The 72,089-nt window shown below is 41.9% G+C and overlaps 1 long non-coding RNA gene across 1 annotated transcript; it reads left to right on the top strand.

Annotated features, from left to right (window-relative positions):
• Nucleotides 1–41,375: 41,375 nt before the first annotated feature.
• Nucleotides 41,376–48,618, top strand: LOC142490928 (uncharacterized). The gene is made up of 3 exons (XR_012800153.1): nt 41,376–41,464; nt 42,992–43,020; nt 48,425–48,618. It is a non-coding gene; the product is annotated as an uncharacterized LOC142490928 (long non-coding RNA).
• Nucleotides 48,619–72,089: the final 23,471 nt, after the last annotated feature.

The following is a 72,089-nucleotide window of genomic DNA, read 5'->3' as shown; positions in this document are numbered from 1 at the left end:
GTTTCTTCAGGATTACTTTTTTCGGAAACTGCATGGGAGGCAAAAAAATAAAAACTATGAGCCGAAAATATTTTAAAACTAAAATTGATAAGAATTAACAGTAGGTGAATGACTCAGCGGTGGTTTGTTGGCAGAGATGTGTGCTCCTACGCACTGGGAACAGCTGAAACTCTGCATTTCGCAGCCTCTCTCAGCCACTTCTGGGTTCTTGCAAGGCCGTATGTACTGTACTTGCGAAAATATTGAACCAACAACCCACACTAGACAAACTCTGACAATGTAGCCCAACCGGCACAACACGCTGGATGTGTTTCGCTCACACGAGCTTCATCAGGTGAAATTGAGTGACACCAACATCAATCTTTAAATACCCTCTTGACAGCAATTTTTTTTGTGAAAAGTACTAATTGGTTATACTGTAGGTGAATTAACCCCCTACATGCATACCATAGAGTAAGACGGTAACATGATAGTGATACAAATCAAATTAGAACTGCTTGTGTGGGTAAACACTAAAAATTGAAATCTACAGTATAGTGCTACTGGTAATAGTAAAATAAGGTCTCAAAAAGTCTGATATGGGTGTTAAATTCAAATTATGAATAATAACAGAAAAAAAAAAAAAATACATTTAATTTCAGAGCTAAAGGAAAACAAAACAATTAACTAAAGAAAAAGTGTACATGAGAAACATACAAGGGAAAAAAGAAGAAAGGAAAGAGGGTATAGCAAAAGAGGGGAAAAAGGGAAAAAAGAGAGTAGGAGAAAGAAAGAGAGGAGGAGAAAGAAAGAAAGAGGAGAAAGGAGAAACAACAGAAAGAAAGAAAGAAAGAAAGAGAGGAGAAAGAGAGGAGAAAGAAAGAGAGGAGAAAGAAAGAAAGAAAGAAAGAAAGAGAGGAGAAAGAAAGAAAGAGAGGAGAAAGAAAGAGAGGAGAAAGAAAGAGAGGAGAAAGAAAGAGAGGAGAAAGAAAGAGAGAAGAAAGAAAGAGAGAAGAAAGAAAGAGAGAAGAAAGGAGAAAGAAAGAAAAATATGATGGGGAGGATGTCTAAAGAAAATAAAGAAACTGAAAAGAAAAAATAAAGGTGGAAATAATAACAATAAAAAATAAGGAACATATCACTAATAAAAAATACATCCAAAAGGGGATAGAGGAAGACAATGAAGGGAACTGGCAGGGCAACAATTAAACCAGGGGGTCCCATATCTATTTAAAAAAGGCATAAGCTATATATTTCATTGAGACCTCCTGGAAATTTACTCTGTAAAGTGAAGATCCAATATTGTTCCCTTTTTGCAATATGGAGATCATGATTAACCACTCAAATTGTGTGCATAATTCTCTCAATACCCATATATTGGACTCCCTCTGTACTCCATGTTGATCTCTAAAATGGGTCAGAAGGTGAGTAAGTGGTTTTGATAATTTTTCCAATTTAGGGACAATTTAGTTTTCTGTTTTGTAGGAATGGATTCTTTTGAAATGTAATTCCACTGCTGCCTGCTGTACATTTTTCTATAATATATGTTACAGATGGTGGAGTGTAAGAAAACGCAATTACTTCGTCAGGGGGCTAAAGTGCACCACATGTTTCTATAATCTCCGGCAACGACATGATCACCTGCAACTCTTGGGAAGATGCAGCCCAGTAGGGCAATGAGCCCAGTTCTATTAATACGTTGAAAAGATTAAATAAATAAATTAAAATCATGACATTAATAAATAAAAAAGTTGCTAACTTACCAATATTCTTTTGCTTTTTTTCAAAGTTTCTGTAATATAAATGAAAAATTCAGACAATAGAGAAACCAATGTCTTGTATGTATAAAAAAAAAAACACCACAACTTATAACAAAAATAAAAATAGAAATAATATATATTTTATTTTCTTACCTAAACGTATCTGTAAGAGATGTGTGCAGAGGTATGCAATGGAGACCTTGTTTAAGGTGAAGTTAAAATAAGACTTTATTGCGCCTGTTCCTTTAAACACTGCAAACACAAAAATAAAAGAAAAACCTACTCCACTTTGGAGAAATCACTACACATTTTACTTCAGCCCTATCTAGCTGGGTGGGTAGATAAGCTGCTTACCACCCCAAACATATAAACTATAGAGAAACCCCCGCTACTGCTTGCAATAATGAGTTGATAATGATGAGTTTAAGTGCTAATGGGGCAATATGATAATGATATACAATGAAGAAAAGAACCCCAGTAAAGCACTCATATACTGTGTTGAGATGATGGTATAAATATAAAACTAGACTTTATTAGAAACATATTAAAACAATGGGGATTAAAATAGGATTAAACTGTGTATCACTACACTTAGTTACCTAAGGGATATGGTAATCCCTAGGTAGGTAATCGTTATTAAAGTGTTGCTTGAGTACACTAGTCCCCAGCCACCTATGTTAGGGAAGCCTTGGGGAAAGCTAGAATAAGGGATTATAATCACTAATCTTATTTGGAATGCCAAATTATATACTTGTAGTGCAATAATATTGAAATGACACTGCTAATAGTTGGTTGATTGCACAGCCTATGATTAGCAATAAATTGTCATTTTAATCTTGATACAATAAAGCATCTATGTTGCCTTAGGGTTAAATGAACAGTATAACAATGTTGCCTTAAGGATATACATCAACTGTAGCGCTAGGTCATAATATTAGGACCTGTAGCTCTAGTTGGTATTGCACGATATAGTTATAATGTAGTGTGCTGCACTTTTAAGACCTATTGCTAACTGCAGTAGGTGATAGACTAAATAGAACACCGTATAGATAAATGGTGGCAGTTGCTGTATACTCTGCCCCAGACCTCAAAGGGTGTGCTATTCATCCAAATAAGGTTGTGAACTGACTAGGTCAGTAAATTGAAATAACCATAATCTCTGACATGGAGCACCATGTGTATAATGATTGCTATACCTGATATTCCCTAAGTAAGGGGTTACTATGCAGAGTGTAGTAATGTAAGGAACCAATATGGTATATACTGCACCGACACACTTTATTCGAGCAAATACCCAGTATGTACCTGGCAGATACCTGGAATGCGCCGCTTCTCACCTCTGACAAGCCCCATTGCGTTTGCCTTCCCAGCCTGGGTTCATGCCTGGCTAACGGGCGGCTGATCTGTTAAATGATAATGATTAGGATTTAATAGGCTGCAATGCTTCGCGTGTCTACCAGATGGCATAAATTCATGAATTGTAATGCAGTATATATATATATATACTGTGCAGTATTGCAGCCAGAGGGAATAAAATGCTTCAATCCCTGCCTGGAAAATACCTCAATGCACTCGGGCAGAAAACAGTCACAAACCTCAATACACCCGGGTATACCCGTATTCGTGGGACTAGCCGAGCTCGAATAAAGTGTGTCGCCAGTGTATGGTGTATTAACAGTTAAGCTCACCAAATGTAGAATGTGAACTATACCTTCCTAGCCCTGAATAGGGCTACTCTGCTGTAACAGTAATTGGTATTGAGCAACAGCACAGGTAAGCATGCTCTGCAGTATCTGTATACTTGTCAGTTAAAATATAGATAATCCCTAAGTAGAAGGCTCCCTTAGACCATTGGGTAATACAGGAGAGTATACTGTGCAAGAGCTGAGTCTCAGCGCAGTCTGCTCTGTCATTAAGTCTGTGTAGCAGCATCTGTAACAGAGGGCTCAGTGCCTGCACCTAAATGAGAAGTTCTGCCGACGTGCTTAATCATGGCCAGTGTGGAGGGGAGATCCCGTGTGAGCTTGAGTATTTATAGCGCTCGTGGTTATGACCTGAAATAACCCTTCAGCCTGCACTGACACCTAGTGGTTGTCAGTGAAGGAGCTTGTACACTGGCGACACACTTTATTCGAGCTCGGCTAGTCCCGCGAATTCGGGTATACTCGGGTGTATTCAGGTTTCTGATCGTTTTCTGCCAGAGTGCATTGCGTTCTTTTCCGGCAGGGATTTAAGCTTTTTATTCCGGCTTGCTGAAATACTGCAATGCCGTGAAAATACACATGGTGGCGCTTGCGAGCTGTTCTCTGTGAAGCCGTCCCCTATAATGAATTGTAATGCAGTATATATACTGTATATATATATATACTGTATAACAACAACCCCTATAACTCCATCCCTACTCTGATTGGCTACCATACCATGTGAGGGCGGCCATGTGCCTTTTCATGACGTCATCTTAAAGGCAATTGAAGCAAAGCCATTCTGATTGGCTGTGCTTTCATTCCCTTTAAGTGACGTCATCATTTTTTTTTTGTCGGCCAAAACACATGGTTTTCACGGTCCAATCAGGACCGTGGGAACCATGACGCAAAATGTGACGTCATAGGCCTTTAAAAGCCTATGTCGTCTCATTTTGAAGCCAGACGCCGCGGAGGAAGGACCTCCGGAGAAGAAAGAAGACCAGGGCGTGGCCGCAGACGGGGAGAAGACCCCGCCCCGCCCCGCTGGAAGGAGATAGAAGAAAGAAGAACACAGATGAAGATAAAGATGGATTACAACTAGAAGACCCGTGGATTGGTTTGGATTTTTAGTTTAATGTTTATTATTTTATGGTTTTTTATTTTATGGGTTTCTGATCGTGGATTGGTTCGTGAGTAAGCTGGGCAACGGGAGTCGGTGGGGGCAAGTAATGGTAAGTAAACTACAGTAAAGAAATGTATTTTATTTAACTTGTTAATTTTTTCAAAAGGTTTTTTAACATGTGTATTTTTTTTTTTTGTGGTATATCATTTCTTGCCACTGTATGTATGTATGTATGTATGTATATATGTCTAGAGAGATATATACATACAGTACAGTACAGGGTAAGAAATGATGTTGTTTTAAAAGCTGGATTGGATGTGTTTTAAATTATTTTGTGTATGCTGCTACAGTATGCTTTATTGTGAGTTTAAAGTATTTTAAAATTAGATAGATGTACTGTACAGTATTCCTTGGTATTGTATTGTGTGTTTGAGGAAGGTCAGGGATAGGCTTGGTTTGTAAAGGTTGTATTTTTGTCGGTACATATATTTTTTCAATGGCTTAATTGTTCTGCTCTAGGCGTGAATTTGTTAATGGTTTTATTGTTCGGGATCTAGTGTGAATTGTTTAGGAATGTAAATAATGATTGCTAATTGAGTTTTGTTTACTTGGTTGATTAATTTGCAGAATGTATATGGTGCATAGATATTTAGGCATCATTTATATTGGAATGTAAGTTGTTTAAATGGCTTTTCAGAGGTTTAGTGATGATTTACAGTAGATTGAGAGATCAGTTATGAATATTAAAGGAAATTGATTTTAATTTAGTGTGTATGTATGGAGAAGTGTTTGGTTGTAGGACAGTGCTTTTGATAACCCTTCTACATTTATTTGTACTGTATATTGGTTTATCATGGGTGTGTATATAATGTGTGTGTATATATATATATATATATATATATATATATATACTGTATATATATATCTCTCTCTCTCTCTCTCTCTCTCTTTCTCTCTGTCTCTCTGTGTATATATATATACAGTATATATATATAGTTGCATGATGAAGCCACAGTACAAATTCATGGGTGAGGGTGGGTATCGGGCATGTGTGGCTTAACCCCTTAATCACCTTTGCGGTTATTATCTGATAAGGTGTTTAAGGGGTTAATTGATATCTGAATGTAATTGCAATGTATTGGCTTTTGATTTTTGTTTACTTGGTTGTAGGGCAGTATGCTTTTGATAACCCTTCTACATTTATTTGTACTGTATATTGGTTTATCATGGTTGTGTATATAACGTGTGTGTATATATATATATATATATATATATATATATATATATATATATATATATATATATATATATATATATATATATATATATATATATATATACTGTATATATCTCTCTCTCTATATATATATATACAGTATATATATATATATATATATATAGTTGCATGATGAAGCCACAGTACAAATTCATGGGTGAGGGTGGGTATCGGGACTGTGTGGCTTAACCCCTTAATCACCTTTGCGGTTATTATCTGATAAGGTGTTTAAGGGGTTAATTGATATCTGAATGTAATTGCAATGTATTGGCTTTTGATTTTTGTTTACTTGGTTGTAGGGCAGTATGCTTTTGATAACCCTTCTACATTTATTTGTATTGTATATTGGTTTATCATGGGTGTGTATATAACGTGTATGTATATATATATATATATATATATATATATATATATATATATATATATATATATATATATATATATATATATCTCTGTATATATATACAGTATATATATATACAGTATATATATATAGTTGCATGATGAAGCCACAGTACAAATTCATGGGTGAAGGGTGGGTATCGTGCCTGTGTGGCTTAACCCCTTAATCACCTTTGCGGTTATTATCTGATAAGGTGTTTAAGGGGTTAATTGATATCTGAATGTACTTGCAATGTATTGCCTTGGTTTTGGCTATGTATTGTGTGGGCAAGAGAAGGAAGGCGCTGGCATCGGACACTTCGTATTGATGAGGTCAGTAGTACTTTATTTATTTGTATATGCTAGTTAATGTTTTTAATAATGGGCAATTAATCTATTATCCATATCTGGATAATAGTTATTTTGCACATTATTGTACTGTAGGTGTTGGGGGGGAGGGTGTATGTATTGAATGTATATGCCAGGTTTATTTTTTTTACATTCAGGGTTTGATTCCGTGGTTTTGCATGGGGCCTATGGAGACCACCTGTGGGTATCCTCGGGTATCCTAAAGGGTAGCAGGCTGGTGGTTCCACAGGTGACACATGCGGGGATGACGATGTGTGGTCCCACTTCTGTGGGGGCACCTCCGACCCGTAGTCTGCGGGCATGACGATGTGTGGTCCCACTTCTGTGGGGGCACCTCCGACCCGTAGGTGTGGGGATGATGATGTGTGGTCCCACTTCTGTGGGGGCACCGCGGACCCGTAGTGAGCACCCGTGAGTTCCCCAGACCCCCATGGGAACCACCCGAGGCCCCGCAGACACCTGTGGGTTTGACCCGGGGCTCCCAGACATCCTTGGGCCTACCGTGGGGACCCAATTGTGGCTCGCGGTGACCCAAGGAGACCACCTGGGCGCCATGGTGCTGGCAGGATCCACCAGCAGGCCTCCAGAACCTGTGGAATGCTGCTGGTAAACTGTAGGTCTGTCCAGGTGCCCTGCCAGCCCACCGGGGACTAGCGTGGGGCTGCGTTATGGACCCTGAATGTAAAATAATAAATCTTGTATTTATGGGGGGGCACAGGGGGTGGGTAATGTATTTAATAAATATAATGCTGTTTATTGTGGGTCATTGTACTGTTTTTATTGTGGGTACTGGGGTGGGGGTGGGGTGTTTCCCCAACGGTATGTGGGTAGGCCTCCCTTGTGGGTACTGACTGGGTGGTTAGGCCTCACGGGTGGGGGGGGGTTAGTGTGGGAGGGTATGTAGGCATCCCGAGTGGTGGGTGAGGGTGGGTTAACCCCTTCATGACTGTAGCGGTTAATAACCGCTATGGTGATTAAGGGGTTAGGGGACATTACTTTGTATGTTTTAATTTTTGTGTCTGTTTTGCAGAAGCGGAGGGGCCATGGCCAGGATGGGGGGGGGGGTAACGGTATGTGGGTAGGGGGTGAGGGTGGTTAGCAATGCAGGGAGGGAGATTTACTGGTAACAGAAACATCTCTCTCCCTTCAATGTAATCTGTTTAAAGCCCCCTCCCCCCTAATGTGTGTTTCTGTAAAGTCTCTCTCCCTTCAATGTAATCTGTTTAACAGAAACATTAGGGGGGAGGGGGCTTTAGGCCTTTACATCTCTCTCCCTTCAATGTAATCTGTTTAAGAGAAACATTAGGGGGGAGGGGGCTTTAGGCCTTTACATCTCTCTCCCTTCAATGTAATCTGTTTAACAGAAACATTAGGGGGGAGGGGGCTTTAAACAATGCTGTGTATAATGTATAAGGTTTTTTACAATTAGATAGATGTAATCCTTGGTATTGTAAGGGTTAGATTTGGTTTTAAATTGTGTTTTCTGGTTGGTACTTACAGTATATATTGATTTTTGTATACTTGATTGGTTAAAATAGTTGAATTGTTTGGAAGTGTTTGTATTTACTGGTAGAGTAGCTTGCAATTATATTGTTAACATTCATTTGCAGAATGTATATGGTGCATAGATTTTATGCATCATTTATACAATGTAAATGCAATGTACTGTGTGGATTGGAATGTTATGTTTTATATTGTAAAATAAGTTAGGATTATTAAATGGATTATTATTATTGTCTGTATAGAGAAGCGTTATCTGTAGGACAGTATGATTTTGATAACCATTCTACATGTATTTGTACTATTGGTTCATCATGTGTGTATATATACTGTACACTGGCGACACACTTTATTGCAGTGTGGCCAGTACCGCAAGCCGGGAGATTTCCCGGCTTGCAAGTGGCAGCCCCTCGGCGTGCCGCGCGTCTCCGATGCGTGGTCACGCGTCATCGGGTGCCTGCGCCCCCTGCACGCACGTCCAGGGCTCCCCGAGGGAGCCCTGGTGTCCCGCGATGTGGGGGACGGCGGCAGGGGGTTCCGGGGGACCCGGCGGACCCGGAGAGGAGAGGGGGAAGCCGCGATCGGCGGGCCTCTCCTCCGCTGCTTCGGCGCGCGCCCGGCACCCTCCGGCGCGCGCCAGGTAACTGCTGCGGCCGAGAACGGGCAAATGCTCGAATAAACTCGGTCGCAGCAGTATACTGTATATATATATATATATATATATATATATATATGTATATGCAGTGCTCGACAAACCCGGTCGCCAACTCGCCAGCTGCGATCGGATATTGGCTCGTGGCCAGTAACTTTTCCCCTGCTCGAAAAAAGAAAATACCCTGCTCGAAAAAAAAAAAAAAATCTCCTGCTCGGGAAAAAAAAAATCCGTCTAGCTGATTGGCTGTGACGCGGGATGGAGTTGCCAAGACTTCAAACCGCCCTTCCTTCTCTGCACGGGTAAGTCATGATGGGGGGGGGATGTGCGCGTGTATCTGCTGCTGCTGCTGCTCCTCCTCCTCTATATATCCTTCTGTATAATTGTATCAGCTCCTGGACCTTACAAGACCTGCACTGATCCGGTCATGGAGGATTTTGAACAGATGCTTGAGGTGGGTGTAATTTAATGCACTTTAAAATATTTATATATACACTGATACATCCTGCCCCCGGTCCCTGGCGCTCCCGCTGTCCGCGCTGGTCGGGAGATACCCCCCACCCGACCCACTCTCCAGCTGTCTGTGCGGATACCCCCCTACCTCCAGCACTCTCCCGCTGTGCGCGCGGATACCCCTCTACCTCCAGCACTCTCCTGCTGTGCGCGCGGATACCCCCCCACCTCCAGCACTCTCCCGCTGTGCGCACGGGTCGGGCGATACCCCCCCTACCTCCGGCACTCTCCCGCTGTGCGCGCGGGTCGTGCGATACCCCCCCCACCTCCGGCACTCTCCCGCTGTACGCGCGGGTCGGGCGATACCCCCCCCACCTCCGGCACTCTCCCGCTGTGCGCGCGGGTCGGGCGATACCCCCCCACCTCCGGCACTCTCCCGCTGTGCACGCGGGTCGGGCGATACCCCCCCCACCTCCGGCACTCTCCCGCTGTGCGCGCGGGTCGGGCGATACCCCCCCCCCACCTCCGGCACTCTCCCGCTGTGCGCGCGGGTCGGGCGATACCCCCCACCCACCTCCGGCACTCTCCCGCTGTGCGCGCGGGTCAGGCGATACCCCCCCCCACCTCCGGCACTCTCCCGCTGTGCGCGCGGGTCAGGAGATACCGCCCCCCCCTCCGGCACTCTCCCGTTGTGCGCGCGGGTCAGGAGATACCGCCCCCCCCCCCTCCGGCACTCTCCCGCTGTGCGCGCGGGTCAGGAGATACCGCCCCCCCCCCCTCCGGCACTCTCCCGCTGTGCGTGCGGGTCAGGAGATACCGCCCCCCTCCGGCGCTCTCCCGCTGTGCGCGCGGGTCAGGAGATACCGCCCCCCCCCTCCGGCGGTCTCCCGCTGTCCACGTAGGGTGGGAGATAGTAGCCGTGTGTTTCTTTCCCCCCCCCCCTCTCTCCCCTCCAGCGCTCCTGAGATACTGTGAGGTACTGACAGTGTGTGTGTGTGTGTGTGTGTATGTGAGAAAGAGATTGAGAGTGAGTGTGTGTGTGTGTGTGTGTGTGTGTGTGTGTGTGTGTGTGTGTGTGTGTGTGTGTGTGTGTGTGTGTGTGTGTGTGTGTGTGTGTGTGTGTGTGTGTGTGTGTGTGTGTGTGTGTGTGTGAGAGAGAGATTGAGAGTGTGTGTGTGTGTGTGTGTGTGTGTGTGTGTGTGTGTGTGTGTGTGTGTGTGTGTGTGTGTGTGTGTGTGTGTGTGTGTGTGTGTGTGTGTGTGTATATGGGAGAGAGAAAGTCAGTAATCCCACCCAGTCACCCAGTCAGTAATCCCACCCAGTCACCCAGTCAGTAATCCCACCCAGTCAGTAATTCCACCCCCACCCAGTCAGTAATCCCACCCCCCACCAGTCACCCAGTCAGTAATCCCACCCAGTCACCCAGTCAGTAATCCCACCCAGTCACCCAGTCAGTAATCCCACCCCCCACCAGTCACCCAGTCAGTAATCCCACCCAGTCACCAATCCCACCCGCACCCAGTCAGTAATACCACCCAGTCAGTAATCCCACCCCACACCCAGTCAGTAATCCCACCCCCACCCAGTCAGTAATCGCACCCCCACCCAGTAATCCACCCCACCCAGTCACCCAGTCAGTAATCCCACCCAGTCACCCAGTCAGTAATCCCCACCAAATCAGAACCCCCCCCACCCAATCCCCCAGCCAGTCACCCCCCGTCAGTTCACCCCCCGTCAGTCAGTCACCCCCCCTCTCCCACACTCTCCCAGTCTCTTTCTCTGTCTCTGGGTCTCTGTCTCTTTGGGTCTCTGTCTCTTTGGGTCTCTGTCTCTTTGGGTCTCTGTCTCTTTAGGTCTCTGTCTCTTTGGGTCTCTGTCTCTTTGGGTCTCTGTCTCTTTGGGTCTCTGTCTCTTTGGGTCTCTGTCTCTTCGGGTCTCTGTCTCTTTGGGTCTCTGTCTCTTTGGGTCTCTTTCTCTTATGGTCTCTTTCTCTTTGGGTATCTTTCTCTTTGGGTCTCTTTCTCTTATGGTCTCTTTCTCTTTGGGTCTCTTTCTCTTTGGGTCTCTTTCTCTTTGGGTCTCGTGCTCTCTCTGTCTCGCTCTCTCTCTGTCTCGCTCTCTCTCTTTCTCGCTCTCTCTCTGTCTCACTCTCTCTCTGTCTCGCTCTCTCTCTGTCTCGCTCTCTCTCTGTCTCGCTCTTTCTCTGTCTCGCTCTCTCTCTCTGTCTCGCTCTCTCTCTGTCTCGCTCTCTCTCTGTCTCGCTCTCTCTCTGTCTCGCTCTCTCTCTGTCTCGCTCTCTCTCTGTCTCGCTCTCTCTCTGTCTCGCTCTCTCTCTGTTTCGCTCTCTCTCTGTCTCGCTCTCTCTCTGTTTCGCTCTCTCTCTGTCTCGCTCTCTCTCGCTCTCTCTCGCTCTCTCCCACACTCTGGATCTGGATATCTTATTTACCTATATATCTTAACTGCCCTATACTACACCGAAATAACCGATACTGCTTTCTTCAAGATCTGACTCTGGAGCTTCACACGGGAGACATCGGAATCCCCCCTAACCCAGAAGACAGGTAGGGAACACCTCCCCTCCAACATATAACATTGCGGGTATGAGGGTACCTGGACATTGAGGGACTGCGGATCAGGTAAGATCCCAGGTGGGATTGCTGCTTTAGATATTGTGAAGAGGGGGCGTCCAAACACTGGTTAATGGGTGCAGGAAAATAGTCACACACAACGTAACAAGGACTAATTGTAGTAAAGTATAAATGTAATACAATAAATAAACTTATGTCAAAAAAGAATGTTGTTCTACTAGGAATTTACTTAAAACTTTTTTTACACGGGGCTGGGGGCGGAGCTAGGGGAGGAGCTGGGGGCGGGGCCTGGGGAGGGACTGGGGGCGGGGCTAGGTGGCGAGTAGATTTTTTGGTTTGGCGAGTAGATTTTTGGGTGATTTGTCAAGCACTGTGTATATGTATATGTATATATGGTGCTATTGTTTTACAGGATCGCGTTGACTATATATGCGAAGCCCATCGCCTTTTACATGATTCTGTATCCTATACCACACTAGATGAAGACCCAGTTATGGGCTACCAGATAGAATTTCAGAATCTCCTCCAGGAAGCACTCAGTAAAGGGATTATCACTAATTTAGAGAAAAACTTTTTATTCACCAAACACCCTAGGACACCTATATTTTATCACCTGCCAAAATTGCACAAAGATAAAGTTAATCCACCAGGGAGGCCTATAATATCGGGGGTGGGATCGATGACGTCAAACTTGTCCCAATACATTGACTATTATTTACAACCGTATGTCATAAATCTAAAATCATATATTAGGGACACGTTGCATGTCATCGATTCCACCTCTGATATTATTTGGAAGGATACCTTTCACTGGATTACATGCGATGTGTCCTCACTTTACACTTGTATTGATCACACCAAAGGTATCCAGGCTATTAATCACTTTTTTGAATTAGACACTAATCTTCACCCTTCACAAAAAACTTTTCTTTTGGCATGCATTCAATTTATTTTAAGTCACAACTATTTTTTATTTGAAGACACATATTATTTACAAATCTGTGGAACGGCTATGGGTACCAGATTTGCCCCCAGCTATGCTAATCTCTACATGGGTCTGTGGGAGAGAACCCATGTTTGGGAGAATGCTAGTCTGAGGGGTGGTCTGGTATACTATGGCCGTTTCATAGATGATATTATCTTTATTTGGGACGGTGATAGGGATATCCTGGAGGAGATTCTGTCATCCTTTAACATCAATGAGATGGGCCTTAAATTTACACATACTGTACACCCTAGCACAATTGTCTTTCTGGATTTAGAACTATTCATTGGCACAGAAAATCAGATTCAAACAAGAACACACTTCAAATCAGTGTCAGCCAACAGCTATTTACATTATGGCAGTAACCACTATAAAAAGTGGCTAAATAACGTGCCCAAGAGCAAGTTTTATAGAATCAGGCGCAACTGCTCAGAGGACTCTGACTTTGCATCACAGGGGAAAGATCTATCAAAGAAGTTTTTGGAAAAGGGTTATGATGCCTCTGTTGTTAACAAAGCTTTTCAGGATGCAGGTCTTATTAAAAGAGAGACACTTTTGGAAAAATCAAAAAATAAATCTGAATCATTGTGTATAAGCAGAAAAAAGGAATTTAAATCAAATAATGCACCAAAATTCATTACACAATTTAATCAATCTGCTCACCAAATTAGAAATATTTTAAATTGTCATTGGAAAATTATACGCAACGATCCTGTTATTGGTCACCTAGTACCAGAATATGCTCCAACTGTATTCAGAAAGGCGAGGAGCATTAAAACAATACTGGCACCAAGTAAACTTAAAACCAAGAAGATTACCAATCAGAATATGGCTCTAAGGGAGGGAAATGTTAGCTGTGGAAGAGGCCGGTGTTTAACCTGTAAACATTTGATAAAATCTAACAAGTTCACATCACATTCAAATGGTACATCATATGAAATAAAAGACCATATAAATTGTTTAACAGAATACGTTGTGTATCTTATCTCATGTGTATGTGGCACACAATATATAGGCCGTACATCTAGAGCCCTTAGTACACGGTTCTTAGAGCACCGGCGGAACATTATTAATGGGTGTCAAACACACAGCCTCTCCCGTCACTTTTGTACTAGTCATAACAAAAATCCCAAATCCCTTTCTGTCATGGGTATTGAATTCATCCCCCCCTCATATATGGGAGGTGATCGCTTTCAGAAGCTATGTACCCGAGAAACATATTGGATGTACATTTTGGATACAACCTATCCCAAGGGACACAATGACCATATTGACATTAGTACCATAGTTTGAACACCTCTAATGGGTGTTCTCCAGAGGTCTGGTTTGAATGCTTAGCATTCCCTCTGGGCTATGGTCTTCTGTCTGGTCATTGTGTTCCTATTCATTCATTCAAGGGGTCAGTCAGCTTTCGTGTCTGTTACGATTCATCCCCACAAATGGTCAATATTTTAATTAGTTTTTGTATTCATTATATATAAAATATTCTATATTTTTATTTTTATTTTTATATTTTTATATTTTTATTTTTATTTTTATTTTATTTTATTTATATATTTTATTTTTTACTTTTATTTTCATTTTCATTTTCATTTTCATTTTCAATTACATTTATTTTTCATTTTTATTTTATTTTCTTTCATATTTTTTTTTCATTTTTTCATTATTTTTATTTCATTACATATATTTTAGTATATACATAATTCACTATTTTTTCATTATTTCATTTTCACAACACTCACATACACTTTATTATCTATTATTCACATTGATGCACACAACACATAATTCATTATTCATATTTATTAGAACACAGCACTTATATTAAATTGCTTAATACTATTATATTAGTTTAAGTCACTGTCGCCTTCATTTTATCTGTCCTTGCTTTTGGATCCATCTCATTTACCTCCTCTGACTCCCCACTGACATTCCAATAATGGGTTAATACCCTGATAACATACCAGGTAACTATTTGCTATTTTGTTGGGTGTCATTGATTTAAATGAAAATGTTTATTGCTAATTTATATAGCTGTCCATATACTATGGTTCATTCATTTGTGTTCTCCTTAGTTGAGATGTCACTAATAATCAAGTGCAATAGATCTGACTTTACTAAACATATAAATAGTTCTATTCAAATATACTCTCTAGAATGTCTGAATGCAATTAATACTTATATTTAATTACTATGCACCTTATAGTGTTGTTTGTCTATTGATTTAGCCTGTTATATTCCACTTACTAATTGTATTCACATCATCAGTAATATCAAGCACATTCATAACATCAGTTATGTTGTTTCAATCTATAGTTTGCATGTTACTCTTTGGACATCGATGGGGTCCTCAGAATATTTAGAAATTGATTTTACTTGTTCTAACTATACATATATGTGTAATTGATTCAATTGATTGCTTTAATTCATTTATCCTTTATTGGCTACTTGCTGTTCACCTCCCTATAAATACTAATGACATATGCTTGAAGGGTTCCCCTGAAGAAGTCGCCATTTGATGACGAAACGCATAGGGCGTGGCTAGAGTCCGGCCGCCATTTGCCCACAAACATTGATGCAGGTTGACTGAGAACTCTTGGCTCCCGTGTGCTGCTCTCCCGGCTTGCTACCTTATACAATTATACATCTGGGGTGCCTGTTTCCCGGAGGGACCGATGTGGTGGAGCACTGAAGGTGAAAGACCCCTCTTCCGGTTCCGGTTCGCGAGGCTGATCCACGTGACGACGCCACTGATTGCGGACGGACGCTGGTGATTGAGCTGCAAGGCACATGAGAGCCTATCTCATACATGCTTTTATTTGCTGTATCCTTGTGAGTGGCCATTTGTTAGATTTTATGTTCATCCAATACATTTTTATTGTGGTAATGCACTAGGTGTGCGCCTGTTTCTTTTTTGTTCTTTTTTCCATATATATATATATATATATATATATATACTGGTATATATATACAGTGTATATATATACAAAGTATATACTGTATATGTATAGGGATTGTTATTATATATATACTGTATATATATCCAGTATATATATACAGTATATATTTATTTCTCTTCATGTATTTATTTATTTATTTAGATTTATTTATTAATTGTGGGGCTGCTGTGTGTGTGTATTTTTTTTATTGTGGGTAGCGGGAGGGTGGGTGAATGGGGTATTAGCCCCAACGGTGCTTGTTTAGGGCTTGCGGGGGGTAGCGGGAGGGCTTAACCCCTTCATGACCGTAGCGGTATTAACTGCTACGGTCGTGAAGGGGTTAAGTGCACCCGCAACCCCCTCGCAAGTCCTAAACTCCCACCAAGGGCCAAATACCCCCCTCACCCATCCCCACCCACTACACACAATAAAGCGGGCACGGTGGGTTAACCCCTTCATTGCCTTAGCGGCTATCCGCTATGGTAATGACGCAGCATTTCTGTATTTTTAATAATATTGAGCAGGATCAGGGGGGGTCCCTGAGCATTAATTTCTGGCTCAGGGAACCCCCTGCTCACTGTACAATATTATTAAAATACAGAAATGATGCTTCTTTACCATAGCGCATAGCCGCTAAGGTAAAGAACGAGTGTTTATTTATACTGTATATTGTATGTGTTTTATTGATACTGTACATGTGCAGAGGGTCTCCAGAGCAGAAGCGCACAGGTTTCAGGTCTGGGGACCCCGTGCCCCCCGAGATACAGGCCCCTTTAGGGGGTGCCGGTATCCCTCTGCTCTGCTTGGTTTACAGGCCGCGGTCACGTGATCGGACCTTTAAACCAAGCAGAGGGATACCGGCACCCCCTAAAGGGGCCTGTATCTCGGGGGGCACGGGGTCCCCAGACCTAAAACCAACGCGGTTCAGCTCCGGAGACCCCCTGCACATCTACACTATCAATATAAATGTATTTCAAATAATTTTTAATGTGCGGATGTTTGCGCAGAGAGAGAGCAGCGGATCTCTCTCTGCTGCAAACACATCACGCCCCCGCCGCCCAGTATGTATATGCATACAGTATACAGTACTGTATGTGTACAGTACTGTATGTTAGGGCTTATAGGGGTTGTTGTTTTATATATATATATATATATATATATACTATGTATATACAGTACTGTATATATATATGTATACTGCATTACAATTCATGAATTTATGCCATCTGTGGACACGCGACGTATTGCAGCCTATTAAATCCTGATCATTATCATTTAACAGATCAGCCGCCCGTCAGCCAGGCATGAACCGTGGCTGGGAAGGCAAACGCAACGAAGCATGCAAGAGGTGAGCAGCGGCGGATTCCAGGTATCTGCCAGGTACAAACTGGGCATTTGCTCGAATAAAGTGTGTCGGTGCAGTAATGCTCAAAACCCTGTCTGTGTGCTTTGACATTAGGTGCTGGGTTGTATCTAATAAGTGCTGTGGTTACAATGTTAACCATACATATGGTTACTTGTGGGTCTCAACTGTTACCACAGATAGTATCAAATGTTTAAATAAATAAATAAATATTAACTATACTGTGTCAAGTAGTGTGTCATTTTTATAATGTTGTTAGCCTAAACTTGGAATGAAATGTATATACACTGGCAAATGTACTGTAGGAGGTGAGGCAGTTGTTGTAAATGCCAAGCCATAACTTGATGGCAAATGTTGGATGGTTATAGGAAAGGACTGAACATGAAACCTTCATTTAACCCTTTTGGTGAAAGAGCTTGCAGGGTATAGAAATCGTGACTCTTTTTGTAAGAGAATCACGTCAATATCCCCTTTCCTTTGGCCCAAAGAAAATTAATCTATGCCTCTGAAGGACATAAAATTTGTGTCCCCATTAAGGCAGTTGTTAACATGCCTTGACACCGGGGTGTCTGTTTTGTTTCTGATTGTGCCTAGGTGTTCAAGTACACGTTGTTTAAATTGTCTTTTAGTTTACCGATATAGATTTTGCCACATTTGCACACCCCTTGATAGATTACACCAAAACTTTGGCAATTAATAATAAACTTCCTTATTTGGTACGTTTTGGTGTTGTCCCAGTTATGGAAGGTTCTCGTTGTAGAGACATTTTTGCATGCTTTGCCGTGTTGGCAGGAGAAACTACCCTGGGGTTTCGGTGGTGACCATGTGCGTAGTGGTGACTCGGAAAAATGGCTGTGGACTAAGATGTCTTTTAGATTGCGTGCTCTCCTGCTCACCATTGAAGGGTAGGCAGTGATGACATCTTTGATGTCCAGATCGGCTTGCAGAATGTGCCAGTGTTTATTGAGAATGTTTTTGGCCAAATGCCATTGCTTATTATACGTGCCAATGAACCTTATCACCTTTTGATTGTATGTAAAGGTTTTGCTGGTATGTAGGACAAGGTAGGGACTGGGACCGGCTGGACTGGGGGGGCGGGGCTTGATAGCACAGCGCAGGCCGAGGCGTGCACTGTAGAAGTGACCGGGGCTGCCCCCTCAGAGGTTATTGAACCCTCTTGAGATTCTTAGGTCCAGGAAACATATTGATTGTTTGACATGCTCCAGAGTTAGATGTAAATTCAACTGGTTACAGTTGAGATTATTGACAAACTCTTTTAGTAATGTTGTGGAGCCTTGCCTGAGAATGAGCACGTCATCTATGAAACGTGTCCATAGAAGTACATGAGACGTGAAGTGTTTTAATTCTTCCGTAAATACGTGCTTAGCCTCCCACCATCCCAGATAGGGATTGGCATAGGATGGGGCACATTTCGTGCCCAATGCCGTCCTTTGTGTTTGATGATATATCTTATTGTCAAACAGTAAATAATTCCTTGTCAGGACACCAAGGATGTCCTTTAAAGATTGGAGGGAATAGTTATCAATGAGGACACTATAATGGTGAGCCTAGATGAACAAAGGATAGCAATGGCTATGGATGTCCCACTCCTAAACCTCCTAGATACCGAAACACTTGACAACCTTACATCTCTCTTAGAGTCAAATAGGACCCCAGGTGAAGGGCCCTTTACAAATCTTAGACCAAAGTCTAAATTCTTACCCTTTAGTGAACAGTTTGCAAATGTACTGTAGATGTATTCTGTGACCTTGTCACTAAGGACCTTGAGTCCTTACCCAAGTTCAAGATACTGGATAATCTTACATATCCAGAAAAAACAGCTCTTAAGGAATTGGAGTCAAATGATAACATAACAACAAAACCGTCAGATAAGGGTGGCAACCTAGTAATAATGAATACCTTGGACTATAAAACAGAAAATCTCAGGTTGCTGTCTGACAGTACATGTTATGAAATACTGGACAAAGATCCGACCAGTGACTATATTCTAGAACTGCGCTCCATTCTAGACAGAGGTTTACTATACAAGGTCATAAGTCAACAAGAATACAATTTCATCCTTACAAGAAACCCCAGAATAGCAACATTTTATAGTGTACCAAAGATACATAAACAGAAAGTGCCAACACCCGGTCGCCCAATTGTCTCTGGGGTCGGAAATTTGACAGAACATGCCAGTAGTTACATTGACCAGGTGCTGAGGCCTTATGTGGCATCACTCCCATCCTATATCAAGGACACCAAGGATGTCTTTCAAAGATTGGAGGGAATAGTTATCAATGAGGACACTATACTGGTGAGCCTTGATGTGGAGGGCTTATACACCAGTATCCTCCATCACAAAGTCCTAGAAGCCAATCTACACTTTCTCCAAACAAGGGGCCAACACTATGCCACCCACAGTAAGTTTGTGATAGAACTCCTTACATTTGTCCTGACAAGGAATTATTTCCTGTTTGACAATAAGATATATAATCAAACACAAGGGACGGCAATGGGCACGAAATGTGCCCCATCCTATGCCAATCTCTATCTGGGATGGTGGGAGACCAAGCACATATATACGGAAGAATTAGAACACTTCACGTCTCATGTACTTCTATGGACACATTTCATAGATGACGTGCTCATTCTCTGGCACGCCTCCACAACATTACTAAAAGAGTTTGTCAATAATCTCAACTGTAACCAGTTGAATTTACATCTAACTCTGGAGCATGACAAACAATCGATATGTTTCCTGGACCTAAGAATCTCAAGAGGGTTCAATAACCTCTTAGAGACCACAGTCTATAGGAAACCCACAGCCACCAATACCCTGCTAGAAGCCTCTAGTCACCATCCTAAAACATTGATACAAGGCATACAGTACCTGTAAGCCAATTCCTTAGGTTAAGGAGAAATTGAAGCACCATCATAGAGTTTGAAACTCAGGCCAAAGCCATGAGCCAAAGATTTAAAGAGAGAGGCTACAGCAACAAGAGCATTAAAACAGCCTACAAAACAGCTAAATACTCTGAGCGAAGGGACCTACTTACCAACAAAACCTTTACATACAATCAAAAGGTGATAAGGTTCATTGGCACGTATAATAAGCAATGGCATTTGGCCAAAAACATTCTCAATAAACACTGGCACATTCTGCAAGCCGATCTGGACATCAAAGATGTCATCACTGCCTACCCTTCAATTGTGAGCAGGAGAGCACGCAATCAAAAGACATCTTAGTCCACGGTCATTTTTCCGAGTCACCACTACGCACATGGTCACCACCGAAACCCCAGGGTATTTTCTCCTGCCAACACGGCAAAGCATGCAAAAATGTCTCTACAACAAGAACCTTCCATAACTGGGACAACACCAAAACGTACCAAATAAGGAAGTTTATTATTAATTGCCAAAGTTTTGGTGTAATCTATCAAGGGGTGTGCAAATGTGGCAAAATCTATATCGGTAAACTAAAAGACAATTTAAACAACGTGTACTTGAACACCTAGGCACAATCAGAAACAAACAGACACCCCTGTGTCAAGGCATGTTAACAACTGCCATAATGGGGACACACATTTTATGTCATTCAGAGGCATATATCAATTTTCTTTGGGCCAAAGGAAAGGGGATATTGACGTGATTCTCTTACAAAAAGAGTCACGATTTCTATACCCTGCAAGCTCTTTCACCAAAAGGGTTAAATGAAGGTTTCATGTTCAGTCCTTTCCTATAACCATCCAACATTTGCCATCAAGTTATGGCTTGGCATTTACAACAACTGCCTCACCTCCTACAGTACATTTGCCAGTGTATATACATTTCATTCCAAGTTTAGGCTAACAACATTATAAAAATGACACACTACTTGACACAGTATAGTTAATATTTATTTATTTATTTAAACATTTGATACTATCTGTGGTAACAGTTGAGACCCACAAGTAACCATATGTATGGTTAACATTGTAACCACAGCACTTATTAGATACAACCCAGCACCTAATGTCAAAGCACACAGACAGGGTTTTGAGCATTACTGCACCGACACACTTTATTCGAGCAAATGCCCAGTTTGTACCTGGCAGATACCTGGAATCCGCCGCTGCTCACCTCTTGCATGCTTCGTTGCGTTTGCCTTCCCAGCCACGGTTCATGCCTGGCTGACGGGCGGCTGATCTGTTAAATGATAATGATCAGGATTTAATAGGCTGCAATACGTCGCGTGTCCACAGATGGCATAAATTCATGAATTGTAATTGTAATAATACATATGTATGGTTAACATTGTAACCACAGCACTTATTAGATACAACCCAGCACCTAATGTCAAAGCACACAGACAGGGTTTTGAGCATTACAAGCTCCTTCACTGACAACCACTAGGTGTCAGTGCAGGCTGAAGGGTTATTTCAGGTCATAACCACGAGTGCTATAAATACTCAAGCTCACACGGGATCTCCCCTCCACACTGGCCATGATTAAGCACGTCGGCAGAACTTCTCATTTAGGTGCAGGCACTGAGCCCTCTGTTACAGACGCTGCTACACAGACTTAATGACAGAGCAGACTGCGCTGAGACTCAGCTCCTGCACAGTATACATTCCTGTATTACCCGATGGTCTAAGGGAGCCTTCTACTTAGGGATTATCGATATATTTTATTTTTTTATAACTTTGATTTTATTAGGTGATACATTACATACATAGTGACACAATCCATGGGCTACAGCGAAAACACCACATCTTGAATACAAATACAGCAAACCTGACAAACATGACAAACAGAACTAACAGGGGGATGTGACTTCAAGGTATGTGAGTGGGGGTATGGGGGTAGGGAGGGGTGATCGTGTCGATGGATGGATGGAAGCATCTCTCTTTTTCCTTTTTACCGACGGCCTCTTTTTTTGTGGAACTGTAATTGCATGTCTCTACTACTTGGGGTGTCCCTTTCTCTCTCAACTCTCTCAACTCCCGTGTACCTCTTGTTCCTACTGTCTCTATGTGGTTGTGGATCCATTTGGTTACCGGAGAACGCATTTCTGACTATCATTTCAAAATTGTGGTAGCGTCCACCCCCAGGATATCTGTCTGGGCCAACCAAGGCGACCAGACATTTAGAAAATTTGGACCGGAGTCATTAACCAAACTCATCAACTGTTCCACCCGGCATACAAGCCAAAGTCTGTTCCTGATTTTGGGTATAATTGGTATTTCCGTCTGCTTCCACAGTGCTGCGATCTTGCATCTGGTTGCTAAATGTGTTATCAATTTATGTGTTGCGTTCGATAGCCCTCGGATCCGCCTGCCCGATTATCTATATTTAACTGACAAGTATACAGATACTGCAGAGCATACTTACCTGTGCTGTTGCTCAATACCAATTACTGTTACAGCAGAGTAGCCCTATTCAGGGCTAGTAAGGTATAGTTCACGTTCTACATTTGGTGAGCTTAACTGTTAATACACCATTAATACCATATTGGTGCCTTACATCATTGTTATACTGTTCATTTAACCCTAAGCAACATAGATGCATTATTGTATCAAGATTAAAATGACAATTTATTGCTAATCATAGGCTGTGCAATCAACCAACTATTAGCAGTGTCATTTCAATATTATTGCACTACAAGTATATAATTTGGCATTCCAAATAAGAATAGTGATTATAATCCCTCATTCTAGCTTTCCCCCAGGCTTCCCTAACATTGGTGGCTGGGGACTAGTGTACTCAAGCAACACTTTAATAACGACTACCTACCTAGGGATTACCATATCCCTTAGGTAACTAAGTGTAGTGATATACAGTTTAATCCTATTTTAATCCCCATTGTTTTAATACAGTATGTTTCTAATAAAGTCTAGTTTTATATTTACACCATCATCTCAACACAATGTATGAGTGCTTTACTGGGGTTCTTTTCTCCATTGTATATCACCCCAAACATATATATTATAATATATTTTATTATATGTAACCCTCTTTCCCCACCCAATCTCACATAGGGTCTCCTAAGGGATATACTGCTCCGTTACATGTCTTAGGGTGGGGCATACCTGCTGGCAACAGGGGGCCCCGAGTTTCCTGCATGATGGTATAGGGGACGAACAGGACAGGCTTCTGCCCAAATTCTACTTACAGGTGCAGCCTCTCTATCTTGTGCAGCCCCCAGTTGTATGGGGTGAAGTATTTGCAAAATAACTATTTCCCCTCCTCCCAATATACATAAATCTCAGGCAGGAGGTATAGGTAAAATGCAGCAGCTTCTTTATTTGGTCTCCTTATTCAGCAGCACAGATAACAGCATGTCTCCTCCCTTAGGATGTCCCTGATCACAACCCCCAAACAAGGGCGCCGAGAGAGGTTCTAGCTCTTACCCTATCCTTTGGTAGGATAGGAGGTATGGTTGACCCACACTCCCTGGAGGGAGGCCCCAAGCCTGCCAGAGCCCTGACAGCTTGGTATGGGTAACCGTGCCCCTCTCACGGTAGGGACAGACTGACTAAATAGGAAGTTGCAGTACATTAAGCAGCTCCAGCAGGCACCACCCTGTGTCTCTAATTGGACACAGAGCCTGATGACACTGTCTTCACTGACTCACTGAAATGCATGAAGTGGGGAAAACCCATGATTGCTCCTGGCAATCCTGCCCTTACCCAGGTATTATTGCCAGGGGGAGGGCAGACCTATAGCCCAAACCACACAGGGCGCCACACACACACACACACACACACACACACACACACACACACACACACACACACACACATCTTGTAGCAGCAGTCGGCACACATAAATACTGTTTTAAATCCAGATGCCAGTCCCATAGAGAATAATAAAAATAATTACCAGATGTTAGTCCAGCAGGGAGAGACAGCACACAAGGAGTAAACTTTCAAAGTGATGTATTGAAGAGATGAACACTCAAAAACCACAATTTTGGTTCCTCAAACAGAACCTTCCTCAGGGTTGTGCAGTGTTGAAATGGAAGTGACACAACTTATACTACACCAGTGTACACCTAACACCCAATTAACCAATAAAAACAGCTAAAAAAACCCAGCAAAAATCATCAGTTGTAGTTGAATGTAGATGTGCCAATCACAGTGTTGGTTTTCATCAGGTAACTAAAGACATAGCAGCGGGTTGGCTCATCCGTTATGGGCAGATTCAAATGACATCAGAGACTATGTGTAAAAAGATGGTGGAGCACTGCAAAGAAATAGGGCTGGAGGCAGATCCGTGAAAAATAAAAATGCTTTAATCCAAATGCATGGTAGCAACAGCTACATTAAAAGGGTCCTCTAACGCGTTTCGCGCTTTGATAACGCTTTATCAAAGAGTGACTCATGTCTCCCCTGATCCCCCTTATATGCTGTTCACCACGGAGGTGATTTCGCGCCAAAAATCAGTCAAAACTCTGACTGAAGCTGAATCCCCGTAAAAAACTACGGTGGCCTCATAGGGTAGAAATACCTCCGTGCTGAAAAAGCAAAGGCGGAAATACAAAAAACTACATACACAGCCAGATTGATGAGATTCACTTCTCATCCTTTACATCAGAGACTATGTCAGCCCCCCTCCAGCATGCTCACAATGCATCCTGATTAATCAAAACAGCAGCTGTGTATGACTATTCCAGCACACAGGCACTTGTAAAAGACTGCCTTCTATGTATACCATATTGCGCATGTGCGGCTAATAGCATCCCTGGTAATCATGGTTACCCGCTTCAAATTACCAATGTGCAAGTGCGCGCATGCGCACCAAAACAAACTCCACTGTTAAAGCGGCCGAACACACAACATAAATATCGATCGGACACAATTATAAACTAGGCACAGTCTGGATATGGCACATTTACTACACAACTTCACACCTATATGTGTGGGGGTTATAAAACCATAAAAGCTCCCCATAACTGAATCAAAAGGATGTTATATCCAGATTGCTAGTGCTATATGAATATTATCACTAAATATGTCATCAACGCTTATATTAATAGCATGGAAAATCATAAATATTAATCATTAATAAAAGGATATAATTTAAACCATAAATTTGTGGCAATTTAAGGTAAGATGATATAACCACATATGAGGTGAAAGAACAATATAAAGTTAACCCCCATAACAGGAATCGAACCTAGTGCAATAAAAGCAGCAAAATGTGTGAACAGGGTGAAACAACCATGTACCATGCAGGTTGAGCTTATGGTTCATTCAATAATGGATACTATATAAGCTATAGCTAGCACATAAGATGCAATAATAATTAGAGAAAACATCCAAGTATAAGATCTTCATTTAGTCCATACGGTGCCGTGGTTTTGAGATCATGTATAAGTCTTGCCTCCTGTTGAAGTAAAAGTTTACCCCTATCACCTCCACAGGGTATTGGCTGGATCTGTAGAATAGGCATACATCTCATGGTTGCCAAAGAGTGACGTTGTAATTTAAAGTGGCGAGCGACCGGTAAATATTTAAGATCTTCATCCACGGTATTACTTTTTAGTGCTTTCCTTATTGTTGAATGATGTATTGCAATCCGCTCTTTAAGCATCCGAGTTGTCTTGCCAATATAGTGTAGTCCGCACGGGCACTTGATCATGTACACTACAAACTTGGATTCACAATTAAGGTGATGTTGGATTTTGATTTCAATACCACTTTGTGGATGACAATATGTGTGGCCTTGCTGCATAAATTGGCAGTTTGTACATCCGTGACAACGGTAGGATCCAGTTTTTTTTTTAGTTAGCCAAGTCTTGCTGGGTGCATATTTGTTAACTGGATCTGCATCAGTAAGCATATCCCCCAAGCTTGGTCCCTGACGGTAACAAAACAATTGTGGTTCTGTGAAATGTTTACCTATCTTGTTGTCACATGCCATTGTTTTCGGAAACTTTCCTTAATGAAATTGGACGCCGTAGTATATGTACTTACTACATTAAATCGCATTTTCTGGCAAGATGATTTTGGGATAAACTAGCCATTCTACAGTCGCGATTAGCCTCAATAAGCTAATTGTGGCTACAAGAATTGTAAAAGTTTCAAAAGCTGCCGATAAGTGGCTTATCGCCGCTCACCCGGCAATGTGTTTTGGATGGCAGCAAAAAATGGTGATTCATAACTTTAACGCCCACTTATCAAAGCTTTTTGAATATCAGTAGGCATTTTGGCCGAAAAGGCCTAGATAAGTGGGTTATCGAGGCTGCTAGAATAGGCCCCCATGTGTCCAGGCATTTGGTTTGACAGAGAATTACTTCTCTACCAAAGTTGATGGAATCACATAATACATCCACAAATCTTATTGGTGGATGTACCATGTGATTGATGCCTATCCTTTGTTGCAGGGTTGTGACGTCACCTTAAAGGGAGGGAGGCCATCCAATCAGTTTTTTTTAATATCCTTGCTGTGAACTCCCTGCAATCCCCTCACTTGGGAGACATCCAATTAGTTACCTTATGCCTCCCTCCCTCATATCCCATTCCTCCATAAAATTAAAGGCATTACTGTCATGGGAGACTAGGTTATTTACACCTTTTTAACGGGATTATTTATTGAGCAAAACAAGGTAATGAAATAAATTGTAATTTATTCGACATAAAGGCTTACAAACAATGATACACAAAATACAGAGAAAAAGGCACACTTACTTTGGGACTGGGGTTGAAATTTAGACTTTTCTAGGTGCAGGGAACTCTATGGGAGAGTTTTACCCTGACCGGAATTTAGCCCAGAAACTCCTGGAATCCAAATCGGCATAAAGTTCCATATGCCAATGCTATGTTCTCTTCTGAGAACTTGGTCCCTCCTAACCGCGAGTTAGCCCAAATCTCCTGGAACTCAAATCAGCATAAAATCCCAGCCGCGTCCGCTACGATCGTTTCTGAGAACTTGGGTGCAAAAGTCGGACTCTGACAGGCAGGCTTTTCAGGCTTGAAATCAAAGCCGATTGCTCTGCTATTTGCACAGAAGTAACTTTGAAAAGCCCGCCCGCGCTCTTACTACCGGAGACTATGAATCTCATTGGCTCATCAATTCTTATTGTATTTTCAGTTTCATTCACAAAACTGAACAGTCAATCAATGCGTGGGAACTTTCCCAAGCAACCAATCCGAGCCAAGCTGGCAAGAAAAGCCTGGTCAGCGGCAAATGTGAAACAGCAAAGAGACATGCACAAGCCTGCCACCTCTCTCGCTGGCTATCTCAATGCCACCCTCTGGGCAGGCTCCACCAGCTCTGACAGAATAAGGACTGCCATTGATCCCCGGACCTTGTACTCCGCCTTTCCCGCTGACCAAATGCTATTCACACCTCTGGACATCCTCTGGCTGCTTTGAATTCGATGTCCAGCAGACTTACCAGTGCCTAAGGGTTAGCTCGGGCAGCCTGTTTGGACATCGGTTCCGAATGAGAAAAAAACACATTACATTAAAGTATATTTTAATACACTTGTGAGTCTTGGGGGACAGGGGACAGAAAAGGAAAAATATTGTAGGTTTATTTCTATCTGCCTTATTCCTCACACATTTTCCCTTGGACTCAATTTGGACTCTCAGAGTACCCCCTCAACCTTATATATGGTTGGGGAACCCACAAACTTTATACTGGCTGTGGGTCACCTTGGTACTAGCTGTGGTACCTCCCTTAACTTAGGGATTCCTTCGGCCACAGGAATACATGTTTTATCCCTGTGCCTCATTCTCCTTTCTGGGCTGTGCTGAAGCAGGGTACCCTAGTGGTGAGTTTCACTTTTGTTTTCAAGGGGAGGTATTGCTGGGACAATGTGCCTACATGTATCCGCGAATCAGTCATGATTCCCGGGTACATTTATAAGGGAACTGACAACTCCGGACCCCAACCTCCTATACACATTTTGTCAACGGTTCCTCCACAAACCCCCCTTGAAACTCATACCCTAGCAATCCCTGATTGATTGCATGCCCGGAAAGGGAAAACACAAAATATACTTTAATTACATACAGGATAACACAGTGATACAATGTTACTGGGTCAAAGAGCTGACTCTTTGGACCTTTATACACAGATCAGGGGTAACCAAAATGGGCTTGACCTTTATTAGAGAGCATGGTTACCCCATCCCGTCACAATTACATGGTACTTCCAACAATCGGATTGGTGGATGTTTAATTTGTCAGTTAAATATGATGTTACAGGCTTTATTTAAGTCCTGTCACATCTAATTTGATTGGAGGAAGCCAGCATGTAAACATCTCCTGCACCTGTTGAAGAGGAGAAAGAAGACAAGGATGAAGATATATAAAGAAAATAAAGAAGATCTACTCACTGGGGCAAGAAACTGAGGATCATTGCTTCATGAGTCAAGAGTTGCTTCCCCTGTTCGATAAGGAGGATGATCCTTTATCCCAGCAAGCATTGATTGTAATTTATTTCATTGTATTTTTTTGTATGATACCCATTCATTGGCAGTGTGTTTATCTGTGCCCCTTTGAGGGTATAGATAACCACATTGACAATCAATGGGTTTATTGGCTAATGTTTGTTTTTATTTATTTGCAATCTATTTTATTTTTTATTTATTTATTTTATATTTTGGATGTTTTTTTTAGGTTGCCCATTTATTGCCATTGTTGTAATCTGTGCCCCCAATGTGGGCATATTTTACCACTGTGACAATCAATATATTTATTTCCTAGTGTGTAATGTATTGTACAGTACTGTAATGTCAATTTTATTGTGTATTTTTTTTTTTTTTTTTTAAACAAATGGGCAAAAGCGCTATTAGCCCCATTTGGGTACGAGGGCTTTTACCCATTTGTATGTGTGGTGATGGGGGTATAGGTAGTGGTGGAAGGGGTAGTTGCCAAAGGGAGGGTGGTTAGACCTCCCATGTGGGTAGCAGGAGGGGGGTAAACCCCTTAATTACTATTGTGGTTTATAACTGCTGAGTTGATTAAGGGGTTACAGGCCAGTAGTTAGTTTTTTTTCATTTTACTGTCGGTGCTCTCTGAAGATGAGGAGTCAATCAATGCGTGGGAACTTTCCCAAGCAACCAATCCGAGCCAAGCTGGCAAGAAAAGCCGGGTCAGCGGAAAATCTGAAACAGCAAAGAGACATGCACAAGCCTGCCACCTCTCTCGCTGGCTATCTCAATGCCACCCTCTGGGCAGGCTCCACCAGCTCTGACAGAACAAGGACTGCCATTGATCCCCGGACCTTGTACTCCGCTGAACCACATTTATTTAATCCCCAGGTACCGCCTGCTTCCCAAAATGTAGGCCACAGTATCGTGTGCCGGTATCTCTCTGCAAATGTAATTATCCTGCATCACGTGACCGGGACATTTAAATGTGCATTAGATAACGGCACCCCATAACAGGGCCTTTAACTCGGATGCAGGGGGTCTCCGGGGCTGTAATTAATGATGTTCTGCTCCAGAGACCCACTGCTTTAATCCTATGTACTGTAATTTAAATAAAATAAAAACATTGCGATGAACTGCTAGAAATGTGCAGGGAGAGGGAACGATCTTGTCTTCTCTCTCTTCGCAGCTCTTCCAGACTGTTGTGGCCCAGTAGGATTAACAAAATGGAAGTCTCATTCAGAAGCAGAGACCCCTGCTGTGGTAATCCTAATGGGCAATTAGTCTGGCCGCGATAATCCTCGAGCAGTAAATTGTCAAGCAACTGCCTGTATTTCCTGGAGGAATACTCGACAATACTGTATATCTGGCTACATCGTACAATAATATATAGTAAAAATATATATACTGTACTCTGTAGTATAAATAAACCATAGACAGCTTATTTCAAACTGTTTAAAAAAAACAGGAAAAAGGTGGAGAGTGACCTCCAATGTTCCAATGCTACGAATCATACATATAAACAAATGTAATCACTGTCCAGGAATAACTAGGAAAAGTCTCAATGCAGGTGTGAAATGATTAATAATAAAGAAATAATGACATCCGAAGTGGCTGTAAAGGTATAAGCACACCAGTCGGGGGTTAATAAGCAAATGTGGACAGGAGGCACAGAATAATGAGACCGCAGCCACACCAACTGTAACTCAATGAATGTCCTGATAGTGCTAACCTGAACCGACTGGTAACCCTGCCACCTTCCTAGCCGTGATGTGTAGTGGAGCATAATCCCATCCAACCTGTATATGGCAAGCGGATTCACAGCTGCTGAGGACCGGAGAGGCAGGGCGCTCCTGCTTGAGCTGCTGACAGAACACCGCAACTGCTCTGCTGCATGGCGTGTAATGCCAATCCCTCAGCTCACCGATGCAGATGACGTGGGAGCTGCGTCACAGGAATCACCGGCTGTGCTGAACTGGGATCCCGAAGGCGGTGCGCTCTAGCCCGTCGTTCGTCCTGGGGCTGCATCCAGAAGGCAACCAACCGTGCTGTGACCGATGCAGATGACGTGAGAGCTGTGTCACAGGAATCACCGGCTGTGCTGAACTGGGGTCCCTAAGGCGGTGCGCTCTAGCCCATCGATTGTCCTGGGGCTACATCCAAGAGGCAACCAACCGTGCTGTGACCTGGGAAACCGCATGCAGTGTGATGCCGGCGTGTAGATCAGCTGGATACCGCCTCTGCTCAATACAAATGATGAACACCTGTAGCACTTGAGACTGCTGTGTGCTCCATATAAAAAAAAGGAGTAGAGGTAGAGAAGAACGAATGGTCACTACTTCCTAGTACCGACAAAAGCTTGTAGAATAAAAATATACTTTATTACAAAAAAAGGCTGGACATCATGGTAAAACCACTCTGACGCGTTTCATCCCTACATGGGACTTTATCAAAGAGTACATGGTTCAGATAGTAGACATGTCTAATATAGAAGCAAACAAAATCTGATTGGACACCTCCAAATCAGACTCAGCAGGCAACAATGAATACATAGATTGTAACATATTAACCCTGACATATCTGGACAGAAACAAACAACACACATATTTACTTAACCATATAATGAACAAACAAAGAACATGATGTCAAGCACAATAATAAAAATATATAGAGAAAATCATGGAAGAAACAATCAATGATGAATGGTAGATAAAGACAAATAATATAACTTCAACATATTAAAGATATACCATATAGGAAACATAATCTAATAACATATCATAAGAATACAAAATATAATATTAGTTTATACAAGGTGCAGTAATCAACCAAGACAATATTCTCCATGCCCTTACTCCTGAAGGAAATGTTTAAACTCCCAATCAGAATTCATTCCAAGGGGATGGAGAGTATTGAGAGTATATATCCAATATATTTCTTTCTGATTTAATCGATTCTCCCTATTACTTCCCCTGGGGTGACGGGGTACATGTTCAATGGCCGAAAAGGAGAAGTTACCAATACCCCCCCCTAGGGCACTGTGAGAAATGTCTGGATACCGGGTGGACCAAATCTTTCCTTTTAATCAAACGAGTATGTTCAGCTATACGAAGCCTGAGAGATCTAATAGTGCGTCCCACGTATCTGTGGCCGCATGCACATGAAAGAACATAAACAACAAAAGTTGTGTTACAATTTAGAAAATTCTTAATATGAAACTTTTTTTGACCATTAGAGTAAGTTATAGATCTTGCAGGCAATGCATATTGACACATAGAACAATTCGCACAACTATAAAAACCTTTACGTACAGTAGTGATAGTAGGAATTCTTTAATTAGAGTCAAACAAACTAGGAGAAAGATGGGAGACTAAAGTTTTAGCCTTGCGGAAGGTAAATCTAGGGCCACTTGACAATGAGGGACCAATGTCTTTGTCTAGTAGAAGAGTGTGCCAATGTTTAGATATGATCTTAGAAATTAATGATGAACCATAGACAGCTTATTTCAAACTGTTTATAAAAACAAGTTAAATCTTCCATCGATAAATACAGATGTAGTGGACATTGTTAACCCCATTAACGCACAAAATAATGCAGTAAATAACACATGTTGTTTACAGTAGTTAAAAAATAAATTCCATAGCACTATGGATAAATAATGAACAATGCATCACATTAACAGAGGCAATAATGCCTTTAAAAAATCTGTATATACACATCACATTACTAAAGTTTTATTATATTATATTGATATGTATTTTCAATGCAATACATAACTTTTATGAATACACAGAACATATATACTGTAGGGGTTCTCCCAAATGTAAATAATATTTTCCCCTCACTTTATTATAAACACTATTCAATTATCAACATTTACTTCTTCCCAAGTGATGGTGCCCTTGACAGTAACAAGCATTCCGGGTTGTTCCATTAGTTTGATGTGGCTATCTGTGTGTACAGAAATGGTACCATTATTTAGGACTTATTCAACATCGTGTTACCACACACTCTGTCCCTGTGGATGCTATCAAAACAATGCTGTATGATTGCTGTGAGACTCAAGATGTCCATATTGTCTGGTGAGGAATTGTCACGGATGCTCACTACAACCTAGACTAGACCGCTGGGCTGAGGTGGGGATGTAAATAACTGCTGCCCTACAACCATGGGGCAAGGTGCGGATAGCAGAGTCGGGGACGTATAGCCGGGTCAGTGTAGGAGAGTTTAGGTAGGTCAGAGTACTTGCCAGGGTCCTGGGATGGAAAGAGAAGAGTGGTCGTTGTCCGTAAGCCGTGGTCGAGGAGCAGAGAGAGCAGAGTGTTCATTATCCGTAAGCCGTAGTTGAGGGATAAAGAAGAGATGGGTCCAGGTACTAGCAGAGGTCACAATAAGGATCAGACAAGGTCACGATACAGGCAAAACTCAGGCTGCAGTGAGCATGGTGCATAAACAACGGTTTATGCTCAGCAACGAACAGAAGGCTGAGTGGGTAAAAGAAGGGAGAGGAACCAATGGAAAGAAGGCAAGGGGGAGTGGTTAGATGTAGGTAGAGAGGCGATAGGATGAAGTTACCTGCAGATCAGATGCAGCACAGCTGAGGATAGTCCTGGCATTAGCCGCCAAGCAGAGGGTGCGCGCGGGAGGTGCGCAGTGTGAGGCGGGTGCGCCGCTGCTATCAGCGTGCACTGAGCAGACTGCCAATTGCAGTGATGCACGCACATGACCAGGAGTCCACGCGCATCCCCGGATGGTTGGTGCGACGGCCCGGGGGGACATGAACCAAGTGCACCCATGATGTTCTCGGCGGGCTTCCTGTTGTGGCAGTATATGCGTGCGGACGGGAGTCCGTGCATGTCTCCGGATGGTTGAGGTGAGCTGCTGGGAGAGGGTGGACTAGACTCGACCCTGACAGGAACCCTGTAAATTTCAGAATTCTTCCTCTGAACCACCCCTCTGTTTTACTTTCAACCATGTACATTATGTGTACCAGGATATAAGGATAGTGATACCTCCAAATGCCCCGAACCATCTATTGATAAGGCATTCTGCCAGTGAACCCTTAACCACATATTTTTTGTATATTTTACTTGGAATCACCCAGAAATTCCAATCATCTTCCATCATTTATATGAATTCCCAACTTCATCTAATTGGGAAACTGCTCCAAATTGGAATTATTTCCAGGTCTCTTCCTTTGTCAAGTCATAGTGTACCCACCACAGAAAAAATGGGTACTGGATCCATCTCTATTCTGTAAGATCCACCTTATTTAGCCATTTCTGGCAGACTGACAAGCTCTCAGTAACAGATACGGAGCACTAACTAACTCCATGGTGTCATCTACATGGGTTGATGTAGCTTCTATGGACTGATTAGCAGATAGTCCATCCACAGCATCAGATCTCATATCTCAATCTGAATCCAGTGTCTCAGTTTTCATCTCTATGGTGATGTATAGTGAGTCAAGTGTGATCAGCACCGGTTCTGCCATCTGCGATGCACTGTCCTGTTTGTCCTGCTGTGTCTGACTATCGCATTAAGCATGTCTGGTAAATTTTGGGTGAAAATTTCAGCAGTGACTTGCAGGACATCTTTACTGCCTGTTTGCACTTGGGTAGCCACATCAAAATGGATGACCACTTCAGTTCTTTGTTGCTGTACAGCAACCTCATTGGTGCTCTGTCTCTTTATTCACTCAACTTTGGCTATACCCACTTAGTGTCCCCAGTGATGGTAGTTGAGTAGTAACTATAAGCTCCCAAGAATGAACCCCAAACCACCTGCAAATAGCTCTTCACAGAGGCTTAGTTAAAGGTCATAAACCACACCATTTGCTTCCATAGGGTAGCAATTGTGAGGAGAATATAGATACCCTTTTGTAGATAGAGGCCAGGCTCTGTGTTAACCCCAGTTGATCAAGGAAACAGACTTGGTACTACAAATACTTTGCTCTTTGGCCCAAAGGTCCACATGGCAAATGGAACTTGTTGCAGATGGGCTGCCAGAATATGCACTGGACTTACAGGTATAGCATATGGTAGTGTGATATTGGTCATGTGCTCCATTTAGGATGGTAATAAACTTCTTTTTGCCTCTTTAAGATCAAGATGGTACATTAACTTCCCTTCCCTTGGTTGAGTATATTTATGCTGTCTATGTCAACCCATACCAGCATCACTCCACTCTTTTTGTGGGCTTTATTGGGTTGATTCTCTAACTTTGCAACACAATCTGCATGCACTTGCTTAACATTACAAGAAACAGTCTCTTTAAAATTTAAAAAAAAAAAAACTGTCAAGCTCCAAAAAATAGCAACACATTTTCTAAAAAGGAGTGCAAAACACGAAACTCGTCCTCTTCTTTGCCCTGAGAAGGAAAAGGTCCAACTTAATACATTCATCCATTGGGAACAACACAGGAAGATACATTCTTTCCCTAGTTAATTTGCTTAATTCCAAAAATAATTAATCACCAATACAGTGCCATATAAATAAAATATACTAATAATTATTATTATCATTAATAAAAATAAGGTAATCAATATAACTATAAATGATATACTGTTCGATATGCACGACTTTATAATATAACAATCTTTTAAAGCTATACATAATGCATAACCTAGTAGGGTACTACAACTGTGTATCATGTTATGATAGGGTAAATGAAGCAGGTAAGGGCGATCTGTAAAAGACATGCAGATTGGTTCTCAATCTTTGAGATAATTTTGAGAAACCACAGTGCTTTCTCTTATTTTCTAAAATCCACTGAGCTTATTGGTCAATAAGTGATTTTATACCTTAATTTTGTTACGTATTTCACGCTAATGCTCATTCTAAACACAAAGAGCTTCTTTTATTTGATGATATTACAAACTACTTAACCCAGACGTGTTCAGAAGGCTGTAACTGTGTAATCAGGGAAGAAAAATGATTTCTCTCTCTTTTAAAATTTTGAAAGGCTCACATACTGTATATCTATTTGGGTATTTGAATTCTAACTGATAAAATCTTTTTAATACACATCAAATAAGTGATACCAAAATAAGAAAAACATGTTTTTAAATGTGCTGGTGATGAAAGTATGAATCTCTTCAGCCTACTTCGGCTATGCCCAAAAGGCCGATGTCTATAATAGTTTCCGAAGAGGTGCTCCCTTTGCACAAAAACAGTGTGATAAGGGTTAACATCTGAGATTATTTTCTGTGCTTGTTTCCTCTGCCCTCTATAATTTTTATCGCTCTGTTCTACAGGATCTGCATAGCACAGCTGAATTGAATCAGAACCGTCTCACGTTACATCTGTGTTGATCCAAAAGTGGCAGCTGAAGGGCAGCCAAAGGACTCAAAAGTGGAAACATGTCAGCATCATGTTATGTAATGACTTCAAACCCTCTCAGCTTTGGACTACTACTCATTGATTTACCTCTGCTCTCTCAGTTGTGCTTTTTCCTCTATCCCTAGCTCCCACACTTTCTCAGCTAAACCTCCCATCCTAGTTTCCTATTCAGTACTGACATTTCCCTCATTTTGCAGCCATTAAGTACATCTGCTTCTCACATCCCATCACTCAATAAAATCTAGAAAACTCCCTCTCCTACTCTCTCTTCCACTCCTTACACTTACTCTGTGTGACATATCCTCTAATCCTGGCCCTAATCACATACCAATCCTTTCACATCCCACACACTACCTCAAAGTCTCCTATTCACCACGTACTGCCAATCACTCCATCCTCATCCCCGTTTTACCTTTCCCTTCCAATTTCCTGTACCCTATGGAATGCATGATCTGTCTGAAAAAAACGTACAGCAGTCCATGACATATATATCCAATTCTCACAATTTTTGAGGTAGACTTTCCCTTAGCCATACACCCAGACCTGTAAACAGACATCTGGCAGAGCAGGCATGCTTCTTTCCCAGTGAAAAAATTAACATACATTAATCAGCGCTATCACAACTCTCATATACTGTCATGTACTGTGCTATTAAATCACATATAATTGGAATTACCCAGTCACACTATCATTATATAAATATACTTAAAACCAGTTATAATAATAGAGGGACACGCGCATCCCCGGATGGTTGGTGCGACGGCCCGGGGGGACATGAACCAAGTGCACCCATGATGTTCTCGGCGGGCTTCCTGTTGTGGCAGTATATGCGTGCGGACGGGAGTCCGTGCATGTCTCCGGATGGTTGAGGTGAGCTGCTGGGAGAGGGTGGACTAGACTCGACCCTGACAGGAACCCTGTAAATTTCAGAATTCTTCCTCTGAACCACCCCTCTGTTTTACTTTCAACCATGTACATTATGTGTACCAGGATATAAGGATAGTGATACCTCCAAATGCCCCGAACCATCTATTGATAAGGCATTCTGCCAGTGAACCCTTAACCACATATTTTTTGTATATTTTACTTGGAATCACCCAGAAATTCCAATCATCTTCCATCATTTATATGAATTCCCAACTTCATCTAATTGGGAAACTGCTCCAAATTGGAATTATTTCCAGGTCTCTTCCTTTGTCAAGTCATAGTGTACCCACCACAGAAAAAATGGGTACTGGATCCATCTCTATTCTGTAAGATCCACCTTATTTAGCCATTTCTGGCAGACTGACAAGCTCTCAGTAACAGATACGGAGCACTAACTAACTCCATGGTGTCATCTACATGGGTTGATGTAGCTTCTATGGACTGATTAGCAGATAGTCCATCCACAGCATCAGATCTCATATCTCAATCTGAATCCAGTGTCTCAGTTTTCATCTCTATGGTGATGTATAGTGAGTCAAGTGTGATCAGCACCGGTTCTGCCATCTGCGATGCACTGTCCTGTTTGTCCTGCTGTGTCTGACTATCGCATTAAGCATGTCTGGTAAATTTTGGGTGAAAATTTCAGCAGTGACTTGCAGGACATCTTTACTGCCTGTTTGCACTTGGGTAGCCACATCAAAATGGATGACCACTTCAGTTCTTTGTTGCTGTACAGCAACCTCATTGGTGCTCTGTCTCTTTATTCACTCAACTTTGGCTATACCCACTTAGTGTCCCCAGTGATGGTAGTTGAGTAGTAACTATAAGCTCCCAAGAATGAACCCCAAACCACCTGCAAATAGCTCTTCACAGAGGCTTAGTTAAAGGTCATAAACCACACCATTTGCTTCCATAGGGTAGCAATTGTGAGGAGAATATAGATACCCTTTTGTAGATAGAGGCCAGGCTCTGTGTTAACCCCAGTTGATCAAGGAAACAGACTTGGTACTACAAATACTTTGCTCTTTGGCCCAAAGGTCCACATGGCAAATGGAACTTGTTGCAGATGGGCTGCCAGAATATGCACTGGACTTACAGGTATAGCATATGGTAGTGTGATATTGGTCATGTGCTCCATTTAGGATGGTAATAAACTTCTTTTTGCCTCTTTAAGATCAAGATGGTACATTAACTTCCCTTCCCTTGGTTGAGTATATTTATGCTGTCTATGTCAACCCATACCAGCATCACTCCACTCTTTTTGTGGGCTTTATTGGGTTGATTCTCTAACTTTGCAACACAATCTGCATGCACTTGCTTAACATTACAAGAAACAGTCTCTTTAAAATTTAAAAAAAAAAAAAACTGTCAAGCTCCAAAAAATAGCAACACATTTTCTAAAAAGGAGTGCAAAACACGAAACTCGTCCTCTTCTTTGCCCTGAGAAGGAAAAGGTCCAACTTAATACATTCATCCATTGGGAACAACACAGGAAGATACATTCTTTCCCTAGTTAATTTGCTTAATTCCAAAAATAATTAATCACCAATACAGTGCCATATAAATAAAATATACTAATAATTATTATTATCATTAATAAAAATAAGGTAATCAATATAACTATAAATGATATACTGTTCGATATGCACGACTTTATAATATAACAATCTTTTAAAGCTATACATAATGCATAACCTAGTAGGGTACTACAACTGTGTATCATGTTATGATAGGGTAAATGAAGCAGGTAAGGGCGATCTGTAAAAGACATGCAGATTGGTTCTCAATCTTTGAGATAATTTTGAGAAACCACAGTGCTTTCTCTTATTTTCTAAAATCCACTGAGCTTATTGGTCAATAAGTGATTTTATACCTTAATTTTGTTACGTATTTCACGCTAATGCTCATTCTAAACACAAAGAGCTTCTTTTATTTGATGATATTACAAACTACTTAACCCAGACGTGTTCAGAAGGCTGTAACTGTGTAATCAGGGAAGAAAAATGATTTCTCTCTCTTTTAAAATTTTGAAAGGCTCACATACTGTATATCTATTTGGGTATTTGAATTCTAACTGATAAAATCTTTTTAATACACATCAAATAAGTGATACCAAAATAAGAAAAACATGTTTTTAAATGTGCTGGTGATGAAAGTATGAATCTCTTCAGCCTACTTCGGCTATGCCCAAAAGGCCGATGTCTATAATAGTTTCCGAAGAGGTGCTCCCTTTGCACAAAAACAGTGTGATAAGGGTTAACATCTGAGATTATTTTCTGTGCTTGTTTCCTCTGCCCTCTATAATTTTTATCGCTCTGTTCTACAGGATCTGCATAGCACAGCTGAATTGAATCAGAACCGTCTCACGTTACATCTGTGTTGATCCAAAAGTGGCAGCTGAAGGGCAGCCAAAGGACTCAAAAGTGGAAACATGTCAGCATCATGTTATGTAATGACTTCAAACCCTCTCAGCTTTGGACTACTACTCATTGATTTACCTCTGCTCTCTCAGTTGTGCTTTTTCCTCTATCCCTAGCTCCCACACTTTCTCAGCTAAACCTCCCATCCTAGTTTCCTATTCAGTACTGACATTTCCCTCATTTTGCAGCCATTAAGTACATCTGCTTCTCACATCCCATCACTCAATAAAATCTAGAAAACTCCCTCTCCTACTCTCTCTTCCACTCCTTACACTTACTCTGTGTGACATATCCTCTAATCCTGGCCCTAATCACATACCAATCCTTTCACATCCCACACACTACCTCAAAGTCTCCTATTCACCACGTACTGCCAATCACTCCATCCTCATCCCCGTTTTACCTTTCCCTTCCAATTTCCTGTACCCTATGGAATGCATGATCTGTCTGAAAAAAACGTACAGCAGTCCATGACATATATATCCAATTCTCACAATTTTTGAGGTAGACTTTCCCTTAGCCATACACCCAGACCTGTAAACAGACATCTGGCAGAGCAGGCATGCTTCTTTCCCAGTGAAAAAATTAACATACATTAATCAGCGCTATCACAACTCTCATATACTGTCATGTACTGTGCTATTAAATCACATATAATTGGAATTACCCAGTCACACTATCATTATATAAATATACTTAAAACCAGTTATAATAATAGAGGGACAATGGAAGAGTGGGGAGAGGCAGCCCTCATGCCCGGGAGACATTGATCTGAACAGCAGATCCTTTGTCTGCCCCAGACACTGATGTGCCTACAGTATCCGTCCAGCCAGTGGAACCATTTCTAAACATGAGGTGTTGTTCTTATTTGCTTTTTTAAATCCCCATTCTCACTTAAGCCGACCCCTGCGGGCCATCCTGGCTGCACCATCACACCCCCAGCCCGGATTGGTCACTACAGGTGAGCTCTCACTCTGTTATTGGTCCACACGCAGCATCTGTACTGTTATTAGTCGTGATCTCAACTTCCATGCTTTCCTTTGAAGACAGGGAACCTATACAGGGGAGCAAATCTGAGCTCCAGAGATCCTCAGCGTGTAAGATGAAAAAGCAGTCTGCTCTTAGGCTTTGCCAGAATGGGACTCAGTGCCAAGCCGAGCGGGAAATTCAAACTTCTTTTGTGCACTGGGACTTTTGATTTGCTTGGTATCTCAATGGAGCTTTGCCAGAGATACTGAAACTGAAGCTGGCAAGCTGGAGAGTTGAAAGTGCTTTTATGCAAACCGCATCCCTGATGTCTGGGAGACCTGAGACTCCTATGGACGTTGAAGTACTCCTGGGCAAGCCTACTGAAGCGGTGCCCAGCATTTACTCTGGTTCAGAGCTCGACACAAGAGGAGATATGAAAGAAAAAAAATGAACTATATAGTGTAATATGTTCATCAATATGTACAGAGGTTCAGAACTGTCTGCAATATACTTTATGCCCTCACAATTTCATTCTCTTGACTGTAATGCTTGAATCAATATGCTTTCATTGACGGGGATAGATGATGTGCTGCAAATGATCTCCTCTCCTGAGAGACTAAATTCCCCAGTCTTTGTGCGTGTAAAAAATAATGTAGTCTCACCTTGACTACTGCAATCTTATCTCAGTTGCCATTCCCCTCGCCCACCTGTCCTAACTCCAATCCATCCTAAATGCTGCTGCCAAACTCAGCTACCTCACTAAAAACTCCACTTCTGCTGCTCCACTATGCAAATCCCTACATTGGTTTTTCCATATCTTCTAGAATTAAATTTTAAATCCTAGCTCAGCCCCTGATTTACAAAGCTCTCCCTTACCTATTGGGACCAGCTGTGCAGCTGGACCAAACTCCAAGCTATCTAACACACCATACTCCCAATCCTTTATGGGATCAGCTGGGTAGCTGGATGAAACTTCATTCTGAGGAATACTCATTTCCACAGTTCAGAAGTAACTTTACAATTTGTTTATACATAGCCCCTTATTCCTCTAGATTATAAACTCTCAATTGGACTCATTACAAGGCATTACAGGCTAAAGCAGTAAAATTGAGGGCATTATTGAAAACCCTGCTCTCTGATTGGCTAAAATTCCGGGCATTATCCACAGTATTGCCCTGAATTTCAGCAGCTTGCAAAATGCAGTTTTCAATCTGTTTATTTCCAGCCAATCAGCTTTCAGAACAGCTGAGACAGGGAAGGGGATTGGTTTGAATTAAGAAAAAGCTCTGAGACATGACAGGGGATCAGCCACGGTTTGACTCCTCCCCCTCCCGAGCTGACTGAGATTTTCTGAGCAGATTCAGTTGAATTGGGGGAGAGAGACTGCAAAGAAGTAAGTGTGTTGTGTATAGAGATGCAGTGTTGTGTGTGTGTGGGTGTGTGTGGGGGGGATGGGGGATTGTGTAGAAGTGCTGTGTTGTGTGTAGAGCTGGGGGGGAGAGTGCAAAGTTTAGTAAGTGGCTGCATTTTTTATTGTGGCTGCAGTGTGTGTGTGTGTGTGTGTGTGTGTTGTGCTGTTGTATGTGTAGCAGCAGTTTGTGTGAGTGCAGAGCTGATGTGTGTGTGTGTGTATAGAGCTAATGTGTGTGTGTGTGTATAGAGCTCCAGTGTGTGTGTGTGTCAGTAGCAGTGTTTATGTGTGTAGCATGTGTGTGTAGCAACAGAGTTTGTGCGTGTGTAGAGCTGCTGCTGTGTGTGTAGAACTGCTGCTGCTGTGTGTAGAGGTGCTGTGTAGTGAGTGTAGAGGAGGTGCTGTGTTGTGTGTCTAGAGCTCGTGTGTGTGTGTGTGTGTGTGTGTGTGTGTGTGTGTGTGTGTGTGTGTGTGTGTGTGTGTGTGTGTGTGTGTGTGTGTGTGTGTGTGTGTGTAGAGGCACTGTGTTGTGTGTGGTGTGCTGTTATGTGTGTATGTGTGTGTAGCAGCAGTTTGTGTGTGAGCTGCTGTGTGTGTGTGTGTGTGTGTGTGTGTGTGTGTACAAAGAGGGGGTGGCAGTGTGTGATATAGATATCTGCGGTGTAAGAGTATATAGAGGTGGTTTCATGTATTTACCATTTTATTTTAATAAAAAAATCTGTTTAACTGTACAAAAGGGTCTATTATTTATTAAATAAGCCTACATTTAGCCTATAATAGTAATAATCCCCTCAGAACAGGGCATCATTGGCCAGTAATGCCCTGTTCTTCAGGGATTATTACTTAATTATTGCACATGCTGGACCATGCCAGTTGGTGCAATAGCACATTAGCCCCACCCCTTTTTTGCCCAATGCTATAGTATTTAGAATGGCAGATGCTCCTTCTGGCATGTTGTGTGTGTCCCGCTACAACGTGCCAGTGGGCACAATAAAAACGGCTACATTTGCATATCACTCTGTACCCCCATTGAACCGTGCTGCAGAATATGTTGGTACTTTATAAATAAATAATAAATATAATAATGTGTCATACATGATCCTCTAGAATACACTGAATGGAAACATTATCATCTGTTTCTTTCCTTTCAGTTATTTTGTGACAATATATATTTTTTTATATAATTCTGTGTGCATCCTTTGCCTTGACCTCAGTTTCATTCAATGCAAAGAATCAACAAATTGTCATCCTGTGAAAATGTATTATTCTCATCATCCAGGAGAATGGTATGTCTCTTTAGTTATGTGGAGTAGGTACTTGAAGCATAAAGCATATTTTATCTGTAGTTTCAGGATGTTGCTGTAACATAGCAATAGTTATTTCTTCCCTAGTTTGATATGAAAATGTATGGTAAAGTTTTATTCATAAGACACTGTGATTCTTATAAAATAATACATTTTATCTGGATATCAGAGAAAGTAATCAAATGTTTTGATTGTTCCATTCTAGAAAAAGAAAAACATCATAAGTCTACTCAGGTAGAGTAAAAGCAAACTGTGATGATTATTGTTATGTAAAATGTGTATATTTTCATATTCAGTCATAAAAATGTTAATGTAAATGGAAGAGATGATTGAATCCATCACGGTTCATATCAGACGCAGATAGTGTTGTTTTTCAGATTTTAAACAGTTTTATGCATTTTGATTTGTACCACAGTGTACATAAAATCCACATATGGAAATAAAGATCTCTTGACGGGATTCTTATAGTCTAATGTTTTTTGCTGCCCTTACAGTCTGTTTTGCAAGCCACTATGATACTAACTTTACTGACTCAATAACATCAGATTATACATATCTGCTATTTTTAAAGCTGAAATCCTGACTAGTTTACTATCAAGTAAAATAAAAATTGTACCCTAGCTAGTTGTGAGATGAATACACCAAATTATATATAATATAACATTTAAATATTTTAAAACAATAAATACAAATCATATATAATGTAAATGTATTTACATATATTTTATAATACTGTATAGGTAAGTCTGTGTATGTATATTTGTGTGTATATTTTGATTTGTCTTGTTTTATTATTGACACACCTATTATGGATACACTGTATGAACTAGGATGTCTGTTTCATTACCATTATATGTTCGTTTCTACATAATGGACTTCTGTATATAAATCTGCTCCAATATGTTATAGTTTCAAAAATCTCCAGCAGTCATTGATTTTAATATGTTATGTCTCTGTTACTTATTTGAAGTTTTTCAAGCAGAGGTGATGTGCCACACTTGTTACTTTTTGATATATAATTTTTTTGTTCAGTAATGTAACTATAGCTATATATGTACATCATTTATATGTTTGTACTTGCTGTCAGGTGGTATGACAGAGTAGCAGCTTCCTTTACACATTTCCATGCATTTTCTTGTCATTCATTATTCTTCAGGTGTGTTGCTTGGCATTCACCTGAATCACCTAGATTGAATTAGACACCGAAAGCTGCGGTTAAAAATGACCCCCCTGAATGTATCCAGTTACTCTTTGACAAAGTACCACACACAGTACGAAACGCGTGAGAGTAATTTCCTGGAGGCATGTGATTTTTTTCTTTGTGTTAATAAACCGTTTTTAACGGTTTTCGTCCAGCACTCTAGTATTACTGGGTTGCAGTGCTCCACCATTACTGCTATTTTTGTTCAGTTGGATTGGTAGATATACCATGGGAGGCTTTACACAGTGCGAGGCCCATTCAGATGCAGGGACCCCTGCTGTGTTAATCCTGATGGGCCATTAACGACTGCTAGGCGGTGTATCACGGATTTGCACACGGTTGACCAGCCCAAACTAGCAGTCAAGTGACTGACCATAGCGCTACATCGGTACTACATCATCTAAGTATGCTGAGGCATAGTTTGAGTGAGGCCATAACAATTGTTTAATTAACCTTAGGAAAGTTGCTGGAGCTCCATGAATGTTAAAGGGTAAAATGGTATACTGGAAGAGAATGTGTGTCGAGAAAGCCATTTTCTATCTTGCCGACTCTGTTAGGGGAATTTGCCAACAACCCTTTCTGAGATCTAAAGTGGTTTGAAAACGGGCTATAGCCAGCCTCTCAATTAAATTATCCACCATGGAATGGGCTACATGTCAACCTTAGAGAATTCATTGACTACTGAAGTCATTACAAAATTGCATCGACCTCTCTGGCTTAGATACCAAGATTATAGGGCTTGACCATTGATCGGGATCGTGCATAGACTTCCTGGAACGCATATGAATATGCATATGCGTTCCACTCGCGTGTTTATACAAGGAATTAGTGAACTCACCGGTAGAATGTCGCTGATCGATCCCAGGAGAACGGATTGATCGGCAGTTTAGCTAATCCTCTGTGACTGTTTGGATTGCATTGATGAACATATTGAAGGGGAAAAAACATATATATTTTTTAAAAACCGCCAGCTTGAACTGCTGTTTTAACATACAGACGAGACAACGTGTATTCTAAAGCTTGCCTTAAACTTGCCCGGGTACATGCTGGGTACATGCTGGGTGTAACCTGGCTAGTTTAAGGCAAGTTTAAGGCATTTCTGCATTGACTAATGACCCATCGGATTAACACAGCAGGAGTCCCTGGCAGTCCTATTCAGTTTAAATTGGGACTGCCAGGGACCCCCGCTGTTAATCTGATGGGCCATTAGTCAATACAGAAATGCCTTAAACTTGCCTTAAACTCGACCCAGCATGTACCTGGGTCTTTTTGGCGATTGCCACTGGTTTGTGTCAGAATAACCGTCGGCACTACAGTAGGTTAAAATATCACAAAGACATATATTTCTTTATAAACATATATTTAATAACTGCTGCATCCACCTTAAACTGCATTTATAAAAAGTGACACAATCTACGGTTTAACAGTCCATCTGCCGAGATTGTACTTGCTTTCGAAGTGGAATGAACTGAAGGTGGTGCTAGCTCACTCTAGAACCTGAAATAAGGCTTGTGGTGGTCATGATGGTTGTCCTCCTCCTCATCCTCACTCTTGAGGGAACTCGCAATTCCTATCTTGTTTATGTGAGTTAGAGAAAAAAAATGCAAGTTTGAAGCACTATAGCCTTTTGCACTTTTTGGAGCTATTTGAATTCAGCTAGTTTGCAAAATGCCGGAATGAGGTAGGTAGACAAGGGAAGAAATCCCTAATTGGGTGCTCTATAAACCTCCTGGTGAACGACAGAGTTCCATATTATCTTTGAATGAGCAGACTTCCCCTCTCCAAGTACACAGATAAAGCAATTATATTCAATAAATATTAGCTAGCACGCTCACATCTGAAGCTAAGCAACATGTGCCAGATCACAGAAAAAAAGCCTTCTAACCTGACCGGTGAGCTGCTGCTCCACCCGGCGGTCCCTCTCTGGGCGGGCTTCCAAATTATCCGTGGCTTCACGTGAATAGGAGTATATACTCACAAAGCTGCTTGGTCTCCGATGTACATTGTTTGGGGAGAAGGGTCAGACCTGCTCAATCGCGTGCATCCTTCGCGGCAGTGATATCCAAAATAAAAGTCATGGGACTACGAGCACTGCTAAACAGTATCAGGCTGGAGGCAAGGTGCAGTAGAAAAACTTTATTGCGGCATGTAAGCCAAGATTAAAAAGACGTAGGGAAAATCCTCTGACGCGTTTCGTTCCTTGGGGACTTTATCAAAGAGTGATTTTAGGCAGCATGACATTGCTTTTTATAGCCCTGCTTGCCCGCGCACAGGTGAGCAGCACCTCCCTCCAAACCGCATCATCACAACAGCTGATGAAAGCTAGATGTTAATTAGAGCTGGGGCTTCACACTACTGCGTGCTGCAAGTAGGCAACAAATGCATATTTGATTTAAAAACTGATCATAGGCTATAAGCCCCAAAGATGGTACATATAGACAGTATACAGTTGCCTGGGTACAGGGATACACAGTGGCAATAAGAAAAAGTACAGTCGCAATGTATAGTTACCATATCAAACTGATATACAAAGGATACAGTATACACACAAAGATAAGTATTAAAAAACACAATAAGACAACCACCAGAGATTGCACACCGCTCTGCTGCAGATACAATTCCAAATATATAAAAATATCTTAGATAGGATCAGAGCCTTCACAGACAAAATGAATATGTACATAGATGGAATCACAACTCCAACATTATTGTACTAGAATCCCACTAAGCAAGGGAAAAATATAAATACACAGGCGGTATGCGATCCCAAAGAAATACTAACTTGACTTCCACTAAATGTCGATACATACATATAAATATACATATACATATATATATTAGACAATCAGACAAAAAAGAAAGAAAAAAAGGACTTTATATAATTTTTTTTGATTCATTTTTTTTTAAAAAGTCCTTTTTTTATTTCTTTTTTGTCTGATTGTCTAATATATATATGTATATGTATATTTATATGTATGTATCGACATTTAGTGGAAGTCAAGTTAGTATTTCTTTGGGATCGCATACCGCCTGTGTATTTATATTTGGCGAAAACGCATCAGAGGATTTTCCCTACGTCTTTGGACACGTGAGAAGGGCTTACGGAATAGTGAATGTGAATACAGTTTCTTATGGGAGGGTAGTGGCTCCTCCCCCCAAGGTTTAAGCTGGCCCCACCCCACGTTCCAAGTTGCAGATCAGTTTCATTTTGCCAGGTTACGACAGATCCAATGTGATCATTCTTCCTGTAATTATACAGGTAAATAAGAATTTTAACCCAGGTTAGTGTTAGGACCTGCTTCGGTCATGCCTTGTAAGTGGCAGCAGGCTTAAGACACTTTGGCCAAAGGGTTAAACTAAATGACCCTTTTTACAAGAGATATATAGGTATTGCACTGTGTATTTTTGTCAAAATGGAAGTAGCTTTGAGCATTTTTGTTCTTTATTGTATACATTTAGCCACGCCCACTAGCACTCCTTTTGACACTTATATGCATTATATATATTATGTGGTAATGGTTGGGGTCTCTCAGAGCTTGTTGGGAATCTGTGTATCTTACAGAATAGCAAAGCATTCCAATCTCATCGGAAAAGTTTCTTTAGACACGGATTGACACAAATCAGAGCTACTAGAATATTCATATAACTAGTGAAATACCGCTCACCATAATAGTACATACTGTAGTTTGATGGAAAATAAGGTTTCAGCTGGTGCAAAGGGGATAGGGATAACAGACATACATATACAAGGAGACAAAGGGTACTCCTAAAAAGATCCCCATTCACTGCACAGCAAAGCTGAAAATAGTCATCAGGGTATAGTTACCCACTAGAAATGTAGTATAGGCTATAAGGGTACAATTAAGTAACCGCTCCCAGCACTGTGGGAGGACAGTTACCCCTAAAATGCCCATAGGCAGAAAATAATAAATAGTTTAATGTTAATCAGAAATCGGCGCAGTAACACATACTCAAAACTACCATAACAACAATTAAAACTCATATCATGGGTGATGAAGGGTACAGGGATGTCTATGGTTAAATCCCAAGTATTATAATATACATCCCCTAACCAAATCCTGATCGTTAGTGTGAGACAGAAATAAATGAATAAGAGTTAATAAACGTATAGCACTAAACCCTCTTGTCTCAGGGTGGAGTGCTGGTGTAGGTAAAACTGATCAGTGAGTGTTGTAAATACTCAAAGTGTCAGTTAGCAAAACAGCATACAAGCAGCATGTGGTGCATTGCATCCAAAGTGGTCTATGGATCAATGCCAGATCCCATGCGTAGTATATCACCAAATAAATACATCAGTGTCACACAATAGATACACCCTAAGCACACAGTGTGCAATCAGATACCACAGTACAGAATTGATTAGCTGTGCAAGCAGTCAGCATAAAGGCATAAGTAACCTGTACTGTTCATCCCCAGCTCGACCCACCCCACTAACAGCGATCAGGAACAATCTCACCCGTGACTCATCCTACACGACGTCAATGCGATGACGTCATGCCGACTTACGTTTCGCGCATAAGGGGCTGGCGCTTTCTCAAGGTGGGAGGTGAGGGAAGGAGCAGAGCTGCCCTCTTATATACCCACATGCCATGCGGTTTCTTAAAGGTACCACTGCCCTACAAGATTGTAGTAGCAAATAGCTAGATTATGCGTGTAATTAAATAAAGAAAACGGGAGATAATGAAATTGTGTATTGAGTCACTGCTATGTCCTAGGTGCATAATGTATACACCACAGTCTCTGTCCTCAGTGATACTGGTCTCTAACTTATCCGAGAGTCACACCAGACAGATGGACACTAGTGCAGACATCTGGACAATAGAGCACACATTAGGGGTAGCATCCACACTCATATAAACTAAATGGATGTTTGTAATTTACATAAGCCATGTTATGGTCTCTATCCTATCAGAGAGTCACAGCAGACAGATAGGTGATAGTGCATAAAGCTGAACAGTGGACCTCAGTTATGGGCTTACATGTACACTCATACATACTGAATTGATGTATATAATTCACACAGACCATATCGTGGGCACATGTTATAGTTGATGATATTACGGTATAGCAAGTATCATTATCTGTAGGTGTAGAAATGATCTAACCTAGGCTGTCCGCCCGTGAGGTCAAAACGAACATCTAATTTTTTTTTTTGTAACTTAAATTTTATTGCATTTTTCCAAACAAGTGATACAGAATACAGTATACATTACATTCATTTTTAGTGTTAATCTCCGCTATAGACAGTACCGTATGTCAGCTTGTGAGACATATCCCGGTTTTTCGGGCCCTACTCGACCGGATTGTTTTGGGTAGACTAGCAATAAAGATAATAACATAATTCACATAGTACGATTGATTCAAATTGACAAACACAAAATCAATAAAGAAAAAAAAAAAAAGGAGGTGGGTAGGAAGGGGGTAAAGGGGTGGCGCGGCCGTAAGAGGAGCATCGACTCGTGTTAGGTCTCTTCACCGCTCCTAGTAAGGTTCTTTGTGGGTTGCGTCCTCTCCAGTTTAACACCTCTGTAGGCGTTCTGTCTATTTGTCTGTGTAGTCGTCGTGAGCTGAGTTTCCGCTCCTAAAGGAGAACGCACCTGCATCTATCACAGCCAGATTGTGTTCCTCTCAACCCCGGGGATATCCGTCTGCGCCAGCCAAGGCGTCCATACTTTGAGATAATTGGTGCCAGTGTCGTTAACTAGACTCGTCAACTTTTCCATCTGGCAGATAAACCACAATCGATTTCGAATCTTTGGGATACTTGGAATTTCGGGGCGTTTCCATAGTGCTGCTATCTCGCTCCGTGTGGCTATTGCAAAATGTGCTATTAGTTTATTGTTTGCTTTGGACAGGCCCGTTAGTGGTCTATTCAAGAGGAATAGCCATGGGTCTGGGGGAATAGTGAGGTCGAAGACTCTCTGTATCCAATGTCTAATTTCTTCCCATAGTGGGGAGATCCGCGGGCAAGACCACAGCATATGTAACAGATCGGCCGATCCTCCGCACTGCCGGGGGCATAGTGAGGAGGATCCAGGCACGAACTTGGCTAATTTCATTGGGGTGAGGTACCACCGCATTAGGACCTTATATGCGTTCTCCTTTAGTGCGGTACATATGGAGCTTTTTGCCGTGGCCATATATATAGCGTTCCACTCGTCATCTTCTAATGTCTCTCCCAGGTCTCTTTCCCATTGGGTTCTAAATGACGGTGGCTGCTGTCTAAAGCTCGCAGAATCAACTACTTCCTTGTACAATTGTGATGTGAGTCCCTTTGTGTCGGTCTCTGCTAGACAGAGCTTTTCGAATGACGTCAGGGGGGGGTATGGGGCAAATTTGTTATAAAATGCTCGAAGCTGGAGGTACCTAAAAAATTCTGAGTGGGGTATATCTTTTTCTTCTCTGACGTGATCAAACGTTTTAATCTTGCTATTGTAACCCTCCAGATCTTTAATTCGTATATAACCTTTTTGTTTCCAAATTGATGCATCTCCCTCCAGAAGGCCAGGAGCGAACTTGGGATTGTTCCAAATTGGGGACATCGAAGAATTACTCGTTGTGAGAGAGTATTTAGTCTTATTAGCCTCCCAGATAGACAACGAGTTGGTCATTGAGGAAAGCGGCATGTCAGCAGATCGTCGTGCTGTTTTAGGTAGCCAAATCAAGTTGCGTATTTTTAAAGGAGCGCAGGCAGCACTCTCTAATTCCACCCACCGTTTTAAATGTGGACTGGATTGCCATTGAACAATTTGGCTTAATTGAGCCGCTTTGTAATATGAGAGCAGGCAGGGTACCGCTAGGCCCCCTGCTAGGACAGATCTTTTCATATTTAATTTGTTGACTCTCGGTTTTTTCCCTCCCCAGATAAATTTAGAGATTGCAGACTGAAGTGAGAGCAAATCCTTCAGTCTGAGTGGCACTGGTAACGTCTGGAAAAGGTATAGGATACGGGGGAGTAGGTTCATTTTGACGCTATGTATCCTACCTATCCAGGATATTCGTATAGAGGACCATTTATGGAGGTCAGCTATCAACGTCCGAATTAGGTTGGGGTAATTTGCATTGTAGATGTCTTTGGTGTTCTTGGCTATGTGGACTCCTAGATATTTTATGTATTTCTGTTGCCAGTGGAAGTTAAAATTCAGTTGCAATAACTTCTCTACGTGTCTAGGGAGATTGATGTTGAGGGCTTCAGATTTAGCTTGATTTATTTTAAATCCCGAAATGCTCGAGAATCTGTCCAATAAATCCAATAGGTTTGGCAAGGAGGTGAGGGGCTTTGAAATAATTAGTAGGATATCATCTGCGTACAGGGCCGCTTTATGTGTTTGAGAATATACGTTTAACCCTGAGATGTCCGGGTTGCCCCTAATTTGCGCCGCCAGTGGTTCTATACATAGAGCGAACAGGAGAGGGGATAATGGGCATCCCTGTCTCGTGCCACTCTTAATTTGAAAGGGGAGAGATGGAAAGCCCTGGTGTATTACCCTGGCGGTAGGTCCTGAGTACAGCGAGAGAATCGCTCTACTCACCTGATCCCCAAAGCCAAATGCCGCAAGCGTCTCCTTCAGGTAAGGCCAGTCTATCCTATCAAAAGCTTTTTCTGCATCCAGACTTAACAGCATACTTTGTGTGTTATTTTTAGTGGCCAATTCTACCAGATCAATAAATCGCCGGGTATTGTCCGCTGCCTGTCTGCCTTTAATGAATCCGACCTGATCTGGGTGTATAAGTCTGGGTAGGATTAGACATAATCTATTGGCCAATAGTTTAGCGTATATTTTAATATCAGTATTGATTAGGGATATGGGCCTATAACTTTTGCAGTCCAGCGGATCTTTACCTGGTTTATGGATTAATGATATAGACGCCTGTAACATCTCTCTGGGGATGGTGGCTCCTGCTAATATTGCATTGAACACGTGGAGCAACCTAGGGGCTAGTACTTTGGCAAATTTCTTATAGTATAGCCCCGAGAAGCCATCTGGCCCTGGGGCTTTTGAGGGTTTGAGTTCCTTAATGGCTTGTGACACCTCCTCTATAGTGAAATCAGCGCCCATGGCCTCTCTCTCTGCCTCTGTCAATCTCCCTAGTTTTGAGCTGGCTAAGAAATCTCTCAGCTTCTCGCTCGTTTTAGCGTTATGTGCCACTTTCTCTCCATTATATAGTGTTTCATAGAACGAACCAAATTCTTCTACTATTTTCTTAGGGTTGGCCGTGGGGGTGCCTGATTTTAAGCGTATAGCTTGGATATTAAACTTCACTTGTCTGTCTCTTAACACTCGAGCCAGCATAGTATCCGGCCTGTTCGCTTTTTCGTAAAATTTCCTTTTAGACCAACTCAGCGCGTTATCTGCCCTGGAGGTCAACAACATGTTTAGTTCAATTTTGGTATCTTTCAATTCTTGTAGGGTTTGCAGGTCAGGGTTACTCTTATGGAGTGATGTAAGGGAATGTAATCTCGATTGAAGCTTCATAATTTTTGAGTCCCTTTCCCGTTTTCTCCTAGCTGTGGTGCTAATTAGTATGCCCCTCAGCGTCGCTTTGTGAGCCTCCCATAATACAAACTGGGAATCTACAGAGCCTGTGTTTGTGTGGAAGAATTGAACTATTTCTTCCTTTATTGTCTCATAAATCTCAGGAATTTTTAGGATTGATTCGTTGAGCTTCCAGTTCGCTCCTGGTCTGCCTGTTCGGATGTGCTCGCACCTTAGCTCTATCGGTGCATGGTCAGACCATGAAATATCATGGATCCCAGCTCGGGAGACCAGAGGAACCAGTTGGCAAGAGTCGAAAAAATAATTAATTCTGCTGTAGGAGCCGTGTGGGTGGGAATAGAACGTATAGTCCCTATCAGTCGGGTGTAGTTCTCTCCATATGTCAGTCAGTTGGTTGTCTTTGAGGCCCTTGCGTAAAGAGGTCCCCACTTTTTTATGTACTGTGCCCGTATTCCCTGATCTGTCTAGATTTGGTTGCATGACCATGTTGATATCCTCTGCGAGTATTACGCCGCCCCTTGCGACGGTGCGTAGAGTCCGAAAAAAGTCTTCAAAGAAGACTGCGTCCTGCTCGCAGGGGGCATAGATTGTGGCTATTGTGATGCATTGCTCCCGTATCGTGCCCACTAGTATAACAAAGCGTCCCTCTGTGTCTCTTTTAATAGTTTGGGCTACAAATGGGATTTTATTATGGAACAAGATGGCCACTCCACGTTTTTTAACCGGTGCGGAGGAAAGGTAGAACTGGGCATAGTCTTTGTCTAGGAATTTAGGCGCGTTGGTCTTGCTAAAATGAGTCTCCTGTAACATTAGGACATCTGCGTGTTTTCGTTTATAGTCAGTGAAAGCTATTTTTCTCTTGGTTGGGCTATTAAAGCCCTTAACGTTATGTGATATAAGGGTTAACGCCATCACTTAATGTGTGAGAAGTGTAACAAACTAACGTTTGATGACTCACCCTGTCCACTTTGTCCCTTGTTCAACTGGCGGACATTTTTGGTGTTACCATCCGGCAAAGTTCTTGTGTTCCGTCTAGGTCGGCATCCTCCCCGGCCGGGTGGGGGAAGGATTGGGAGGGGTAGGGAGGGAGGAGACAGTACAAGGGAAAACACATAAGGGGTAAAGCAAAATTGGAAACATAAGTTAAACCGCTTTGTAATAATGAAAAAAAAAAAAAGAAAAATCAGAGCTCCCCTCGGGGTCCCCCGAGTGGGAGTCTGACGCCCAATGGGCAGGTCGGTATGCCTGACCTTCCAAAATGGCCGGCTTTCCCTTCCCGGGACCGACCCCCCTGGGACTTGTTTGAGGTCCTGATTCGTCAGGGACCTATATGAGGAACACATGTACGACATCGTGGGTGAATCCCACCGGCGCAAAACTGATAACTAACTTAACCTTAAACTGTAGCGTGATTTTTACTTTACTGCTGGTTGTGTTGCTGTTGTCGCGATTTTGCTGTAGTTATTGATATAACTAGTGCCGGTGGGAATGGAGCTCAGGTACTAAGCAGCCATTCACCTCCCCGTCGTCATGTGACCTCCACGAACATCTATTTTAAGGCTATATACCGGTCCCCCTAAAATGAACCATAAAAGTTATGTACAACTCATGTGCCCACAGAATGGTGTATACAACATAATACCCACAAAAGTGGTATCAATAACATGCTATATAAATGAAGTGTATATATAGCCCTCATTTAGCCCCATAGGGCTCAATGTATGCAGTTTATAGATCCACTTGCATTCTGTCTACAATAAGATCCTATTCCAGTCTCCCTTGCGTTGGCCCCAAGGAATATGTTCAATCCCAATAAAGACCAGTTGGTCACTATTCCCTTGGTGTTCGTTAATAACATGGCGTGCTAATGGTGTATCTTTGGAGTTCCTTATGGATCCCAGGTGTTCAAGAATCCTAGTTTTAAACTGTCTGAAGGTCTTACCCACATACAATTTGCCACATGAGCAGATGATTAAATAGATAACTCCCTCAGTGGTACAATTTATGTAGTCTTTAATCTTGAAAGTGAGTGTTTTTGTCGAATCCATAAACTCTGTTGTTTTTGGTACATACAGTAGAGGCAACGTTTATTCTAACATTTGCCGTAAACTAGCCGGGTTACATTCTGGGTATGTGCTGGGTATGTGCTGGGTATGTTCTGGGCTAGTTTGAGGCACGTTTAAGGCATTTCTGCATTGACTAACGACCCACAGGATTAACACAGCAGGGATCCCTGGCAGTCCAATTCAGTTTGAATGGGACTGCCAGGGACCCCCGCTGTTAATCTGATAGGCCATTAATTAATGCAGAAATGCTGGGGCTAGTTTAAGGAAAGTTTAAGGCATGTATTCAGAATGTACCTGGGTGTTTCCTGGGTTTTTTGGGGAATTGCCACTGGTTTTTGTTCGAATAAGCGTTGCCTCTACTGTAGCTATATGCTTTGCACTGTCCACATGCATATGAGCCCTTGGTTTTCTGATCTAACCAAGTACCGCATGATTTTACATGAAAGTGACTTCTTACTAGAATGTCCTTCAAATTTCGGCTTCTTCTGCTAGTAAGTTTCGGTGTAATTGATAATGCCTCTTTCAGGTCAACATCCTCTAAGAGGATGTGCCAATATTTGTTGAAAATGCGGTAAATCGAACCCCACTGGTCACTAAATGTACCGATAAACCGGATAGGTTAATAGTTGCCAGCTGAGTCTCCAGGGATTGTATTAGCTAGGAGTTGGGTTCTCGTTGTGCCCAATTCCCTATTGTATGCTCGTTTTAGATTCCCTTTGGAGTGGCCACGTTCTAGGAATCTGTCAGTCATAATATTAGCTTGTTCTTTGAACTCTAATATATTTGAACAGTTCCGCCTTAGGCGTAAATATTGGCCTGTCGGGATCACCTTTATTACATGTTTAGGATGCTGACTCTCCGCTCGTAAAAGACTATTTGTCTCTGTACTTTTTCTAAAAATGGTAGTTTCTAGTTTCCCCATAGTGTCCATACGGACCGTTATATCCAGAAAGTCAATACTCGATAGACTGGAGACAGTAGTGAGTTTCAAATTATGTTGATTACTATTCAATAGATTAACAAATTCATTCAATAATTCCAGGGTACCCGTCCATAGCATTAGAATATCATCAATGAACCTTACCCATAGATCAATAAACACAGTATACGATTCCAGGGCATCACTGAAAACCACTGTTTCCTCCCACCAGCCCAGATAAAGATTGGCGTAGGTGGGGGCACAGGTGGTCCCCATCACGGTGCCCTGGATCTGATGGTAATATCTGTTATTGAATACAAAATAGTTCTTAGTCAGGGTAAGATCCAGTAACTGTAGAATGAACTCGTTATGTGTCAACAAGTCCTGCCCTCTAGAATTTTAACCCAGGTTAGTGTTAGGACCTGCTTCGGTCATGCCTTGTAAGTGGCAGCAGGCTTAAGACGCTTTGGCCAAAGGGTTAAACTAAATGACCATTTTTACAAGTTATATAGGTATTGCACTGTGTATTTTTGTCACAATGGAAGTAGCTTTGGGCATTTTTGTTCTTTATTGTATACATTTAGCCACGCCCACTAGCACTCCTTTTGACACTTATATGCATTATATATATTATGTGGTAATGGTTGGGGTCTCTCAGAGCTTGTTGGGAATCTGTGTATCTTACAGAATAGCAAAGCACTCCAATTTCATCGGAAAAGTTTCTTTAGACACGGATTGACACACATCAGAGCTACTAGAATATTCCCCAGTATGTTGGGTATCATTAGAACATGTGAATATGTTCTTATATTCATATTATGTTTGATCACTTACAGTACCGACCAACTTTATTCTAACTTGGCTAGCTCCGCGAATTTCGGAATATCCCGGTGATGTGCGGTTTTGTGTCGTTTTCTCCCGGGGTGTATTGCGTTATTTTCGCTGCTGTGATTTAAGCATTTTATTCCCGCTGGCTGCAATACTGCAATGCCGTGTAAAAACGCATGGGGGCATTTGCGAGCTGTTGTTTTTGAAGTCTAATACCTCGCGGTTCAACCTACAGTACACTGTCTGTGCGTGCGCACGCAGTAATAGTAAAATTGCATATATAATTTATTTTAAAGTACAATACTGTACTGTACATGCTCGGACACTGTTGGGGTGAAGTGAGGGGGTTCCTAATATCTGGGGGAAAATTAATTTTAATTCTATGGTGAGTACTGTCTTGTTGCCGTATTATTTTGGTGGGGCTGGCTGGGTACATCTTTAGGGGGCTGACCATTACTGTACATTAAAACTTTTCTTTTTGTTTTTCATCAGAAAAGAAAACGGCTAATGGGGGGATTTTGATGGATAATATTGTACTATATGCTGATGTTTTCCGGCCATACAGTATACTGTGTAATAAACCCGAATAAATAAAACTATGCATTTATTGTACATGTTCAGTATCGTGTCATTATTTGTCTTCTACAGTATACTGTACAGTGCTATACAGTGCCTAACATCTGGGGGCAAAAATAATTTTATTTCTAGGTGCCCTAGAACAGAAGTTCCCACGCCAATTGCCCGTGAACTTGACCGCGGCCCTAAGTAGTTCCCATCAGGAACCAAAAAATACAAATATAAAAATAATCAGCAATAATACATACAGTAATGCAGTCTTTATTAAGTTCTTTTGGCAGCTTGAAATTGGATAACCATTTGGAAAACCTTTGTAAAACATGGGGAAACATGAGTAATGCACATTTATAAGAATATTATTTAATACTATATACAGTACAGTACTGTAATGTACTGTATAATATACTGTATATACTATATACTGTATAGTAAAATAATTTTTTCTTTAGTTTTTATCTTTTCCTCATTCTGTCTGCAGTACAGTAGTTCATTGAGAGAGGAGAGGTTTTGTGTACATCATTGCTGCTGTTTATATACTGTAGATTTGACTGTACAAGCAGATTTGACTGGACACAACGCCCCCATCTCCCTCTAGGCCACCCTTTTTCCTGGAACGACAAGAAAACAAAAATTTAGTGCAGTTACTGCACCGACACACTTTATTCGAGCAAATACCCAGTATGTACCTGGCAGATACCTGGAATGCGCCGCTCCTCACCTCTGACAAGCCCCGTTGCATTTGCCTTCCCAGCCTGGGTTCATGCCTGGCTGACGGGCGGCTGATCTGTTAAATGATAATGATTAGGATTTAATAGGCTGCTATGCTTCGCGTGTCTACCAGATGGCATAAATTCATGAATTGTAATGCAGTATATATATATATATACTGTGCAGTATTGCAGCCAGCGGGAATAAAATGCTTCAATCCCTGCCTGGAAAATACCTCAATGCACTCGGGCAGAAAACAGTCACAAACCTCAATACACCCGGGTATACCCGAATTCGTGGGACTAGCCGAGCTCGAATAAAGTGTGTCGCCAGTGTATGTGCGTACTGTATTATGGCATTGTGTGATGTAAACTGTAGTACTACTGTACATGGCTGGTGCTGCTTTCTCTGAGAAAAAAAATTGAGCAGTTAGTAGGCAGTTAGTAGGCAGTTACTGTAGTACTGTCAAACTAGTCTACTGTGCCATACTTACCTGTAACATACTGTACTTACAATACTACAGCACAGTACTACTTTCCTGATGCTTGTCCATCACGCACGATGACAATGGGCAACACAGTGGCAATATGGTCTATATATTTATTGCAGCGTTCCACGGTGAGTACATCGTTCCAAAAACTCAGTATGCCTTTCACCAACTCGTCCTTTTTGGAGGGTTTCGCCACTTTCCGGATATGATCCTTCAGCTGATGCCAGACCATTTCGATCGGATTGAAGTCTGGCGACCTGTCATTGGAAAGAAAGGACAATTCGTTTAAGAGATAAAAACAGTGGGGAACAAAAATGGGACACGGTCTACTGCACTTACTCCGCTGGCGTCTTCACCCAGTTGATGCCGCGCTCAAGGATATGCGCCGTTGACGCAGTGTGCTTGGGATCGTTGTCCTGGTAGAAGCGGTGACCATTGGGGAAGTCGCGTGTGATGTATTGCACTATCTCGGGCACAATGTTGTCTTGGAAGAAAGCTTTATTCATGATTCCTATAGCAAGAAAAGAAAAATGTTCAAAAAACTGCACAATAGTACAGTACAGTGCATACGGTAAGGCAACACTAGTCAAGTACAGTGCATTAGGTGACATTATATTTGATACATTTTACCTTCAAAGATGACAATGCATCCCGGTCCACGCCTAGAGATGGTACTCCACACATGCAGCTTCACAGGGTGTTTTGGCCGCGGCTTCAAAAATAAACGGCTTTTTTTGTGGAACGCAAATCTTGCAAATCTCTCCAGCGACACAGTAGACTCATCAGTGAAGATGCAATCCTGGAAAGTCTCCCCACTGGCGATCCATGCCTGGGCCTGGAGCACTCTTTTGATTTTGTTTGCGTCCCGTATCATGGGGTACGCTCTGTAATGACAAGGAATAAAAAATTTTAGCGGCACAGTGCAGTACAGTTTGCTAAACAACAGTTTTACCTCCTGTACTGTCCAGTACTAACCTCACACGACCATATTTCCATCCAATGCTGCGTCTCATCTTCTTTATGCTGGTCTCGGATACAGTCAGATTGTGCTTTTCCTGCAGAGTATTTTTAACCCTTAATGCCCTCCTCTCATCATTCTCCTCACTTATTTTGTCCACAAGAACAGTCTCCCTAGAATGTAAAGAAATTATATTGTTTTATTAATATGCAGCAATATAAAATGTATATAAATGTAATGTTGTAATATACATTAAATATAAATTAACAAAATAAATATAGTGTTGTAATATAAATATAAATATACAGTTCATCGTATACAGTATATACCGTTGTAAGATTAATTGAAAAAATAAAAAAAATGTATACTGCTGTACTATAAATACAAATAGACAAAATATATATACTGTTGTACTATAAATATAAATATACAAAATAAATATACTGTTGTAATATAAATATAAATATACAGTACATCCTATACAGTATATACCGTTGTAAGATTAATTGAAAAAATACAAAAATGTATACTGCTGTACTATAAATACAAATAGACAAAATATATATACTGTTGTACTATAAATATAAATATACAAAATAAATATACTGTTGTAATATAAATATAAATATACAGTACATCCTATACAGTATATACCGTTGTAAGAGTAATTGAAATATACAAAAAATGTATACTGCTGTACTATAAATACAAATAGACAAACTACTGTACAGTATGTTGTAATATAAATCAACAGAAATAACAACAGTATTACAGTAGATACAGAACTGTACTGTAGATGTACAGTACAGTTTTCTATATTTTTTTTTGTTAAGTTTTATAAATATACTTACACATTAGTTACCCTTGGTGCCTTTTTCCGGTCTCTGTTTTTTCCGTGTGCATGATATCTCACGGTGTTTGATGGCACAACGAGGCCAGAAGTAGCTAACCAGCGCTGGATATCAGCAATTCGGTGTCCGCTCGTGTACATCTCCTTAATTCGCATGCTGAGATCCTTTGAAATCTTTTTAACAGGCATTGCTGCGAGTAGAAAGAAATACAAACACAAGAATGTATATTCGATGTTTAGTCGATGTGTATTCTATGTGCAGTCAATACACAAAATGGATGGTGTATTTATACAGTAATGACTCACACGCCCACTTTCAACACCTGTACCTGGTCGCCATGCATAAAAGTCACACACTTTGCATAGGCCACCACTCCATGATCTTTATCTGAACTTGCCCTTGTCCAGATACTGTACTGCATTGTGCCACCTGCTTCCATTGAGCATCCCCGGTTCTATGGACGCAAGAACCCTCTCACCTCTGCCGTGCCTGTCATGCTGAAAAAGCGAAAGGCAGTTGCCGTTTCCAAGCCAAGGGCAAAGTGACAGGCTAAGGCCAATAAAGAAAACCTTCTGCTGACCCCAAAGGTTAAGGGTTTTCTTAGACGTCAGCCTCATTATGTGAAGAAGATATACGGTAATACGCTCTCTACGCAAAACGAATGGCAGCCAGCCCATCGGACCCGCAGACCACTTCCTCCCATATGCTTCGACGACTCTGCTGTAGCTGTCCCGGAAATCTTCATCCCGTCTTCTCCACCCCCATCTTCTCCGGTTCCATCTGACGATGCTGCCACCTCTGAAATCCACGGGTCACTTTCTCCTTTGCTCTTAGATGACTCTGCTTCTCGCCCGGAAATCTAAAGGTCACCTTCTCCATCCCTCTTCGACGACGCTGCCGCTTCTCCTCTACCGGGTATCCACAGGTCACCTCCTCCACTCTCCATCAATGCCGCTTCTGTCCATGGAACCCCCTTCTCATCCTCCGTTGCACCCATCCCCCCAGATGTCCAGACGCCATGCACAAGAAGCAGCTCGTTGGACCGGATGCTGAATGGGATAAGTGTGGATCTCCCCGGGAATTCTATTGTGCTGGCAAAGATAGATCTGCTGCTGGAGACAATGCTAAATGTGGAGCAACGGATGCTACAAATGGAGCAACGGATGGATCAACGGATGGAGAAGATAGAGGCTGACATTGCGGGCATACATTATTTGCTCGGTGCTAATGCCCCTGTTTCCCCGATGCCGGAGCAGGAGGGTGACATGGATGTGATGAATGGGACCTTCGACCCCCTTCCATCACCAAGCGCCCCCCCTCCACCAGAAGATGTAGTGTACATGTATGCCGTTGAGGAGGTCATGACAACCCCGTCAAGACCACGCCAGGAGACAACACGGCGACCGCGACCGGAGGAAAGCTTCCTCCCTGACAACCTACCATCGCCCGTCGCCACAAGCACACCCGCTCCCAAAAGACCTACACCCGCTCGCATCGAAACAGTGCCCGACATCACCCTGTGCGATCTGCCACCAGGGCTCAGGGAGAAGTATAGGGTGATGAGTGCTGGTGTACCCCACAAGTATGACTTGATCATTTTTAAGCACCATGTTCCCTACACGTTGTACTGCGAGTGGGTGTTCAAAGTGAACTACGAAGGAAATCGCGTTAAAAAGGCCCTTTCTGCCAATTTAAGGAAAAACATTGTGGAAGAAATGCGGCGCTTTTATACAGTTACAGATCCTGTAATGAAAGGCGTTAGAGACTGCATTAATGGCGTTTTGCGCCATGCAAGGAATCGGCCATGGACGGACAATGTGGAGGACTTTCAGTGAGACCATACTGTTGTGCTGAACTGTATTGTACTCTACATGTTTTGCCCTACAGTACCTGCTGTAATTAAACAAAGGAGATGTTGTTGTGTGTTTATTTTCACAGGACATGCACAACTCCAGTCCCTGAGAGTCGCAAACAGGCACGGTTTTCAATGTTGCCCTGAAAACCTGCCCTGTTTGCTGCCCTCTAGGATTGAACTAGTGCAGGTCTGACTGACAGTGTTGCGCACCATCCCACTGTACTGTGCTGTATACAATACTGGGTTTCTTTATTAAAGGAGATGTTACTTTAAATGTTTCAACATTGTACAATGTATTATTGTGTGTTGATGGTTATAATTGCTGTGCACTTTAAATGTTACAACATTGTAAATAAATGTTTTTGTACTGACTCCACCAATAAAAGAACATGTTGAATTGCCTCACATTGTTTCCATGTGCTCCTTTGACAGTGTAACAAATGTAGAGGCTTGCTGCACTGTTTTTTACTGCCTGGTCGCGCAATTGGCGTAGGAACTATGGCAATTGGCGTGGGAACTAGGTCAATTGGCGTGGGAACTTCTGTTCTAGGGCACCTAGAAATAAAATTCTTTAAAATTTTGCCCCTAGATGTTAGGAACCCTCTCACTTGACCGCAACAGGGTCCGAGCGGTAATGGCGACGAGAAAGGGTCACGCCGGCGAGGAGGGTCCTACCATTGAGCGTAATGGCGGAGAAAGCTTTGGACCGGCTAAGTCAGAATGAGCAGAAACCTGGAACCCACAACTCCGGTTCTGGTCGACCTAGAGGGCTCAGATTCGGTCACCATGTAGTCCTAGTTGCGGCAGGATTGCATGGCAAATTGCGACCCTCTTGTGGCAACAGAACGGAGTCAGGGTGATGTTAAAGTTCAGGTTTCTGCCATTGACTTGCATGGCAGAAAAAAAGCCACTTTGGTAATATGCTTTTAAACTGTCTTTTGGTACCTCCGGTTCCGGGGGTCGTGCAAGGCTGATATTTTGCCACTATGGCAAGGGTCCTGCCGCATGAGAACCAGCTAAATTTCAACCCGCTCAGACCCACAGAACGGGTTATTTTACATTATATTCGCGCAATTGGCGTGGGAACTACTTAGGGCCGCGGTCAAGTTCACGGGCAATTGGCGTGGGAACTTCTGTTCTAGGGCACCTAGAAATAAAATTCTTTTTGCCTCCAGATGTTAGGCACTGTATAGCACTGTACAGTATACTGTAGAAGACAAATAATGACACGATACTGAACATGTAGAATAAATGCATAGTTTTATTTATTCGGGTTTATTACACAGTATACAGTATGGCTGGAAAACATCAGCATACAGTACAATATTATCCATCGAAATCCCCCCATTAGCCATTTTCTTTTCTGATGAAAAACAAAAAGAAAAGTTTTAATGTACAGTAATGGTCAGCCCCCTAAAGAAGTACCCAGCCAGCCCCACCAAAATAATACGGCAACTCACCATTGAATTTCCCATTCAGCTGGCGCCGGCGCCGGTCCACTGCCACTCCAGCTTTCTTCATCATCCACGTCGACAGTTTGCAGCGGGACTAGTCCACCTGTAGTCAGCTGGTGAGGCTGGAAATCGCTTAAGTACATGCAAGCTTCATAAAAACTGCACGCCAAATCCGACTCAGGCTCAGGCTCAGGGTTGTCACTGACAGTGGGACCGTCATTGGAAGCCGGTGCTGGTGCTGGTGCATTGCTTGGCAGCGACTGTCACTTCTTAGTTGGTTTTAACATGACCCTTCGCCTTTTGCCGCCTCCATGATCATAGATACGGGAAAAATCCGGTGACACACACCAATACCCTCCAACAAATTGGGGCTCAATACGGTGAAAACAGGGGTCGCTACATAACCTTTTCCTTACTGCACGCTTCCACGTATGAGGAGTTGGCGAAAATTTGTAAAAGTCATAGTTTTCGATAAAATACTGATAAATTTGAGCAACTGTTGCCATCTTATCATCTGTTGCATTAATCGCGGCCCATATCAAATACGCGTAACTTCTGTCAGGTTTTTGGAAAGCGGGCTGCATTTGAACACTCATGGTGGATCTCTGCAGAATAGTGTAACACAAACTGAAACTGGTCTTTGTCTTTCTTTAATATGAAATGCCTAAATTGATACATTTTTGCAACCTCTTCCTTCAGTCTCAAGGCCAAGGATAAGTTACAATGGCACACTGTGGTACAGTATTTTTTTTAAACGAAACACCTGCAAGCCGACACATTACTGATTCGGCGCATTACAATTCATGAATTTCTGCCATCTGTCGGACACGCGAAGCATTGCAGCCTATTAAAATCCGAACCATTATCAATAAAGCATCAGCCGGGCATGACCCGTGGCTGGGAATGCAAGGTGAACGCGGAATGCGCCAGGTGAACAGCATCGCATTCCAGGAACCAGCCAGGGACAAACCGGTGATTTGAGAGAATAAAAGCTGCCGCAACTGTACCAGCTGCCCCTGCTGCAGGTTAGGTGTCTATAAGACTGGGAAAACTGAAGACCTAGGAGTGGCAAAATAATTTCCATCATCATGTGAATCAGAGTGAACTCTTCAGATGGACCACAGTAAACTCTTAAGACGGACACGCAGGTGGTACCCGTGGGCGTCCGGGGATCCCCAGGTGGTCTCCATAGGTCCACGCAGGCCTGCAGTACCAATCCTGTATGTAAAAAATAAAACATGGGCTACATTTAAATAAATCCCCACCCCTCCACCACCACCAACATAATAAATATAATCTAATGTCTCCTAACCCCTTAATCACCTTAGTGGTTAATAACCACTATAGTAATTAAGGGGTTAACCCACCCTGCCCCGCTACCAACCCGGGAGGCTTAAGCACCCATCCGGACCCACTATAACCATTGAGTAGTATAGTGGTACATCATACCCATATAATAACATGGGCATGATAAGCCACTATAGCACTCAATGGGCACCCTAATCAAAATACATTAATGCACAAAAGACACAATAATAAAACATTATAAACCACCGAAACACCACCATTCAATAAATAAAAACACTAGCCACCTAATTAATAAACTAGCCGGCTCAACAATGAATTAATTAAAGCATTATCCAATCAAAGCAATTAATTAATAAACAAGAATTAATTCATTGTAACAGTGACCAATGAAACCAATTAATTAATAATTGGAAACAACAATGAATTAATTGTAAGTAACAAATTAATTCTGAAAACATATCGTCAACACAACCATTTAAAGCATTACCAACCTCAAGACGTCATTACTTAAAAACGAAAATAAATCGGCATTAAAAATTACAATAAAGCAGCCAAATGACAAACAATCCACATAATAAATAAACATAGAAAAAATCATCATCAATACAAAGCAAGAAATTCCCAAAAATGTATTGGCCTAATAATGTATTGATTTGTACCCTTATGTGTTACAGATTAATACATTATCAGTCAATGTGAAAATAAAAAATAAAAAAAAAAGTTTAGAAGTGCTGGCCCTCCGAAAACAGGAAGCTCACGTACCGCAAAGGCCCGAAACAGCATCCGATGTCATCCGCCATGAAGATCCGGATCAGGTACCCAATTCTTCTTTCTTTAATCCGCTTCTTCTATCTTCATCTCTAATTATTTCTTAATCTTCTGTCTTCATCTGTCAATACAAAAAAACCCATGGTAGATCCCAACCGATGTTGTCTTGTCATCTTCTTGGGCTCAAATGAGGCGTCACGGCCTTAAATATGGCTTGTGACATTACATTTGGGTGGGAACTGATTCAACAACCATCTGATTGGCTGTTAAAACCATGTGGCGATTATTATTTTTTTTAAATTAAGTCATTTAAAGAGAATGATGCCTGCCAATCAGAATGGCTGTGCTTCTTTTCTCTTTAACATGACGTCACTAAATCCAAGATGGCCAGCGTCACGTGGTATTTCAGCCAATAAGATTGTGGGAAACAATTCCCCAATCTGATTGGCTGTTGTACACCATGTCATTTTAGGTCAAGTATGTGACGTCATCCAAAGGGAGTCACATGGTGTAAAACAACCAATCAGATTGGGGGATTGGTTCCCACGATCTGATTGGCTGAAATACCATGTGATGCCTGGAGGCCCACAGTGCTTAGCAGGGACCACCCGGAGACCACCAGACACCCGTGGGCACCCCCCAGGGTGCACTGTGGGGCCTGTGGGCACCCATTGGTCCCACCGGGGACCCCTGTCGGCCTGGGGTATTAATCCTGTATGTAAAAAAATAAATCATGGTTTTACAGTATGGGGGGGGCACGGGGGGTGGGTGGTGTATTTGTGTTTATTAGATTTTGTAATAGTTTATTGAGGGTATTAACCGCTAAGGTAATGAAGGGGTTAAGTCCTCCCGCAAGACATAAACACCCACCAAGGGCCAAATACCCCCTTCACCCACCCCGCTACCCACAATAAGCCTGGCACGGGTGTTTAACCCCTTCAATTCCTTAGCGGTTTGCCGCTATGGTAATGAAGTGGGCTGTAAATTTATTTTTCCTGCAATTGCTTCATGCTGGGGGTCTCTGGTGCTGATATTAATGGGAATCTGCTCCGGAGACCCCTGGTATCAATCCGATGCAGGAAAAAGGCCTGATTTGTTCTAAGTCCCGTCTCTCCGCTTATCGCCGCTCATCGCCAGCTTCTCCCCACCAACTTGCCAACTTTTCCTGGCGTTTGGATTTGGGGAGAAAATCGCCATTCTAAAGCGGCGATAGGCGTCGATAAACTACTCACTGCTACAAGAATTGCGCGAGTTTATGAACATTCTGAAAAGCGTCGATAAGTGGCTTATCGCCGCTCCCTCAGCGATTCGTTTTTGAACAATTTTTTGGGGGGCGATTCAACCCTTTATTGACCACTTATCAACGCTTAATAGCAGTAGGCATTTTTGGTGATAAGTGCTCCATAAGTGGCATACTGTATGAACGCTTACTGCATAGGTCCCAATATGTATTAATAAATGTAACTACTAAATTACACATTGCAGCTAGGGATGCTATAAATGTATAACAATAGAATGATAAAAATGATCTACAGGGAACATATATATATATATATATATATATATATATATATATATATATATATATATATATATATATATATATATATATATATATATATATGCAAATACAACTGTATGCTCATCTGCATGTCTTAGGCAGGTCTGCAACCCCGCCTTTCCCCATTATCACCCAGCATACAGCACTTCCACTGCAGCAAGGGATTCTGGGAAACGACATGCAAATGAGCACACAGTGTCACTTTTAGCCTCAATAACCATTTTTAACATGGTTCCCTATGGGCTTAAGCTTGCTGCATGGTCACAGCTTTGAGCACAGCCAGGGTTAAGGTGCATACCCAGAAAACCACCCACAGACCGCTGTTTCGACCTTGATGGGTCTCATCAGTGTGGGGTTAATTTTTATATATATATTATATATATATATATATATATATATATATTATATATATTTTTATTATATATTTATATATATATATATATATATATATATATATATATATATATATATATATATATATATATATATATATATATATATATAACACACAAAAGGAGAAGTTGCTCAACACATAATATATAAGGTTAACTCAAGCCCTTTAATAAAACTAACTATAAGGGTAAAATAAAATATATACCCCAAATAAAGTCAGTATATAAATTAAATAGGACCTGATGGTGCTAGGGGATAGTGAAAACTATATAAGACACACAGATGAAAAGAACAAAGACAATCCCCTTAATAGCACTCTAAATTACACCTAAACTAATCTATAAGATAAAGATTGTTAAAAAGAAACAGATGCTCCACCAATTCAGAAAAAATGAACAAGATTTTATTGATTTAACAACAAGACACACTAACTTAAAAACATAAAAATACTAAAGACAGCCTATGAAAATATATATGTATCAAAAATATAAAGAGAGGACTACTAATCAAATACTATCAGTATTACAAAAAGAAGAAAAACTAAAATGTGTCTAAATAAAGTTTAAATAATGACAACAAAGTAGTTTAGTCTAACATAATAGGCAATACAAAATATATTCCCACTGACATATGCATGAAAGAATGATAAATCATTGCGTTGGAAAAAGTATATAGTCAATGACCCAGTATATAGCCAGGAAAAATTAATATGTATACCAAAAACAGAGGGGGAAAAAAAAAAAAAAACAGAGATAAAGCAACCAGGGAAAAATAATATAACAATAATAATAGTTATACCCTGAACAGCATTTCCCCAAAATGAAATCAATGAGAACTGATGCAGCAAATAAAGAAAAATATGACTACTAAAGACATATTAGCAAACAGAGTCATACATATTGAAAACACCACAAAGCGCAGCACTGCAAGGACAGGTAATGCCCAAACAGTAAGGAGGGTAATACTCAGCTGCAGCTAGATTGTGTAGAGTTTGTGTCCATATTGATTGTACAGGATGTGTTTCCAAAGTCTGCTTATAACAGGAACAAAAAATAAAGTCCAAAATGCTGCATCAGATCCATCATAAGTCCCTCAGAATAGAAGGTTACATAAAGGCTGTAGTAAAGTAAACACTCTACATGTTTCACCCGTCGGTGGGCTTCTTCCCGCTGCATCAGTTCTCATTGATTTCATTTTGGGGAAATGCTGTTCAGGGTATAACTATTATTATTGTTATATTATTTTTCCCTGGTTGCTTTATCTCTTTTTTTTTTTTTTTTTTCCCCCTCTGTTTTTGGTATACATATTAATTTTTCCTGGCTATATACTGGGTCATTGACTATATACTTTTTCCAACGCAATGATTTATCATTCTTTCATGCATATGTCAATGGGAATATATTTTGTATTGCCTATTATGTTAGACTAAACTACTTTGTTGTCATTATTTAAACTTTATTTAGACACATTTTAGTTTTTCTTCTTTTTGTAATACTGATAGTATTTGATTAGTAGTCCTCTCTTTATATTTTTGATACATATATATTTTCATAGGCTGTCTTTAGTATTTTTATGTTTTTAAGTTAGTGTGTCTTGTTGTTAAATCAATAAAATCTTGTTCATTTTTTCTGAATTGGCGGAGCATCTGTTTCTTTTTAACAATCTTTATCTTATAGATTAGTTTAGGTGTAATTTAGAGTGCTATTAAGGGGATTGTCTTTGTTCTTTTCATCTGTGTGTCTTATATATATATAGATCAGACTATATACAGGTATATACATATAGCAATGTATAGATGTTAATGATACAAGACATAAAGGCTCACATGAATCTCTATAATTGCACTACAAACATTAAACTGTGCTGTACCAAGACATAATAATGTAAGATAAAAATGATAATTCATAATGAAAATCAACCTAATATAAATTTTCATAGTGTGACAGGGCTGCTTGTACTTTTGTAGAAGTTAAATGCATGTTTGCTTTCTGGCATCAAGTGCACCACTTTATCTTTCTTTCATTCTGTTTCTGTTTTTTTTTGCTGGGCCCAGCGATCTTTTTTTTGTTTCCTTTATCTGAAACTTTACTAAAATTTAATGTGGTGTCCTGAGGTCAGTAAGTACAATACAGGTCTGGTTGGAGTTAAACACAGTTTGATGTTACACAGCCATGGGCAGTCTCTGTTAAAAAGGAAAAGGGCGTTTCCTTCCTGCATACCATTCAGAGTGGATTATACCATGGTATGGAGGGGGGGGAATTAAAGTAAGTGATACTGAATGTCATTTATTTTGCAGAGTAAAGACATGCATGGGATGTTTGTAAAAGTTACTGTTTTAGGGCTTGCTATAGAAAATTGTATGTTGTGTGAAGTGTATTATGTTTGCATATTGTGTAAGTTTTGGGGAGAAAACTCCCCTGTGTGGTTTACTTCATTTGGTTGTGTCCTAATTAACCAGTAATAAAAGGGAGGGAGTTTCTTTCCCTGGGGCCTGCTGCACTCCTTATTGCTTTTATGTGATATGAGGATGTCTGTGGAACTTCAGTGAAAGGATGCAAACTTTCTAATGCAGATATTGCTGGCTATTCTGTGGCTGGAGACATCACGCTGGGAGAACTGGTTGTTGTACACCTGAATGTGGAATCCCTAATAAAAAGAAGGTTCAGAGAACAGCAAAAGCCTCTTTCATTCTTCTCAGGGTCTGATGCTGCTGCTTCTTTAAATAAAGGCTGGGACTCAACCTTTCACACATAGTATAAATTACTGAAGCCTAACCAAGGAAAGGTATACATGAATATACCAAATAAGTAAACATTGGAAGGATGTTTTTCTAGGGAGTAATCCAATTGACAATTCTTAGAGTCAGGAAGGAATTTATTTTTCCCCTTATGGGATATCATTGGATGGTATGTCACTGGGGTTTTTTGTTTGCCTTCCTCTGGATCAATAAGTAAGAATAGATATAGGATAAAGCAGGCCTGCACAGCTTGTAAAGTGAGAAGGGCAGAACTGCTCCAAGGAAAAAAAAATTGGGCTGCATGGGTAAAATCATCATCATCATCACCATCATCATAATCACCATCATCATCATCATCTCTCCTCCAGCCCCTCATCATCATCATCTCTCCTCCAGCCCCTCATCATCATCATCATCCTCATATCTCGCCCAGCACCCTTCATCATCATCCTCATATCTCCCCCAGAACCCCTCACTATCAACCTTTGCGATACTCCCCATCTATCTCTCATACCCCCATCTCTCCCACTAACCCAGACACATAATATGCCCCCTCCACATCAAACACTCAATACCCCCCTGCACAGCACACACATCACACCCCCCTGCACCTCACATCCCTCTCCCCCCTTGCACCTCACATCGCTCTCCCCCCTTGCACCTCACATCGCTCTCCCCCCTTGCACCTCACATCGCTCTCCCCCCTTGCACCTCACATCGCTCTCTACCTTGCACCTCACATCGCTCTCCCCCCTTGCACCTCAAATCACTCTCCCCCTTGCACCTCACATCACTCTCCCCCCTTGCACCTCACATCACTCTCCCCTCCTTGCACATCAAATCACCCCCCATGCACCTCAAATCACCCTCCATACACCTCAAATCACCCCCCATACACCTCAAATCACCCCCCATACACCTCAAATCACCCCCCATACACCTCAAATCACCCCCCATGCAACTCAAATCACCGCCCATGCAACTCAAATCACCCCCCTTGCACCTCAAATCACCCCCCTTGCACCTCAAATCACCTCCCTTGCACCTCAAATCACCCCCTTGTACCTCCAATCACCCCCATGCACCTCAAATCACCCCCCATGCACCTCAAATCACCCCCATGCACCTCAAATCACCCACCCTTGCACCTCCAATGACCCCCCTGCACCACCAATCACCCCCCTGCACCTCCCATCACCCATCACCCTCCCCCTGCACCTCACATCACCCATCACCCTCTCCCCCCCCTGCACCTCTATCACCCTCTCCCCCCTGCACCTCACAACACCCACAGGGCCGCCAACAGAAATCATGGGGCCCGGGACAAATGAAAGGAGCAGCCCCCCCCCCGAACCCATAGCGCACCTACCACGAAAATATATATTTTAGCACGCAACTTTTGCTTAACTGTTTTCTTATTGTGATACAGAAAAAAAACATTACATCTCCCCCTCCTCATACCTCACCCCTCCCCTCCTCATACCCCCCTCCCTCTCCCTTCTCCCACCCTCTCCCTCTCCCTCCACCCTCTCTCTCCCTTCTCCCCCCTCTCTCACTTCTGCCCCCCTCTCTCTCCCTTCTGTCCCCCTCTCTCCCTTCTGCCCCCTCTCTCTCCCTTCTCCCCCTTCTGCCTCCTCTCCCCCTTCTGCCCCCCCTCTCTCTCCCTCCCTCTCTCTCTCCCCCCCCACCCCTTCCCCCCCTCTCCCTTCTGCCCCCCTCTCTCTCCCTTCTCCCCCCCTCTCTCTCCCTTCTCCCCCCCTCTCTCTCCCTTCTGCCTCCTCTCTCTCCCCCTGCCACACCACTCCGTTTGCCCCCCCACCAGCAGCCCATTTTACACCACCACCCCTGCACCAGCCCGTTTTTCACACCCACCCCCCCCACCCCTGCACCAGCCATATTTTACATGCACCCCCCACCCCTGCACCAGCCGTTTTTTACATGCACCCCCCACCCCTGCACCAGCCCGTTTTTCACACCCACCCCCTCACCAGCCCGTTTTTCACACTGCACCAGCCCGTTTTTCACACTGCACCAGCCCGTTTTTCACAATGCACCAGCATGTTTTTCACACCCCCCCTCACCCCTGCACCAGCCCGTTTTTCACACCCACC

The sequence above is a fragment of the Ascaphus truei genome, chromosome 3 (genome assembly GCF_040206685.1).
Source record: "Ascaphus truei isolate aAscTru1 chromosome 3, aAscTru1.hap1, whole genome shotgun sequence".
Taxonomy (NCBI): Eukaryota; Metazoa; Chordata; class Amphibia; order Anura; family Ascaphidae; genus Ascaphus; species Ascaphus truei.
This window is presented reverse-complemented; position numbering and strand designations above follow the sequence as displayed.